The sequence below is a fragment of the Eschscholzia californica genome, unplaced genomic scaffold, assembly GCF_041429995.1.
Source record: "Eschscholzia californica isolate CP2 unplaced genomic scaffold, dmEscCali1.0.p SCAF_2, whole genome shotgun sequence".
In the NCBI taxonomy this organism is placed as follows: domain Eukaryota; kingdom Viridiplantae; phylum Streptophyta; class Magnoliopsida; order Ranunculales; family Papaveraceae; genus Eschscholzia; species Eschscholzia californica.
Genome location: NW_028238309.1, coordinates 27453083 through 27525171, shown reverse-complemented (window position 1 = coordinate 27525171; position 72089 = coordinate 27453083). Strand labels below are relative to the sequence as shown.

The 72089-nt window shown below is 36.8% G+C and overlaps 1 protein-coding gene across 1 annotated transcript; it reads right to left on the bottom strand.

The window, feature by feature from the left end:
• Window positions 1-26555: 26555 nt before the first annotated feature.
• On the bottom strand, window positions 26556-46070 carry LOC147557206 (nucleobase-ascorbate transporter 2-like). Its single transcript, XM_086658191.1, has 14 exons — window positions 45740-46070; window positions 45547-45644; window positions 45258-45434; window positions 31128-31228; window positions 30239-30314; window positions 29952-30011; window positions 29654-29838; window positions 29477-29573; window positions 28223-28309; window positions 28028-28086; window positions 27844-27935; window positions 27680-27757; window positions 27406-27566; window positions 26556-26975 (listed from the first exon to the last, which is right to left on the bottom strand). Exons 1-14 carry the CDS (start codon window positions 45828-45830, stop codon window positions 26763-26765), a joined length of 1575 nt encoding a protein of 524 aa, XP_086514317.1. The 5' UTR covers window positions 45831-46070; the 3' UTR covers window positions 26556-26762.
• Between the last annotated feature and the right edge of the window lie 26019 nt (window positions 46071-72089).

Here is a 72089-nt window from a genome sequence, read left to right as displayed (position 1 = left end):
GATGATTTCCACTATGAAAAGCAAACAAGTTTCACAAGAGTTTGTGAGAATAAAATGATTGGTTAATATAAAATGATTGGTTTGCTTGATTAGGTGTCTTTTGCAAAGATTAAAGTAAAAAACGAATAAAAACGAGAAAAAGACACATGAAGGGCATTTCGGTCATTTGGAGACAATGGTATTCTTGAAAATTTGGCCAAGATCATTGTATTGGTGACAATTATAGTCTAAGAATAGTCTGTAGGTGAAAATAGAAGTCAAATCGGAGTTCAGACAAGAAAGTTATAGAAGGAAGAAGATTTAAAGATGTATTTGAGCAATCACAAAAGGTGGCTAAATCCAGAGGTGCGAAGCAACTTAATATTGTAATCCGCAAAACACCGAAGTTTGCTCCCAAGGGTATGTTTTAATGTGATGCGCTCTATCCCGCTTCCTTAGTCCTGATTTGACGCATCCGTCCAGATCCGTGGTTTCAAAGACCCAACGTCCAAGAGAAGCTGGTACTCCGCGCCACGTTCGATAGCGAAGCATAGAAGTGGGACTCAGGCCACGCGTTCCAGTATAGCTTTCTGCAAGTTAGGTACGTAGCCCTGACACGTGAAGGCGCCTATTTCTACACATCTTTGCGCAAGGAAGATCCGACGACGGTGGTCGTTGTTCCACTGTGTTATGCTCTTGCATGAAACATAGTAGCGTGCGAGTTCCCTACATTTAATGCGCTAGCCACCAAGAAGTAAAAAATCCATCTAGGGTTTTTTCCTTATTCAATATCTTTTTTCCACCAAATTACAGAATTACCCTCTCGCTCCCTTATCTCTCAAAACCTAGCCTACCCTTAGGAATACATCATCTAATGTCAATTATTGGGTAGACAAAATCCATCTCATTCTTACCCATCTCTTCTAAAGCCTCTTATTTTCTTTCCCTTCTAGTTTTTTTCCTCTCCCTCTCACTTATTTCTTATCTTTTAACCCCTTTCATCTCTTCATCTAACAATTTCTTAATCTAATCTTCTAATCTTTCTAATTTCTCTACCATTTCTTTTCTACAACCTATTTCTCCATAACTTCTTCTCTTAAAATCATTTATCTCTAATTTCTCTTCTAAATCTATCCCCTCTCATCTTTTCTCAAGCTACTAAAAGAGGCTATCGCTTGGAATACGGGAGTATCCTGGAGCACACTTGAAGCAAGCATTGGATATTATTTGGAGACACATTTCGCTATGGATTTGGATCTCGTTTGGTGATTTCTTTTCCATTTGTCTCATGTATTTCCATTTTTTTTGTAATATCCATAGATATTTCCTTCGATTCCATTTGTAGCTAATTCTTTGATCTAGGGTTGTAGATGAAACCCATATTAGATCTTTTTGAGGCATGTTGTTGATTAATTAAATATTTTGAATATGCTTTAATGTTTGTTAGTTATCTCTCAATATGGATTTGATTTCCTTTTCATTATTCATACTTCATAGTTTGATATTTCATTCTTATGTTAAATTGTTTGAATAATAGTTAAAGATTATAATCTTTATAAGGAAGGTAATTAGAATTTCATGATTATAACATAATTTTATCAAGAATATCTTACGAAATTTAAATAATTCATTATATTGAATTCCGAGTATAACAAAAAAGATTTTGTTAGTTAATTGCTTGTTTGAAAAAGTGAATTTATGTGGTGGATTTAAAAATCCTAGACTTCTTCTCACCTTGATTTCTTGTTCTTTAGTTTACTTTTTGAGTTATTTCCCTTTTGGTCCCCTACTTGGTGACCAGTTTCCTTTTTGGCCCCCTATTTTTCGTAAATCAAAATTGAGCCCCTTTTGTTGACACTGTCATTTAACTTTAATGGTTACATTTTTTGTTTCCATAATTCTTCTTATAAAAGTGATTTTTTAATTCAAAATTGGCCCCTTTTAATTTGGACGAATCTGCAAAACATTTCAATCTTGTTAGACCAAACTAGGGGGCAAAAATGAAACTCACTTTAAAAACACTAAAGACACCTCATCTCTCTTTCTCTAAACCTCTGGCGAAAGGGACGACCCCTTTGTCGAAGCACTGGTTTCCAGACGAAACCGGTCTGGCTTCGTCTGGAAACCAGGCCAGACGAGACGAGATCTCGTCTGGTTACCCCTTCGCCGAAATTTTAGGTAGAGAGTAGAATTTTTTTTCATTTTTTTTGGAAGAGAGAGTAGAAATAGATAAGAAAGAAGAGAGATAAGAGAAGAAAGAAGAGAGATAAGAGAAGAAAGAAGAGAGGGGGAAGAAGAATGAAAAATAGATAAAAAAATTTTTAAAGGTTGCTAGTAAATTTTGCCGGCCGACGACCTTCACGAAGAAGATGATGAGGTGGCGAGGGAGATGATGTAGAGGAGAGAGGTGATGAAATGTATGAGAGAGAGATGATATGTCTTTAGTGTTTTTAAAGTGACTTCCATTTTGGCGCCCCAGTGTGGTCTAAAAAGGGGGCCAAGTTTGAATTAAAAGGTCAATTTTATAAGAAGGGTAATTATGGAAACAAAAAATTAACCATTAAGGTTAACTAACAGTGTTAATAAAAGGAGGTCAATTTTGAATTTACAAAAAATAGGGGGCCAAAAAAGAAGTTGGTCACAAAGTAGGGGCCAAAAAGGAAATGATTCTTTTTATTACTTTCTTTTGGGTCTTGTTTCAACCTTACAGAAACTACCAAAAAACCCAATTTTGATTTTCAAAAACTTCTAAAATTCATGAAATCAATTCTTTTGAAAGTCTTTTCAAAACCGAAATTTTTCAAAATCGAACTCTTTTGAAACTCTTTTCAACCATCAATTTTGAAATCAATTTGAATAACTTTTAAGTCTAATTCAAAACTAAACAAATTGATGTCTAAACCAATTTTAGACTTATCTATCTATCTAAACAAGTATAGATTTAGTCCGAAACTTAGCCAAAATTAGCTACGTGCAAGAGACTCTGACGCCACTGTTGGGTTATGGTGTCTCCTAGAGTTCTAAGTGCAATCTCAGACATTTAATGTCTAACACTAGTATAACCAAGATCTCATGCATAAGCTTAATATGAACTAAGTCAGTGTAGAGATTGTTACCTTAATCGATATTTCCCACTGACTTAAAATGTTGAATATAAGAAGACCAAGAGCTCCAATTGTAGCTCCTCTACTTGAGACACCGAGTAATTAACTTTATCTCCCACTTAAAATTTAGCTAGAACCGTATGGTGGTTAGACGAAGAACACCTTATTCTTTAGACTAGATAGATTAGTTTGAAACTATTTTCTCTTTCTTTCTCTACTTGATATTGTAGAGTCAGAAATCTCTTTGAGAATTTCCACATCTAATTTTGTTCTAATGAGGCCCTTATATAGAATCCTAAAGTTAGAGTCCAACTCTAATTAGGTTTCCTAAAAGACCAAAATGGAGACAGACGTAGGATTTCAGAAAATATAAACTACCTTCTATTTCTGTCCCTCTCTCTTACCCGACCACCCTTTGCCCTAAAGGGATAGGTTCTGGCCGACCCTATTAGTGTGGCAGGCCATGCCTTCGCCGACCAACTTATGGGCTTTAAGCCTCGCCCAAAACACCTCTTTTGTACTGGCCTTCGTACTATCTTTACTTTAGTTTCCCTTTGGCCTTTTGGACATATTTATGGGTCCAACCCATGTTAATATGTCTCATCCCTTTAATCATATCTTCCAAATTGACACTCTTTGGTGTAACCCGATGTGGGATCCGGATGAAGTTAGCCACGAATCGCCCCTTGATTCGACGATCTTAGTTTCTAGCTAACCACTAGAATCCTTAAATCATCCGGACTTGATGATCTTCTTCATCAATTATCCTATCCGACAAATCAATCGCATGCATCTTTGGTTGAAGGATATCTCTTTCAGGGGGTCCACGTAAGCAAGGTCGATGCCTTACACCCTGAACATGGGAAGGCACAAGCGCGCCACACGCTTACCGACTCAATATTGAATCTTCTCAAAGATCTCAGTCGGCTGCAATCCTAAGTGTTTAACTAACTTGGGCTTCAAGAGTCTCAAAAGATAGAACATCTCCTAGAAGATCTATCAACTCAGCAAGATATATACGAAGTATCCTTGAACATAGAAACTTTAAATATCCAAGATACGACATAAACTCAAAAGGACTCTAAATCTCCTACTACCGAAGAGTACTCTTAATCTCGAATTGTGGATCAAAACAACTTCATCCTCTATCACAGTCAGTCCATAGAAGCCTATGAAAGGGATCACATCACCTTCAACAAGGTATGTTCCCCAAGGATCAATCAATACGGATTCTTTAACTACAAAGGGCAATCTGACTATCTTGAGCGTCAGAGAGGTTTCTGAAGTCTTTGCAGGTTTTTCCACCAGGTTTCGAGGAGCAGGATCGGAAGCTAAGAAGAACATTATCATTCTTCCAGACGGAATATTATTCAATCGAACAGACGATTCAACATCAAAGTCTCTATTCCCTGACTCATAACTGAAATTGCCATTTTTTGACATCAACAGTGTTGATCTACGATGGTAGCAGATTCAATAGAAGGAAGCATATTCAAGTCAAGGTGGAGAATTGTTGAAAGTGTCTTGAATATGGGTTGATTTCTAACCCGGTATATGACCAACTAACCCGCTTACAAGGTTGATCTCCGAGGCAGAGCTGATATGCGAAGCAGGACTCCTAGATAGAGCTAGTACGTGAAGCAGGGCTCTATGTTATGCCGGTTATTAATGTTAGCAGTATTCATGTAGAGTCCGAATTTTGAAAGTGAGAGTCAGTAAAGTAGTGTGTCAATGAAATTAGGGTTTTAGTGTCTATATAAACTAAAACCCTAGAGATATCTTAGTGTCGAAAAAGAGTCGGATTCTCATGAATCTCTTTTCTAGTTGTTTGCTTATCATAGTGGATCTCATTGCGTTGTTATCACCGTGGAGTAGGTATCACCAACCGAACAACGTAAATCGCTTGTGTTCAGTGTGATTTTTATTTATTTTCTATTTTGGTTTACTTGATTTCGTCATAACAATATTCTTTTCTTTAGTGTTTCAACGACACCCCTGACAATGTCGCTTGCCCTTTTATCGTTTTTGATAGCGTGTCTGCCACCAGATTTTCTTCCCGGAGGTAATTTTGAATTTTGTGAACTGCTTAATCAGTTCTTTGAACATTTTGGCATACCTGGTGAGGTGAAGTCCTCGAACTTCGTATTTCCCCAACATCTAATTAACCACTAGTTGTGGATCACTATAGATCTGAACATTTGTCGCTTTTGCCTTCAAGGCTAGCCTCAACCCAACAAGTAGGGCCTCGTACCCCTGCTTCATTATTGTTTACCGAAAATTTTAATTGTATTGTTGATATGTTCATTCCCTCTTGGTTGATCAAAACATCCCCCCACCCCCCTTTTGGACTCGCTTGATGCTCCATCTACGAAGAGCGTCCAGACCATTCTGGATCCGAGCTCTCCTATGTTAACAGAACATTCTGACACTAAATCATTTAAGGTATGCCCCTTTATTGAACTTCACGGCACAAACATAATGTCAAACTCGCTAAGCTCTAAGGCCCATTTTAATAATTGCGTCGTTGCGTTTAGCCTAATCATCACGTATTTTAGGGGTTGATCGGTTTGTATTGTTATTGTGTGTCTGGAAATTGGGCAGTAACTTTCTGATTGTGAGCACTAGGGCGTAAACCAACTTCGCCATTGTTGGGTAATTCAACTCTACTCCCGAGAGTACCTTGCAAATGAAATACACGTGAGGCATGGCGCTATACGATCACCAACGACAGTGCTTCTTTCGGTGTGGATAGCTACAAAAGTAATTCATCTCCCAGACTAGGGTTGAACCGTGAAGACAGAGTCATCAAATGTGTTTTTGAATCTTAGAAGGGTTGTCCCGCCTCAGTCGTCCACTCAAAACGCAAAATCTTCCTCAAAGTTTTGAAGAATGGTAAGGATTTACCTCCCATCTTGCTTACGAAATGTAACAAATAGGCCAAATTTCTCCATTAGCCTTACACTTTTTTTGGCTTGCTCGGACTGGGCATCAATCAGGGTTGTTATCTTGGTGGCGTTGGCTTCTATTCCTCAATACCTTACCATGAATGCCAAAAATTTACTTGACATGACTCCAAATGCGCAATTCTCCGAATTAAGTTTCATGTTGTAAGTTTGGAGTCCATCGAAGGGTTATGTCGGCAGTTCTATCGCTCATGCCTTCTTCGAGGCGATTTGATTACCTTTTATTGGTTGTTTAGACCTTCCGTTGTTAGGCAGTGATAATGAGATGGCTGAGATCCACCATGTTGGGTTGAAACTATTATTTCGTAATGGAAAGATATTAGGGTTCCACTTTGGGATTATCCCATATGTTTGATATTTAGAAGTTATCTTATATAAAGATACATGGTGGATTATATTTTTGATTTTTTGGATTCTTTAGGAGAAGTTTCCTCCCTTACGGGACTTTTGAAGCCCAAGTATGATAAATACTTAAGATCCTCACCGACTGGGATTTTTGCTAGGATTTGGGAATAAGTTGGTAAAGCATTTATGCACGCTTCTAACCCACGCATGTTTCGAGATTAAGGTATAGACCCTTTTACGCGGACCCCCTAGTGTTCTCTTAAATCACAGGGCATACCTTACAGTCCGTTAGTTTGCAATTTATATTTTGCAACTGTATTTTGCAATTTACATTTGCAAACCCGGTTTGCAGTTCGCAGAAAAACGTTTTGAAAAAAACTGCATCTCATATAAATCCAGTCTGAATTTTTTTTGTCTTTGTATGTTTTTGACCTGAATAATAATTATGAAATGTTGTGTGTTTTTTACTTATTTTCAATATTATTTTGACCTTTTTGGTTATAACCTCTCGGGTATATTACTGGTCCAAGTATTACTCGTCCAACTAGGAACAGGTTTAAGTGCCCCTACCCAATTTTTCCATTTCTTTTTCGTTCTTCCCACACTATTCAGGCTTTCACTTTCCATTTTTTATATCTCTCACTATACTATTCAGGTTTTTTCCCATTTTTCATTTCTCCCACAACACTATTCGAGTTTTTCTTTTACAACTTCGTTATTGAAGGATCACACAACTAGTTTTTCTCAATACTTGAATTGTGTTCGTCTAAGTCACATAGATTAACATGCCCAACTGTTAGTAAACCGTCTTTTTTAAAGAGGTTACATTACATAGCATGATTTTACATTATACTAATGCATTATATTATTACATCATATATTGTTATTTAATAAAATATCATAGATACCGATCATCTGAGTTTCTTAAAATTGTTTTCTTTATATCAAGCAAATTATGTTTCAAACAATTCATAAACATGATTAGATACTAGTGATTGGTTCCAATCATTTTTTATTTTTGTTCCTTTTATGTTTTGTCTATTAAGATATTGCACTTTTCTGATTCACATAGATAAAAACAAACGCCTTTTTGAAATTTTATTTTTTACTACGATCTTTCAATTATGCAAAAATGAAATAATATCTAAGCATTAAAATGAAAAAGATATATATCAAGAAAGTAACGTAAATTAGTATAATGTAATAAGTTTTTTTTCAAAAATTTCAAAGAAATCTGCAGCAAGAAAACGAGTTTATATAGAAGAGAACTTTCTAACTCCAAAATTTAGATGAGGACTAGTTCATTTTCTGCAAAATATATCTTGGTTATACTATTGTCGCTCTTTTTGTAAATTTTACAATAGAACTTTGTAATGTAGAAAGGTTAGACTTTTTTTTCTTCCATTAGGGCCTCAATTTTGTCAGCCACTTTGGGCCTTCTAGAAGCTAGGGCCCGTTCTAGGTAAAATAGAACTTGTCAAATAATATAACGAAAAGTCTAAATGACCCGCTCATATAGACGGTATGTTAGATCGTTTTGTCCACGTGGACAAAACTCCAACAGACTTTCCACGTGTGTGGGTCCTCTTTTTGAAAAATAAAGGCCAGTGACTGTAAGTACTTTTTGATATAAATGACTTTTCTCTCTCCAGTTTAAATAACTATGGGTCTTGAAGAAACTCTTGACGGGATCCATGTGACATGTTTGGAGGTTTGATTTTAATCTCAACCTTTGATTTTCAAAAGCTGAGATTAAAATGTGTTTTCACAAAATTAACACTTTATTCTCTTTCTACCAGTAAATTAGCATTAAACGAAGCGAATAACCCTAGTTTGCTGGAAGTCTAGTTTTCATGTCCCATTATGGATGAAATATTGAGTTGTTGAAGGTTCTTTCATCAATCTTACTTGATTTCGAAGCATTATCTTCCTTGATTTTAGAGTTTTTTTTATTTCTCTACTTTTCCAACATATAGTTGTTGTCCAAAATCTTGAAGGTCGAAAAGCTTAAAGGCCCAAAAGCTTGAAGGTCAAAAGTTTGAGCTCTAGTTTCATATTTTTCAATAACTTTCCTTAGAAGGTAATTTTATATCACATATTTTATTTCCTATACATTTACATCAAGTTATGGAAAGAACATCTATAAACTATAATATAGATTTTGGTGAAGATATTGAGAATTTTGGTGAAGAAGATGATAGTGAACCCGGGAATGATAATGGACCTAAAGATGATTGTTATTCCAAAGAAGAATGTGTAGAAATTGAAAAGGATGTTAATCACTCAAAATATAGTAAATTAGAACTAAGTGAATTACTACAGATTGGAGCAACACACGATAATTCTGAGTTGGTGTTTGAACTTTTCAAGAAATATGCATTTTTGTCAGGGTTTCTTGCAAACAAAAGAACTAGCAAAAAGGATTGTAGTGGTTTGCTTCGATGTGTTACTTTTTCATGTGCTAAATAATGAAAACCTAGTAATCCTTCCACTTACTCAAACCCGAAACCCTCATCGAAGACAAGTTGTTTAGTCAAGATTAGAATAACGCTAAATGTGGATGAGAAATGGAAATAACGTCGTCCTTTCTGGACCATAACCATCCTCTCACTCCTAGCAAGCCATCTGTGAAAAGGGCCTTAGAATTGCATGACAGAGCAAGAATTCAAGTATATAAGAATTTTGGCACTATTGTTGAAGATGCACATGGTTATGACAACTTAACTGCAACAAAAAAGATTGTCAGAATTACCTAGCAAAAGTTAGTCGATTGCATTTTGGTGAAGGCGATGTAGTTGCAGTTCAACGTTATTTTTAGAAGATGCAATCACAAAATACAGATATTTCTATTGTATGGACCATGATGGAGTAGGTAGACTGAAAAATGTATTTTGGGTTGATGGAAAGAGTAGAAAATCTTATAAAGAATTTGGGGATGTGGTTGCATTTGACACGACTTACTTGACTAGCAAATACGAAATGTCATCTGCTCAATTTGTAGGAGTAAATCATCACAGTCGTACAATCTTACTCAGGTGCGGTTTCATTCCAAATGAAGACACATACACATTTGTTTGGTTGTTTCAAGCATGGTTTGCTTACATGGAAAATTTTCATCCTCAAAGAATAATTACAGACCAATGTAAGGCAATACAAAATGCTATTGAGAAAGTCCTTCCTAACATTAGGCATAGACGGTGTTTATGGCATATTTTGAAGAAGTTTCCTGTAAAGTTTGGTAGCAATAAACAAAAAGATCAAATCAGTTCGATATTGCACCATTTGGTATATGGTTCACAAGACCCTAGAGAGTTTGAAGAAGGTTGTACAAAAATGCTTGACATGTATGGTTTACATCAACATAAATGGTTGACTAAACTATACGTAGATGCACATCGTTGGCTTCCAATTTACCTTAACAATTATTTTTGGGCAGGCATGTCAAGTACACAACGAAGTGAAAGTGTGCATGCTTTTTCCGATGGTTATGTTCATTCAATAACAACTCTACAACAATTTGTTGAACAATATGGTCGTGCATTAAGAGATAAAGCCTAAAAGAAGCGAAGACGGACTTTAGGTCATATGCTCACAAGCTACCATATGTAACTAGATTTTCCACGGAGAAACAAACTCAACAACTGTACACCGCAGCGAAATTCAAAGTTTTTCAACATGAATCAGTTGAATTGTCATATTGCAAAGATATACATAGTTATAAAGTTGACATGTTTACCATACATGACATACAAGCTGACATTTTCATTGGAGATGGTATGAAGAAAAGAGTACTTTATAAAGTTTATTGCAATCAAACGGGCAGTAGTATACATTGCAGTTGTAGTATGTACGAGTGTAAGGGCTTACTATGTAGGCATTATATATTGGTGTTACTTGATTTTGGTATTGACTTCATTCCAGAGAAATACATTCTTCGTAGGTGGAGAAATGATGTTGTGAGAGCACACACAAAGTTGTCAATTAGATATAATGATTGGAAAATAAGTGAGAATCTTCGTACTTATGATCGACTATGTCGTGCATTTACTGAAAGAACTTTCAGACTTGTCGTGTGATGATGATCGTTGTTGTGAACGATATATTGATTGGGCTGAGAACGAGAAAAAACTATACCTTTGTTTAAACAAAGTTTAATTCCACCCCCTATCTCAAGAACTAATGTAGGTAGTAGTTCGAATGGTAATGTTAATGAAGAAATCTTTTTTAATCCACATTGTGTGAGGCGTAAGGGGCGACCTCGTACAAAAATGATACAATATAAACTTTTCACTCAATCGAAAAAAATGTGTCAATTAACAAAAGAATCATAGTTAGTTATTGTGTATTCATGTATTTTTTTTGTTTAAGTATTTTCTAAGAAATGCAAGTTGTTTATTGAAGACTTTTTTTTAGGAAGATGGTGATCTAGAAATTAAGGGTTCAATCCTAATGTGGGTTTCTTACAAAATAGTGGCCACTAAGAAGTTTTAGAATGAAATGATGAGAGCCAGAGCAGTGAGAAGGAGGATTATGACGAGAAGCTAAAGGAGGTTGAAGTTATTGTCAAATTCAGATTTTTGGAACACATTCATGGAGTCTTTGGATTTTTGTTTGAAAAACAAGAACTTATTATTAAATATTCCCTCCGTCTTATATTAAGAGTCTCAATTTCGTTTTAGAGATGTCTCCATATTAAGAGTCCCACTTCCTTTTTTATCATATGAAATCTATCTACTTTCTCACAATGCCCTTACCTTAAGTCAACTATACTTTGTTGGAATTTTTTTTTGCAATAAAAGCACTTTAATGTTTAGTGAGGTGGAATAATGGGACTCTTTTGAATCTTAGACTTTTTTCAACAATAAATAAGGGTACAAATGGAAGAACAAAATACATGAAAAAAAAATTGGAGTTCCAAAGCGGGACTCTTAATACGAGACAAAGGGAGTAGAAGTTTTGGAACATTTTAAAATACATGGATATTTTGTCAAATTAGGAGTTTTGGGAACATTCATGATGTCTCCGTATAAACTGTTATTTTTGAAAAAAAATCCTAATCGGATGGTAAAGAACTAGTTTTTTTTTTGTTGAAAAGAAAATGCATTAAACAACAAAATAGTTTTCAATACACGAAATAGAAATCAAAATTACAGAAATGAGAAATAGCATGAGATAACTTCGATCCAGACAACATTCTTCATTCTGTAGCTTGCAAGTCCGACATCTCATAAAAGTTCGCCTAGTTTAAAGAGAGGTGAAACTTGTACCTAGCATCCTGTAACATTGAAGAGGGATTAAACAGGCACCCAAATTTCCAAGAAGAAACAAGGATGTCTGCAAGAAGGAACCAAAAAATGATTACGAGTTATCCCGCCAGTATTCTCTAAACAAAAAGACCATACATGCTCGAGTCTTGATGAAAAGAAAAGAATCAGACACCTGATAATTCGGATCACCGCCATGCCATTAGTATAAATACAAAGCTAATCAAACAGAGTTTCGCAATTGAATTACGAATAAGTGTGGAAGTGAAAATGTTAAGGAATTTGGATAAAATCTATTCGATAACCAAAGACAAAAGTAATCAACAAAAAGTGAGTTGGGAGATAAGAAACAAAAAATGGATGACAAAGGTGGAGATTAATAGTCAAAATATAGTGTCGTCCAGGGTCAAAGGGAAAGTTGAGGTGAATGCCTTTGTATTACTGACCGAGAGACAAAAGTAACCAGCAGCTGGTCGATTTAATGTTCCTAAATTATTTCGGTTAAAGCGGGGTGAGACTCAAATGGATAGCCGATCAGATTGATTGGAAGTAGACCGACAGTGGGGATAACACTATATAACGAAGAAAAGAACGACGATCGAAATAGGCATAAAGGTTAAACATGACTAGTCGACAGAGAAAATCGAGAGCGGGATGTAAAATAGAGGTACTTGACCTCCTACCATAATGTTTGTCCTTCTTTACTCTATTTAAGGTTTGCCTCGGGTATGATGAAGTGCAATCAGATAATAGGGATGTGAATACTATAAGGCAACAAATTAGGAAAATATCCAGATGTTCACTGATCAAGATTAAGTAGGCATGCATAGTATAGTCATCATAGTATGAAAATCTTGAAAAAATCATAAATATTCCATGAATTTCAAAATCGGATATATAGATCTAAGAGGTGGACTTCCCTGCTAGATGAGATTGATGAAGAGTGGAAGGTTTTACTGCTATCTTCGTTGTTGGTTTTCCTGTTATCTTCGTTGTTGGTTTTCCTTGTATCGTCGTTGTTTGTTTAAAAGCTGTTGTTGTCCTTTACTAGTTCAGTGACTTAGATTGTTATCGATTGAAGTTATCCCCCATCTGTTTCCTTCTTCCGCTGTGTTGTGATGAGGAAATCTATATTTAGGATTGGGAGATTTGGGGTATAGAAATGAACTGCTTATTCTAAGGTTGTGATTATCTGAAATTGGCTGGCAGGTAAATGATTTGGTGCAATAACGACTATTAGGAAAGATTTTAGTAATTGAAATCAAAGATTGCTTGGGAGTGGTTAGGGTTTACGAAGAAAGAAGGAGAACTGAATCTAGGGTTTCGTCGATTCGGTATTAGAAGACTGTGAGTTGTGTACTTCGATGGAGAAATCTAGAGATCTGATTATTCATCATGAAATTAATAGTTAGGTCTATTTAGTAGATGAATCGGTTGGAAGATGAGATAAACTGGATCTCTATCGGGTGGAAAAGGGGAGAGAATCGCACTAGACCTTCTCTCTCCACAAAAAACCCTCTTCAAATAAGATGGTAAAGGGATTCTCGTCCCAGGAAAAAAACACAAACTTGACCGGAACATCCAAACTTAAACTCATAATTGTTAAAATAACTTACATTAACTTCTTGAAATACCCACAAACACGTTGAAGGAGTTCACGACATAATTAAAACTACAATAATTGAAACAAGATTGAAACTTCAAATGTTGAAGATTGGATACAAGTAAAACAAGAAAGACAAAATATAATAGAAACAAAATTACAACAAACTAAAAAATTTAATGTATTAAAATCAAGTAAGCTTTATGAATGAAACTAAAATAGCTAACGATTTCAACGAATGGAAAGTGAAATGGGATTTAGGACTCTATAGTTCCTCCAACAACAAAAACGCCCTTTAGTTCCACCAGAGATAGTTTCCTAGAAAAATGAAAGTGAAGAGTTATCAAATCTTAGCCTTTGAAAATTAAAGGCTGAGACTAATATCATGCTTAATAGAACATCAAATGGGTTCGGTCCAGTCTCGTCAATTCCGTCATTAATTAAGAGAAGTCAGTTGTCTTTAAAAGTGTTTTTCTCTCCTCAGAATTTTTCTTTCGAAAACAGCGCAAGCCACGTGTAAAGTATGTTGGAGTCTTGTCCACGTGGACATGACGGCCCAACAGGCGGTCTAGATTGGTGAGTCGTTTAGGCGCTTTGATGATATAATTGAATTAAACTGCTTTTAAGGAACCAAACTCTAACAAGTTGCAATTAATGGTATTTTTTCTGCTTTGGTGGTTTTTCCACCCAAGGGGAGCCCCAAATGGAACAGGGTGTATTGTTCATTTCCAAGTCTTAAAGAGACAACCCGGAAGGCTTCATCGCTTGAGAAGCTTGACCTCCCATTCATTGTGTAGGCTCTAGAAGCTCTATAAAGGATGTAAGACTGACACATAAATAATGGTAAACAAGTAATTATAACAGGAAACAACCATTACAACACCCATATGGTAGAAAAATAAGATCTTCAAGCTGCAGTTTTCCATTTTTCGAATTAGTTTTTAAGTTGTGGAAATTCGGTTGTTCTCTCCATATATTTGTTGGATGACATTACAACATATGTTGTCTCACATATGTATAGACATGTGTATGACTATCTCAGTAAATTGTCAAGTCGTAAAGTGATCTAATATGGATTGACTTGACCAATAGGTATCAATGTGTCATGAAATAAACGTGTAGAGACCATTAAGTGATTTTTAATTTGATGAGGGGCCAAATTAAAAATTCCAAGTCTATAAATAGGGTTATAGTCCCCATTTGGGCTTCTTCTTAATCTCTATAATTTGGTCAAGTGTGAAATCCCTTCATCACAAGAGAATCTAAAGAGAAGAAGAACCAAGTGGAAGATCAACCCATCACACCAAGTACAAGCTATGGATCAAGGTACGCTTCCGTGATTGAGTTTAATCTCTTTGAATCTTGTGGAGATATGTGTAGTTTAGATTATACATGACATATTGTTTGATATTGTATTTGGCTATATGCATGTATAAGAATATGATTTAATCAAACAATTGGTATTAGAGCCACTCCAACTTTAAGGTTCATTGAGATATTTCATGAGTTCATAGTATATGTTTTGCCTTATGAAAATATGAAGGTTTTAGTTGGTCAATTTGGAATTATATTGATCATACCATGTGCTTGTTAATTATTCATCATGTTGATTGATAAAATTAAATTAACACATCAAGTTTTAACATGATGATATCTTGGTTAATTTTTTATATATGATTTTATGTGTAAAATTATATTAATCTTTTGTGTTAATCAACTAAATTAGTGAGTTTTATCGACACAATGAATTTAGTACAAACGCATGTTATAAATTTAAATATTGAGTTAAATCTTTGATTTATCTAAATTTTGTGGAAACATATTGGATTAAACAAATTATTCGTCAAAATTTGGTGTTGGATTTTCTTTATTTATTAAATTCCTGTTTTTTCTTTTATTATTTTAGAAAAAAAAGGCTAAGTTTAATTCCCCACATGAAAGGCAAATTGCTAGTAAAAAGGGTTTTTTGAGGAGTGAGAAGCTCTGGGGTGATGTCATCAGATCCCCAATTTGCCTCTTCTCCTTTTCAGCGAAACCCTAGCCTCCAATTCGATTCCACAACCAATACCCCTTACAAACCCTTCCTGATATGTAATAATCACTATCTACTCATAGGAATTATCTTCCCCACCAGAAATCGCCTCAACCCACTCTCATATCAACACCTTGTTGAACTCCATACTTCTGAAAATTTGAACCCTAAGCAAGACAGCCTAAGCTAATTGTTTGAAGTGATCATATCAGAAATACCACCCAGGTAGTTCAAATAAATGAATCCCTAATCTCTCAATAGAAGAAGACTGTCACTAGTAAATGGATCCCTAATTTCTCAAGGAAGCTCATATCCAGCAAATCGAAATAGATATAACTACTCAATTCGATTTCCCCATGGAAGAGCCTTAAGCATGCTATTCCCCAGACCAAGATGTGATGCATCGGGGAAGTTTCACTAACCTCCTCTCTTTAAATTTTTGCTTCCTTTTTGCATCACGAGTTACTAAAATGCTTTGCTCTTGATAATTCTTGGTTTGATTAATTGTTGCTTAATTTTTTGATCTCTAGTATCGTGATATTACTTGTTGAATTATATTTTGTAGGTTTCAGTTCCTGTTTTGCTCTTTTTCCCTTTAAGTTATTTAGGTTTACCTTTTGGTCTTGTTTTTGTTCTTGATCTAGGATTGTGTGCTTCTTTACGTTTTCTACAGTTATTTACTTGTTATCCCTTTGCTTTTCTTGTGGTTTGTTTTTTCTCTTCTCCATGCAGATTAACAACCCTCTCTCTACCAAATGATGTTTTTGTCCTGGCATGGAATGTCATAGGATGCGGTAACTATACAAATCGTAAGCATCTGTGGAATCTCAGCAATGAGCATAAACCAGACATAATTTTGTTATCTGAAACGAAATGCATGAATGTGAATCTTACGAAAATTCTTAACCTAAGCGACATTTACGATCACATTGCAGTAGACCCCATAAATAAAGCGGGTGGCCTTGCCATGTACTGGACCAAAGCCATGGACCTTGAAATATTGTACTCGGATCATAACTTCATCAATGCTAAAGGCACTCAGATACACAACCAATTTCAGTTTTTCATCACCAGCTTCTATGGGTGCCCGTATAGCACCAATAAAATGCAACCCTGGACTAACTTGGCCCATAATGTCCCTAATAATAATACCCCTTTGGTGGTGATTGGCGATCTTAATTGCATCCTTCACCCATCAGAAAAATTAGGTGGCAAGGAAGCCCAGCCATCCCACTTGACGAAAGTCAAACAGACTATTAATAATTTGGGCCTTCAGGACATAGGATTTACTAGAACAACTTACACTTGGTCCAATAGACAATTCAAAGGCACCCTCATTTAAGAGAGACTCGACAGAGCTCTTACGAATCATCACTGGCTCTTGGACTTCCCGGCCTCGCAGTTATATCACCTCCCCAATCTTGGTTTTGATCATAACCCCATTCTTCTCACTACCAAACCTAAACCCAACCTAGGCAGAAAACCCTTTAAATTCATCCGAACTTGGATGAGTCATCAAAGGTGTGCCAAATTCATCAAAGATAATTGGAGCCAGATACCAAACCAAATTCAATCCAAGCTCAACTCCTTAGCCACCCATCTCTCCTGCTGGAACAAAAATGTGTTTGGTCATCTGGATAACAAAATCAAGAATCTCACCAATCTTCTCCAAATAGTTAATGATTATAACAACTACCATGAACTCAACCTCCAACTTGAAAATCTGCTTCTTCAGCAAGAGGGTCTTTGGAAAGAAAAGTCCAGAATTCCAACATCAATCTTGGTGATCGTAACACTAAGTACTTTCATGCCAAAGATATTTCTCGGAACAGAAAAAACAATATCAGCTCCATCAAAAGAGAAGATGGCACCTGGACCAGTGATGAATCTGAAATTGCTGTTATCTTCTCTACTCACATTTCTCATATCTCCACCTCGGTGGTCTCCACTATCTCCGATCATCTTCTTGATTGCTTCGAAGTCCAGATCAATGATACTTAAAATCTCTCCATCACGGATAACCCCTCAGAGGAAGAAATCAGGAAAGCAGTCTTCTCCCTCAAACCTGATGCAACCCCAGGACATGATGGATACCCCCTTTCTTCTACCAGTCCAATTGGGACACCATCAAATTGGACATATCCACCATGGTACTTGATTTCTTCAATTTGGCATGTCTCCCTCCCCATTCCAATCACACCCATATCTGTCTCCTCCCTAAAACCAAAACACCTCAACCTCCAGCAGACTTCTGTCCTATCAGCTTACTCAATACTACTAATAAAATCATTACCAAAATCATGGCTAATAGGTTGAAGAATCTTCTTCCTGATCTAGTTTCCCCCTTTCAGGTGGCGTATGTTACAGGGAGGCAAATCACAGATAATATTCTCATTAGCCAAGAAATCGTTCATTCCTTCAAGAAAACTCGTGGATCTAAAAGCTACTTCGACCTTAAATTGGATATGTCCAAAGCTTTTGACCGCATTGAATGGAGTCATCTAGAGAAAATAATGTCTCATATGGGTTTTTCCGACAGGTGGATTCAGATTATCGAGCTTGCCGTAGTTCCTCTTCAATGGCCATTCTGATAAATGGTCGTCCTGGCTCCACTTTCGAGATGAGTAGGGGCATTCGACAGGGTGATCCCCTCTCTCCATTCCTTTTTTCCTTAGTCATGGAGGGGCTCAGTTGGATGCTTGAAAGTAGTACTCACCCTAATCATTTCGAGGGCTTCCTGATCCCGAATTCCAACACCAGCATCAAGCATCTCCTTTTTGCCGATGATTGTATCATCTTTGGTCGTAACACTCTCGACAATATTTACAACCTCAAGCAAATTCTTATGGAATTCAGTGCAGCTTCAGGCCACATGATCAATTATGCTAAATCCACCATTTTCTTCTCCATGAATTCCCACCGAAAGTTCAAGAGAATGCTCATTAGAAACCTTAAATTTCACCAATCTTCCTCCCTCGACAAATACTTGGGCACTAATCTCCTCATCAATAAAAACAAGAAACAAGTCTTCTCCTCTCTTCTAAACCAATTCCCAAGCAAGCTTTTAAAATGGCAAACCAACCTTCTATCCCAAGCTGGCCGTTCTATTGTCATATCTTCTATTGTGGCACCCGTTCCCCGATGCCAAATACAATGTTTTGCTATTCCAAAGGCATAAGCAATTGCATCGAGGCCTTGCAAAGGTCTTTCTGGTGGGGAAAAATCAAAACCATCCACACCACCAACTGGTCCTCCATTTGCAAACCTCGCAAACTTGGTGGGTTAGGCTTCCGCTCCCCTCACATTAATAATCAATCTATTCTAGGCAAATGATGTGGCGTGAAAATGCCACATTTAGGTCACTTAACTTTGATGAGTTAGTCCCTTTTGAGTATTATAAATAATATTTTATGTACTTTTCTTGTTAGGTATCATATTTGGAGATAAACATGTAAATCGGAATAAAATGAGCGAATTGTCACTATCATTTCATGTGCACAAAACGAAAGAAAAAGATTTCAAGCAAATCAAATGACAAGAGGAGTCAATGACGAGTCCGACGGTGAAAACGGAAGTCGAATCGGAGTTCGGACGGAGAAATTATAGAAGATGAAAGCAAAAGTCGTCTCTTGAAATTAGATTTGTAGAGATCAAGTATGGAGGCACCCTCCTTGTTTCTGAAGCAAAGCCCAAGTCCAAATCAAGCCCACAAAAGAAAATAAGAAGAACAAGATAAAGAGAAATTTATGAGCACCCTCTCTTTGGTCCAAGTCAAAATGGTCTAAGACTTAGTCAAGTTTGATTAAGTCTAGGGTTGTGTATACACAAGTGAGAAAAAGGGGTCAAAGTGGGAAATCAACGATTCATCATCTTGTACAAGGGAGGAGAGAGAAAAACCTAGGGGTAGAAGTTCTTGAAGATACTAGAGTTTGAGCTAGAGAGAGAGCAAGAGGAAGGAGTGGCCAGCCTTAGCTTGGCCGGCCAAGCTAGGCCGGCCAAGCTAAGCCGGCCAAGCAAGGTCGGCACAACAAGAGCTCGGGTCTCCACGGTTTAGAGCTGCTCTCGAGATGGCCATGGAAGCACGGGAGCAGCTGCTGTTCTTCATGGTAACAGCTACACGGGAGCAGCAACATGGGAAGCTTTCACAGGCGCACCAGCAGCAGCTCCGGGACGCAAGGACAGCAACTCCGATCGGATGGCAGGGAAGCTTGCTCAGCTGCTCGGATGTGCATGGCTGCAGCTCGGGACGTACGGGAGTGCAAGGGACGGCCGCGACTTGCTCGGATCTAGCCGGACTTTCTTGGACAGCCACTTCCTTCAACTTGGCCGGATTTTTTCTATGGTTTCCGGTCACCTTCTTGGCCGGAAACCTTAGGGCTTTTACTCCCCATGTCCTTGGCTAACTTCCCATGTGATTTGATTTGGTTTTGAGCTACAATTTCTAGAGAGAGAAAGCTAGGGTTAGCTTTAATGGAGGTTGTGTTCTAAATGGAGAAGATGATGGTGGTCGCTATAGGGAACCTAGAATTTGCTAAGGGGAGATCGGCTGCACCTTAAAGACTCATTTTTTCCGACGATCTTAGCCTCGAACCACATCGAAAAAGGGGGATTCTCTCATCTGTTTCTCTCCATTTCTTATTCAATCACCATGTTAGCTAACTTTAGTGTGTCGATTATATGAGATGAAATGTGATGAATTCGTGATTATGTTTAATATGATTTGATGTTTTGATTACAAATTGATGTTCATTTATTTCGATTATCGTTTCTATCGTATTTTCATGTGTCTTGTCATGCACTTCACATAGTTAGGCGACTAGACGACACTTTCGATGCCTCGGGATTAACTGATTTAGGCGTTTGTTTGACTAAGTATGATCTCCGGATATACGTAGTACTTAGAAAAATCTACTTTAGGAGTCGAATATCGATTATACCTCAACACATTAAATTGGATCATACGTAGTCGTAGGTTTATCATTATGGATTCCCGAACTTCGACACCTGTCTCGCTTATTTGTCTCCCGACTCTTGTTGCCTCCCGACTCTTGTCCCTCCGAACTCTTCTCTCGAATCTCTCTCACCCGTTTTACCTTACGTATTTAGTTTTACTTGTGTTTATTTCTTATCGCTTAATCAATCAAAAACCCCCGTTATCTTTGTTTCTTTCCTTTTTAGTCTAAGTTAGTATTTGACATCTAAACCGAGGGATAAGACCCTTCGACATCCAAACTACCTTCCTATCCTTGGATCGACTCCGGCCGGTTTTACCGGTTACTACTTGATACCTCCGCTTGGGTTTGCAACCTTTTCGGGTGCATCAGCAAACTAGCCTGGAGAACGATAAAAAATCCCCAGGAGCTTTGGGCTCGTATTCTGAAAGCTAAATATTTCCCAAAATTTCCTAAACCTAACCCTCCTAGCTCCAATCACTCTTGGCCATGGAAGTCCATTTGTAAACATTATGAGCAAGTGGCGAGTCTTATTGTCTGGGACATAAATAAAGGCACACAAGTTAATATTTGGCTCAATAATGGATTCCAAACCACCCGTTCCCCATACCCAACATCAGAAATATTGGGCTAACTTGGGTTAACCAACTAATTGCCAATAATGAATGGAATATGAATATTATCAACAATTATTTTACCATTGATATTAGAAATGCCATTACTAGTATTAACTTGCGGATGGATGCTGATGACACAGCCAGATGGCCTTTAAGCAAATCGGGTAACTATACTATTAAATCAATGTATAATTATCTCAGAAGCAACAGGTATGAACCAAACAAAGAATTACCGGAATGAAATTACATTTGGAATATGAACACGATGCCGAGGATAAAAATTTTGCTATGGAAATGTTGTACTAATAGTCTTCCAGTGAGAGATACAATAGGTAAATTTAATGGAAATGTTTTTACTTGTATAAACTGTAATGCAAATGAAATGATCGAGCATTCGCTACTGCATTGTCACTATGCCAAAGCAATATGGTATTATTTTTAGGTCAAGATGGAACATCTCACTTCGGTAAAACAATGGATTCTTCTTTGGAAGGATCTAGATGAGGAACTAACTAACTTATATGCTAAAATTATGCGGTTTATTTGAAAAGTCAGGTGCGAGACATGCTTCTCAGCAAAAAAACAATCTCCTTTCCAGACTATCTAATTAATTAAAGCCTCCTCAACAGTCCCACTAAAGAATACTACCAAATGCAAATAACCAAAGCAACGCCAATGGAGCCCTCCATCGACAACATTCCCCAAAATCAACACGGACACATCCTTCACGGACTTAACTAAACCAACAGGGATTGGCTGCATTATACTTAATGCTGAAGCAAACTTTATATCAGCACTCACAGATACAGTCAGAGGTCAAAATACGGAAGAATGTGAATGTCTAGCAATCAGATCGACACTCCTATGGGCAATAGATCTCCATATTCACCACGTCCATATTGAGATTGACAACCTCAATGTTATTTCTTACTTGGAAGCCCAGAGCTACTCCACCTAAAGGCAATCTTGAAAACATCTAGCTGAAATCCTCCACATGAAGAACAACTTTACTAACACCAAGTTCTCCTACATTCCGAGAATAAACAACGTAAAAGTTGACGCGGTAGCTAAATGGGGAAGGAAGCATCAACGAAAGAATATTCGGAACTCCCTCCCGCCTTTTATTTCGGATGTTGTTTATTTTTTCCATTCTTTTCCTTTCCTTGTATGTTCAACAAAAAAAAAATTTAATTCCCCACATCATGTGGGGGATTAAACGGCACCCCACTTTAAAATGGGGTGCCCACATTCCACTTTAATGTGGAACGTGGGAAGACAATTGAGTTGGTCTGACTCAGACCAGTTGAATGGTCTGAGTCAGACAGGTCTGACTCGGTTGAGTCAAACATACCTGACTCGGCTGGTCTGAGTCGTCTGCGTCAGACAATTATGAAATGTCCGATTCGGCTGAATCAAACATGTTTGACTGATCTAAGTCAGATGTTGTTTGAGCGGGTTTGACTGGTCTGACTTGTCTGAGTTAGTCCAATTATAGACCAAATTAAGGGTTATTTTTGGACATTTATTTTATAAAATTTAACTAATAAATGACGGATATATCACTCAAATAATATCTGACATTTGATAAAACTTATTGAAGTAAAATGTCGCCAAAGTGACCTCTTTTATGTAGATTAGTTCAATGACAATGTTGGAGTAGGTAGTGTGTACGTAAATTCATGCGGGTATTAAGTCGACCCAAAGGTAGTTTAATATTTGGTCAAACTACATATACACATGCGGTGATAAATGTGAGATGATTGTAAGGTGTCCATGTGAATGATGAGTTGATCCAAAGATAGACTTATTGTTTGACAAGATTTATTGTCTATATTTGATTAGTGCAACAGAGATACCACTTACAAATTAGTATTACTGTGTAAGACTTGGTATTAATGTTGTGCTCGGTATTCTGCTATGTATCTCGTTATTGTTTAAATTCTAAATCTCACTTTAGTATAGTTATGATGTGAAAATGTAAATTTATTATATCTATTCTCGGTGTAGTTGCTGCAAATATACCAATGAATGCTAACAACATTCCCATTCTCAATGGGAATAACTTTAAGGACTAGAAAGACAACGCTCTAATCGTTCTGGGCTGCATGGATCTTGATCTTGTACTTAGGGTGGAGCAACCCGCCCCTTTTATGGATGATAGTGGTGGTGAAATACTACAGCAGATATGACGGTTCGGGAAAACAACGTCCAGGGCCATTTGCTAACTTCCTAGAGGAATGCGGAATCGTTCCACAGTACACCATGCCAGGTTCTCCTAGCATGAATGGTAGATGAACGGCGAAATCACACTCTTCAGGATATGGTAAATAGTACAATCTAAAGCAGTTGCTAAAACACCTTATAAACTTTGGACAAGGCGAAAGCCAAGTCTAAAGCATCTACATATTTGGGGATGCCCATCTGAGGCAAGGTTTTATAGGTCAAACGAAAAGAAGTTGGACTCCAAAACAATATGCAGCTACTTTATTGGATACCCGGAGCAATCTAGGGGCTACCAATTTTATGATCCTACAAGAAAGTCTATTTTTGAGACGGGAACTGCAGTACTTTTTTAGGATCTTGAGTTTTGGGGGAGAAATAAGGTTAGAAACATTGTCTTTGAGGAAGAATCAATTGTGATCCCTACTACTACTTCTGACAATATACCAATTTTCATGCGTACGATTGTCGAAGAAGGAGATTTGGAACCCTTAGAAGACAATGTTGAACAACTCCCCACTCTAGTTCAGGAAGTTGTTCTTGAATAACAAACTCAACAACCTCAAGAGGAAGTGCCATTAGGGAGATCCAGCAGAGAGAGGAAAAGTGCTATTTCGGATGATTATGTAGTATATCTCCAAAAACATGAGGACACTGATGGATTGATGGAAGATGATCAAATCAACTTTCGTCAAGTCATGCAGGATTCTAACTCTGAAAAATGGATCAACGCCATGAATGAAGAATACAAATAAATGCAAGACAATCAAGTTTGGGATCTTGTCCCATTGCCTGAAGCTAAGAAACCCATTGGTTGCAAATGGATTTTTAAAATCAAAAGGGATTCGAAAGGTAATGTGGAGAGATATAAGGCTCGTCTTGTAGCTAAAGGCTTCACTCAGAAGGGAGGCGTGGACTATAAAGAGACTTTATCTCCGGTTTCTTCGAAAGTATCTTTTAGGATAATTATGGCACTTGTTGACATTTAGATCTTCAGCTACATCAGATGGATGTCAAAACGACTTTTCTCAATGGAGACATTGATGAAACAATATATATGGTGCAACCCGAAAACTTTGTATCTGGTGATCCAAAGAGTATGGTTTGCAAATTAAAGAAATCCATCTATGGGCTCAAGCAGGCTTTCCGTCAGTGGTACTACAAATTTCATCAAGTTGTAGCCTCGTTTGGTTTTGAGACAAATATTGTTGACGATTGTGTATATCACAAGTTCAGTTGGAGTAGCTTTGTATTCCTGGTTTTGTATGTCGACGACATACTACTTGCTACCAATGATAAGGAAATGTTGCTTGAAACTAAGAAATTTCTATCAAAGAAGTTTGATATGAAAGATCTTGGCGAAGCTTCATTTGTATTAGGGATCGAGATACACTACTATCGCGTACATGGTATTATTGTATTATCACAGAAGAGCTATGTTAAAAAATTTCTTAAAAAATATGGTATGCAATAATGTAAACTAGGGGACACCCTAGTCGCTAAAGGAGACAAGTTTAGTCTAAATCAGTGCCCTCAATTCCACCTCGAAATTAAAGAAATGCAACAGATTCCCTATGCTTTAGCAGATGAGAGTCTGATATATGCTCAAGTTTGTACACGTCCAGATTTAGCATTCATTGTCGGTATGTTAGGCAGATATTTAAGCAATCCTGGAATGGATCACTGGAAAGCAGCCAAAAGGGGTTTCAGATACTTGCAGAGAACTAAGGATTACATGCTCATATTCAAGAGGTTAGATCACTTGGAGATCATAGGGTACTCGGATTCTGACTTTGCTGGATGCCAAGACAGTAAGAAATCTAAATCAGGTTACATTTATCTACAGGCTGGTAGAGCTATATATTGGAAGAGTGCTAAACAAACACTCATAACTTCCCCCGCCATGGCAGCGGAATTTGTGGCCTGTTATGAGGCATCAACCATGGACTATGGCTGTGAAATTTTGTCATTGGGCTGCGCATTCTGATTGGTATTGAAAGACAACTAAAGTTATACTGTTACAATAACTCAGCAGTTCAATACTCCAACAACAACATGATCTCTTCTCGGTCAAAACATGTTGACATAAAGTTTCTTGTTGTAAAAGAAAGAGTACAAAGTGGACAGTTATCTATAGAGCATATTGGGACAAACTCCATGATTGCAGATCCGCTGACTAAAGGATCAACACCTAAGGTCTTTCATGAGCATGTTGCTCACATGGGTGTTGCACCACTTAAGGATACTTCAGTTTAGTGGGAGTTTGTAATGTTTGGGTTGATGTAATTTAGACGTTGCCTATTTTGTATTTCAGACAACATTTGCTGAACTAAAGTCTTTTTGCAGAAATAAAGTATTAAATACATTCCACTTTGTTTGTAAGTTAAGCATGGATCTCAATAAAGTTTCGGTAGGACTAGTTGGAAATATGCATGGAAAGATCACATTGCATGTAATTTCTATACTACGCGTCCATGATTGATCTATGTCATTTCGTTATGTTGGTATGTGTGACTACTGATGGATTTAGTGACGATTGACTGTTACGAAAGTCCCTTTAATCCCATACTAGCACAACTGATGGACCAGATTGTTTGGGATACCTAATATTTGATAGCACATTTTGAGCTCATAAGGATGTACACATTTCTAAATAACATATGTGGCCCAAAATGGAGATTGTTGAATGAAATTCCAACATATGTGGGCTCACATATGTGAGCCCACATATGTGAGCCCACATATGTATAAACATGTGTATGGCTATCTCAATAAATTGTCAAGTCGTAAAGTGATCTAATATGAATTGACTTGACCAGCAGGTATCACTGTGTCATGGAATAAACGTGTAGATACCATTAAGTGATGTTTAATTCGATGAGGGGCCAAATTAAAAATTTCAAGTCCATAATTAGGGGTTATAGTCCCCATTTGGGCTTCTTCTTAATCTCTACAATTTTGGTCAAGTGTGAAATCCCTTCATCACAAGAGAGATTCTAAAGAGAAGAAGAACCAAGTGGAAGATCAACCCATCACACCACATACAAGCTATGGATCAAGGTACGCTTTCGTGATTAAATTTAATCTCTTTGAATCTTGTGGAGATATGTGTAGTTTAGATTATACATGAAAAGTCTGAGTCCTTAGACGTGTTCAGAGCTTTTAAAGCTGAACTTGAAAATTAACTCAATGACATATTTTTTGATATTGTATTTGGTTATATGCTTGTATAAAAGTATGATTTAATCTAACAATATTCAGTTTGGAATTTGTGGTCTAGCTTTAGTAAGTTTTGAGTGGAAGAAAACTGAGTATCTACCCCATCAATCCAAACTCCAAAGCATGATTGTGCCTTGAGGAGGCTGGAGTCAAAATTTTACCATCTCAATTACCTTTCTTCTTTATTCTACCATTACAAATCATAACTTCTTCGGTTTTCATTGATGGTCAAATGTTCATTATGAGTATAATGGGTGTTTTAATATGAAGTAGTCATTCCAATCAATTAGCAAAAATAAGAAATCCATGGAATAAAATGCCACAATCCCTAACATATCACAAGAAAGAAATACTCTAGATTTTTTTGATACGGCATCCGAATATATATAGATTTATCATCTCATTTGCACGATGATTCGTGGATAATCTTTCTCTCTGTATAAAGTTTCCTAACTACATGTTGATCACGACGGAGGAAAGAAACGATTAAGATTGAAAGGGAGCATGTAGAATTCTTCATTTCTACTATCTCCTCCAAACGTCCGAAATTTAACCCACCATGGCATACCTCGATCTATCGCACTATCTTTATAATCGAGTGTGTTGTCAAGGAAAATAGCAACAATGAGAGCAACAGTCGGCGAGGACGAGAAGACCGTGTTGAGAAAATCATTGAACTGCAAAGCATAAGAATAAAATTAGGGCAAAGTCAGATACAAGTAGATTACTAATTCATTAAGGAGTGACAAGCTGTGAAATGTGTAGTTACTTAAGTTGTTATTTATCCATTTCAGTCCGATTAAGTACTCTATATCTCACTTGTCTGAATTTGAATCTGATCTAACTTCGTAAGGCTACTATGGCAATTTTATATCATTCTAGGCTATGGGTTCTTTATTTGGAACTTCTGTACCTTCGACTCAAATGGATTCAAAATCAACCTGAGTCAGGCACTCATACGAGTTAGATGGAAAATCTACATTAGGAATAGAAAAGTTACATTTGGAATAGAAAAGATACATTGGGATGACCCACTTCCATTAAGATCTCGAGTAAGATTTCAAATTTGAATTTAAAAAAAAAAACAAGCACCACATGAGTACTTACCCATCCGACTCTTGTATGAGCAGGAGCTCTATGGCCTAAGGCGGTATAGTCACGAAAATACTCAGGAACAGATAGCCCAAGGAAGAACGCAACACCCGTGATAAACAAGTTCCTCATTGAGTTCATATTTGTGAATTGCAGAAACGAAAGCCCAACAGCAGCTGCCACATTACCGAAAAAAATTAGTTCACTCGTAAGAAAAATCAGATCTGTATGTAATATATAGTGAGAGAAGAGAACAAAGAGGTTGAAAAAGACGAATTATGTGCTATACCTACGAGTCCAAACAAAACACAGTAAAGGGCAGCGAAAATGGGGATGGGGATTGATGCAAATAATGCTCCAAATTTTCCTGTTTGAATTAAAAAACAAAGATTTATTCGTGAAATTATTCGAGCTCTTTGTGAAACTAAAAGAAGGAACTATTGTATCACAAACCTAACATAGAGAAGAATATCATAAAACCAGCTGAGATTTGAATAACTCTGCGGCTACCAACTCTAGTAGATCCAAGAAGTCCAACGTTTTCTCTGAGCAAATTTCATGTCATTGCAACTAAGTGAAATACTAACAAAACTAAAAGCGGAACTTGAATGAAAAAATAGGTGGCATTAATACATACACAGATACGGTAGAACCAGTTCCTGTTCCAAATAGTCCATCGAATAAAATCCCAATCCCCTGTAAATAAAATTGTAAAAATCTTAAAGTAATTGATAGTTGAGTAAGGCTACTAGAATATCAACATTATAAAATTTGGAGCTTGACTTCGAAAAAATATATAGGATTAAAAAAACTTGTTTCTTAAACTAAGCACCTGCCATCCAATACCACGACTAAGAACGTGCGCCGGAGGAGGCGTAGCACTAGCGAGTCGCGATGCTGCTTTATATGCACCTGTTGACTGTCATAATAGAATCAAAATAGACTTGTCAACCGATAGATCAGTAACCATATAAAAAATGATCAGTTCAAAAGATGAGGAGTTTGTTATTTCTGAAGAAGTTGTTTAGTAAGGTGATTTGAAGGAAGATGAGAAACTTTGTGTGTCAGATATCCTTCTTTAGTATTTTGTGAATTTAAAATCATTTCTCGTAGATTTGTTAGTAATTTACGGCATACGGCCAAGATGGATTGGTAATTGGCACATGTATTCCTTGCTTACAACATTGAAAGGTTGAAAGACACCACAACCATATCATGTTCAAAATAAGGCTATGACTTGATTATTTGATTTCACCACTTTTGTACTACATAACTACATTGGTTCTTCATCGACGACCTTGTGTGCCTTATAAGATCAACCAAGAAGGATAAGCTAAGGTGTTAGTATAATTTCAACTTCATCAAGCTTACGTAGCAACTAGTGAAGGTCTTGATGTATAATTTCAACTTCATCAGGCTTATTGCGGCAACTCGTGAAGGCCTCTTTCCGTCAACCATGGCCTCGGTCGAGCCACTTTGAGAGTAGAGGAGCCGAGTTCCATTGGGACTGTTGGCCGGCCCATTGGGCTTCAAGGCAGTTTAGGTTTAGTTCTTTATTTACTTTCTATTTTATTTCATAACTTGATATACAATTTATACCAAAAAAAAAAGATTTAGCAGTCAGATTAGGAAATAGAGTCCAAGTACGACTAGGAAAAATCTTAGATTCTTAGCCGGCTGACCCCTTTATAGTTTATAACGACGTCTTTGTTGCCTTCTTACTAGTTATTTAGTTATTTTAAATAAATATGAAGACTTGATTTTTATTGGTCTAAATTTAAAAAATGAATTGGAGACTGAGAGATACCTCAAGAAGACTCTTTAGAAATAGAGTACCCTCTTGAGATATCTCTATTTAACCACCACCACATCATCATAGAGACCCAAATTGAGTTTTGCATTGGAGATGCTCTTAGTTATTAGCATTCGTAGTATCTATACTTAGTTTCCCTTGCCTTCCCCCATCATATATCCTCTCACTTAAGCATCTATTTGTTTACACCCCTAACATCAAACTTGTTCTTACAAATAAGAAAAGGAAATAAGAAATGTATAGAAATTTTCAACTATTAGGAAAGGATTGTACCTCAATTAATGAGACTAAAACGGCGGCCATCATGCCGAATGCATGACCTGCATCAAATGTTGGTGCGCCCCATTGAAGCGGGTATGGGATTTTTATCCTGCCAAAAAAGAAATAGAAAGTTTACCATTTTTTATTCAGAAAAACTCTTTTAAGAAGCAGAATAGGTGAAGAAGGAACCATGGTGCAGATGAGATGAGATTGGCTCTATCTGTTCGACAATGAATTTGAGTGGGTTCGGGTCGATGTTTATAAGCACCACTTGCTGTCAAAAGATGTGCGTAAGCCCATGCCACTGTGACCGTTATTAGGAGAGCAAACCGTTCTATTATAGGCAAATCTCTTGTGCGAAAATTTTTTAGATACTGTAAACAAGAAAAGAACAAACAATCGATAAAATGTTGTTCTTATGATGCATTTGTCAGATCAAGATGCAAAACTTATATTTGAATGTACCCAAAAATGGCTATAAGCTTACCTGAGAGAAGACTACAAAGAGAATGAACATGGGAATTCCGATTTCCACGCATCTTCCCGCCTGACACAAAATAACAGGATAACTCATATTTAAAGAACATAAATGGCTAAGAAGAAACGGCAAAAACCAACTAAATTGTTCGATATAACAAAAACTAAACACAACATGATGGAAAAGGATTTGTTTTATTTTTTTTCAACGTTGACAATAGCGTTTTCCCCGTATGAGCATTTAGATATCTTTGAAGTATATAAAGAACATGAACTAAAAAGTAATATATGCTATACCAAAGGGAAGCCTCTGTCAAATAGTCCAAATCCAACTAATGCAATTACTGGCACCATTCCTAACGGACTGAAGAATCTGAAAAATCAACATAAAAAAACATTCATTCACTATCACTATATCATTAAAACACTAATTAAGGTGGTATTTGTAATTTTTCAAAGTCAGATATAAAATGTGCCTTGAGGTCTGAGTTGACTGAAGTCAGGTTTCATAATGTCTGTTTTTGTTTGAATCGTGATGTCTAACTTGTCTAGATGGTAATTCATTTGGAACGAAAATAATTTTAAGTAAGCCATCTAGACGACTTTATGCATGAGTTAGAAATTCGAAAATAGAAAACAAATGTTCTAGTTAAGCCAATTCAGATTTCATATTTATTATCAGTAGAGAAACAAATACCACATAACTGCTAAAATTTCCTCTATACTTCGCAACAAGGATTTCACATAATTTGATTACTTAATCTTGGGTCATATAACCTCAAACAAGTTTTATTTTCATTAGTAATTGGTAATTTGGTTTTCCTCCTTAGATTGTTTTGGTCAAAATTACAAGGGTAATGTTTGGCATGTGGTAATAGAATCATGAAGTAAATAATTTGGACACAAAATAAATCTTTATTCATCATATTCCAAATCAAATCAAATAATAACAACGTAAGCTATAAAAATTACTAGCAATTAAATAAAAGGGTTGTTGTTCATCATAATCAGATTTTTTCGCACGCCCAACATGACATTAATGTTTTTGACAAAAACTAATAAATTTAAAGGAGAAAACTCAATTACCAACTAGTTCTGACGGGTAAAGTCACATATAAGTAATCAAGAACCTTGTTACTCTCCAAATTAGAATATGTTTAGATTCCGAAAAGACAAAATTTATTACCTAGAGAAAATCCCCCATAGCTGACTGAATCCAAGAACTATTTGAATGCTCGATGCGACGATAATAGCTCCTTGGATAGCTCTCATTGTTTGGATAAATCTCTGGAAGTACAACAAAAACAAGGGAATTTTTGTATGTCAGAAAAAAAGAGTTAATTAGAAGTACCATGCAGTTGAGTGTGATTCTCGGAGACACGTAAAAGTGCGTGTTGGGCAGAGTTATTAGCCGATAAAATGCTGCATGTAATTTCTCATTGAGCTGAAATGTCGTCCTTTAAAAATCGCTAAATAACCGGGAGTCAATGTCTAAATAATCCATTATAAAATAACGTATTCAATGAAAACCATTGGCAAAATGATGCCATTGCTGGAAGTTGTTGATGTTAAATATAAGAAGCATTTAGAGGAGTAGGAGGTTAACACAAATTTTCTTGACACAAAATTATCTAACTATCCATCACATATATTAAAAATAGAGTAAAGATAAAAGAGACTACATGTCAAAGTCTACTCTAAACGTACACAAAATTAACGATAATCAATTATGATATCCACTTTCTCTGTATCTCTCTTGATACATTTTTTTGCTATCTAAAAAAACGGTCACCATTTTGAATTTAGTCAATCTCTCTATTTCTCTTGATATACTTTTTTCGCTCTAGAGAAATGATTGATTTATATTTAGGTCTTGAAATAAACCTATTTGTTTAGTCTCTTCTACCGCTTTTCATTAAAAGATTACATATGGCCTCAAAAGGTTTGATGTACAGAGACAAGAAGTCTACTTTAGTACTTCCTGGCCACAATTTTCAAATGGCAGGACCCATCAACTTTAACTTTTTGGTTCAAATTCACTGAAGAAAACAAATAAATAGTGCAAAAGAAAAGAAAAGAAAAAGAAAATAGTTAAAGAGAAATGAGAAATTCTATTCATTCCTTCATTTTGGTCCCTCTCCCACTCCTCCGTTGATTTGACGACATATCACTGGAGTATATTTTCTCACCATTCTCTTTCTAATTGCTCCAGACCCAGTGATATGTTGCCAAATCAGCGCAGGGGTGGAGGAGGGACCAAAATGGAGGGACGAATAGAATTTATCTAAAGAAATAGTGTAAGATACGCGTTCTCAAGATATGTACACGGGTATAATTTAAGCAAATTGAGACATCTCTCAATTTTGCCTCCAACACAAAAGGTTAGAGGGAGAAAAGTGAAGATAAGATGCAAAATGTAGCGAAGTAGGCGACAGGACCGTGCCTGAGATTTTGAGGGCCCAGTGCCAAATTTTATTTTAGGCCTCTTGTATAGTTTTTTTGTTGACAACTCTTGTACAGTCAACTGCGTAAGAAAAATGTATTTCAAAAAGCTAAAAAACAAACAAACTCAAAATAATTTAACACCCTAACAAAAAAAAATCAACTCACCCTCTATTTGTGTAAAATATTAAAATAACCCTAAATCTAATTACATCTTCACAAAAAAGAATATACTAAATATTTATTTTGGTAGACGCAATTATGATGACTAAATATACCAAGAAGAAAAAGAAAAATTTCTTACCGTTATATGATGTCTTAATAGAGTTGTCTTCATCAATTTTGATGGTAAAAAACAGTAAATAAACGAAGAATTTATGTCAAAAACATAACAACAATCTATAAATCGTTAAAAAGAATTCAAAATCGTTCCTTACAAAGAATTGATCAATATACTTTAGGCTAACTATTAAATGTAATAATTAATTCTTTGTTATTGAAAGAAACATGATAATTATTTAGTGAAACAGCGAGATATAAAAAGGTAATAGAAAGAAATTTGAGGTTACTCTAAAGTGTAAAGAAGATGAATATACAGATTTGAAATTAAATGATTTTCTTTTTTTCTTTTTGAAAAGCTACCTAGGACTCGTTAACTTGAAAGAAGATAGAACTCTTTTATTGTTTGAAACTATAAAATTATATTAGGTGAGGTCTACACTTTTTACTATATAGAGAGAATAAATTACAGATTTAATTAGAAAAATATTTTACAACATGGAAAGAGAGCAAGTAATAACCTAATAGGCAGGAAGAAATCAAGAAAAAATAAAATACTTATGGAAGGTTTAGATCTTGAAAGAGATACTATGTGTTTTATGGCAAGTAGAATTCAAATAAGTAAAAGACTGGATAAAGTAGAGAGGGCCCCACATACTAAAGTGAAGGAAACAAAATTTAGTGGGAATTTAATTGGCTATTGGGGCCAATTAGTTACTATAACGGTTTCACTGTTTTTCTTTTCTAACAATATTAAATTCAAGGAAAAACTGTGGGCCCCGTGCAGTGGTGGGCCCAGTGCGGGCGCCCTGCCCGCACTGCCCACTGCACGGCCCTGGTAGGCGACCACGGTTGCTTTTCTCATAACCGATGAATCTTAGGCCCAGTTTTGTCTGCTTAAAATAAGTTAATAGTTAGTTTTTAGTTGATTTTAAGTGTTTATTGAAAATTTTATTTGTTTCTTTGTTGTTGAGAATTCTTTTATATGTTTGATTAAGAAACTGTAGTTTATTGAATTATTTTGTAAAAGAGGCATATATAAAGTACCGTTTGATAAGTTTGGGCATGAAGATGTTCTTTTCTTTGAGTTTAGGACATACACAAAATTTGACTAACTTTATCATTAAAAAAGTAACGGCGACAACAACAGTTAACATTAGTTAACTCTCCCTTTAGCAAAAAAAAGTGAGACGCCCCAAAAACTAATTTTACTGAACTTTTAATGCCCCAAATACTAATTGTTCAAATTAATAAATTAAAATTTAATTACATCCATAAATATATTTACATAAACCTGCATACTCAATATTTCTCTCTTTTTGTTTTTTCTTTTCCCCATTCACTGTTTCAGCAAAGAGAGCATTTCCTTTGTCAGAACCTCCTTCGTCTTAGACGAAAGGAAAGGGTCTCGTGTGAAACCCTAAAACTCTCGAGGTTACCCCATAACTCTCTCACTTTCTCACTTTAAATTGTTGCGATGGAGGAGAAAGGTTTTACTTGAAATCTTAAAAAGGGAACCCTTCTTTATTTTTGTTGAGACAATAGAAAAATGGAGAGAGACAGTGGTAGGGTTCATCTAAGATATTCCCACCCAAAACTGGATTATCCTGATACAAAATGGTATTCTCCTATTCATTGTCGTAATTTTAACATCTTTTGATCTTTTTGAACAACACCAAACAACTTCAATATTGATATAGATTATTTTTTAACGTTAAGATACTTTAATATTTTTGAACACGTCATTGGATGATAAAGTAATTACTCAAAGTTTGTTCTTACACGTCATTACTTTTTGGATGATATTACACGTCATTGCTTTTTGGATGATAAAGTAATTACTCAAAGTTTGTTCTTGTCCCAAACTCATCACCCGATACTTATATTTCCCCCTTTCGCAAAATAACTCTAGTTTATTTTAGAGAAGAAAAACAATTTTCTCCAAAACGCAGAAGTCACAATGTCGTGGCTCTTGTATAATAGCTTCTTAACTAGCTAAGTTATAAAAAAACAAATATTTTGTCTCTCTTGTCACCATCATAAATCATTCACCACCATTGCACCACTCTATTTATTACCACTATTACTTCAACTCAGCCGCAACTCCACCACCACCACCACCACTACTCAACAAACACTCCACCACACTATACCACGTCAACCAACAACATTAGACTCTTATCGGCATAGATTCAACTACAACACACTTTCTTTCTACCACTATCATCATTGACACAATTTCACAACCAGCTAGTTTCTGTCACTCCATCATCGCACCTCACCAACATAATCCGCCACCACCACCATTACTCAACCAACAACACCACCGCCCGCTTCATTCCACCGCCTCCATTACTACCACAACTCCGCCATATGAAAATTGCATTTTTTTTTTACCAAATGCAACATTGTAGCTTTTTAAGATATAAAATACTTTTTATATAGCATACAATTGAATCAAATATCAAAATCACTTCTATTTGAGGACTAATAAGAAAACTCTTTAAATAAGCCATATGTGTAAAAATCCATTTGTATAGAATAATTGCCTAAGAGTTATCAACTTACAAATTGCAATGCCTTTTAACAAAAAAAAAACTTACAAATTGCAATGTCCAATCGAGAAATTGAACGTTAGGATGGTAGTCATTCGACACTTCCGGTGCTGAGCTATGCTTACGAAATCTAAACTTATTGAAGGAGTTGAAGGAGATGTCCTTCGACCAAGGTGACAATGCGAACAATTTGTCGGATAGGACAATTGATGTGGAAGATCATCAAGTCCGATTGATTTAGGGATCGTAGAGTTGTAGCTAGAGACCAACTACGATCGTCGAATTACGAAGTAATTCGCGGCTAACTTCGATCGGATCCTACAACGGGTTACACATAAGAGTGACAAATTGATCTAGGATATGACTAGTCGGAGTGAGATATAATCATGGGAGTGTCCCATAAACATATCTCATAGGCCTAAAAAGGAATTAGGCAAAGATAGTACAAAAAGGCCAAAAAAACAGGGTTTTTGGGCCTAGACCGGTTCGGGTACTTCTAGGACTCGGATTGGGCTGAATTTTGGAGGGTTAGTTGCTGATATAATAAACATTATATCTGCCAATTTTCGTGGTGTTTGGACACCTCCTCATTAGGGAATTGAGAAAATACCAATAGTTGCTATTTTCGACTATTTCCCTAAATCTTATTCTAAAGGGTGTTTTAGGAAACCTAAAAGGAGGTGGATTCTTATTAGGGTTCTATATAAACACTCTTAGGGCAGAGAATAAGGTGTGGAATTTCTCTCTAAGCTTTCTTACTCTACCACATCAAGTAGAGAGGAGAAAGTGAGCTAATTCCCATTAACTATCAATCTAGTCAAAGAAGAAGGTGTTCTTCTTTTCCAACCACCATTGGTGTGCTAGCTATACAACAAGGTGGGAGATCAAATTGATTGCTCGTGTCCCAAGTAGAGGAGCTACACTTGAAGCTCTTGGTCTTCTTCAATCAATTCAACTAGTTCGAGGGAAAAGCGATTAAGGTAATCTACTATCTCCATTAGATTAATTACTAGTTTTGCATGTGATCCTGGGAATACTAGTGTAGACATTAGATGTCATATTTCCGCTATAAACACTAGTAGAAGGGTGTAAATCCCTACAGTGGTATCAGAGCCTCTTGCCATTAACTAGTTTTTGCTAAGAATCGAACTAATTAATATGCTTAATAGTTTGAAAATTGAGTTTATAAAAGTATTTTAAAAGTATTTTAAACTCATAATTTGATGGGATTCAATAAATTTTCAAATTGAGAATCAAATTGATGATTAAAAGTGTTTTAAAAGACTCAATTTCATTGAATTTCAAACTAATCCATGCTTGATTATGTTGATAGTTATATTTAAAAAGGTTTTAAACATAAAATTTGATTAATTATGAATTGGATTCAAAGATTTTTCAAAATTGATTTCAAAATTGTTCTTTGAAAAATTTCAAAAACCTAGATTTTGATCCAAAATTGGTTTGATTAAGAGTTGTTTTTAAGTTTTGGAAACTTTTGAAAAACAAAATTTTGGAATTTTAGAATTTTAGAAGTGTTCTAAAAGAGTAGTTTTGACTTTAGGAAGCTCTCAAAACAAATTTGGAAAAATTTAAAAGTTTCTAAAAGTTTTAAAAAAATTTTAGAAGTGTTCTAAAAGGAATTTCAAAAATTTAAGAAAAGTTTTAAAATTGGAAAATAGCAACTTAGAGTTGCATAAGAAAAAAAAAAATTTCTTTTTGGAAACTAGGGTTTTGAAAAACCCTAGTGTCCGGCCAGGAAGCCTCCTGGCCGGACCAGAAGCTCCTGGATGCGTCCTCTGGACGCGTCCAGAGCAGCTGCTGAGACGCGTCTTGAAGACGCGACCAGCAGCTGCGACAGAAGCTTCTGGACGCGTCTTTGAGACGCGTCCAGAGCAGCTACTAAGGACGCGTCTTGAAGACGCGTCCAGGTCGCGTCTAAGACGCGACCAGCAGCTGCGAAGGAGCTTCCTGGACGCGTCTAGGACGCGTCCAGAGCACTCGACCAGACACGTCTTGGAGACGCGTCTGGGAGGTTCTGGGTGTCTCGGACTAGTCCGAGACACCTAGTGCTGGTCCGGTCCAGTACCAGACACGTCTAGGACGCGTCTGGTACATGGACTAGCGTCCTGGCTCCGGCCAGGACGAGACCAGGCCTTGATAGGCCTCGGCCAGGACATGCCGGCCCTATGGGCCGTGCTATGTCCGGACCTTGTCCGAGCCCTTTTTTGGGCTTGGGCCGGGACTTGTCTAGGACTTGTCCCGGGCTTTTTTCGAGGCTTTACGGACCACGAAAAGGGACCATCATTCGAGTGGGAGTTTTTGCCAAAAAATTTTCCGATTCCAACCAAATAATTCCAATATCAATCCGGGCCATCCAAGAGCCCAAAACGGATTTCTCTTTAAATTGATTTATGAAATCATTAAGAATCGAACCAATATTTTTTCCGAAATTGACCCGGGCTTTCTCGAGCCCAGAACGGAGTTTTTCTAAAAGATGATTTTAATCATAAAACATAAATCCGGAAAGCACCATTAGTTGAATTCTTCGAATTTAGACTTAAGGTCCGCAATGTGACATGTGATGTCAACAAAAGTTTCTCCCAAGATAATCATGCATATATAATTCTTAGCCTTGATATATTATATGATTGCATGTGATGTGAATGCGGGAAACTAGTATGGCCATAGATTTATTTCCTTATTCTTGTTTTAAGCACGGATGGGTGCATGCTTTGTAATTAATTTTAATTTCAAGTTTATACGATCTGCGAATCGTTAGAGTCTTGTAATTAGAGTTTAGGGTCTATGATTCCATTGAAGAAACTCGAGGATGAAATCCATAGGCGAGTGGGAGAAATCAATGGAGGTTCAAAGATGGCGATCTAAGACGAACCAAAAGGCGAAACAAGAAGAAAACCAAGGGTGATTAGATCTTCTAGGTTAGGGGCCATACTAGGATCTATGTCTGCTTGATTTAATTTCTCGCGCGCATTTACTTACTTATTTACGCTTTATGTCGTGGATGTTAGTTAGGCTAAATAGTTCACTATAACAAACGCCAGACTAGCGTAAAAGTCCCCAAAAGTAATCTTGAGTAATCGCCTATCCAGATTAAGACACTCGTTGCGCCCTTGTTCGAGGAAGGTGGGTCGGCCTTCGCAGAGTACCTCCTCTACCTTGGGACAATGCGGGTAGGTCTATAGAAGAGGCCTACACGTCTAAATGGTTCTACTCAACGAGATCAGCAAGAGAGTCTTGGATACTCGAGGCAAAAGGATAGATTAGTCATTCATTAATGAAATCTATTAACCAAGAGTCATAAGGTATGATCAGTGAAGGAATTCACTCACCCGGAACGACGGAGTCAAAGGGTAGGGCCTTCGTCCGCTTTACTTCGAAGAACTGGGGTCTTGGAATCACTTATTCAATCGGGGACGATTTTTATTGAATAATGTGGGAAAACTAATGTTTTACAAAAACGATAACGAGTTTTAAAACTTTGCCATTTCTTTATGTAGTTTTAAGATGACACAAACGATTTCAACATTGAATCACACCTAAGGGAGGTGCTGATCCACTTCCTAGAATGGAAGAATGAATCCGAGAATAATTCTCAGATTCAAAAGGATTTTCACTATAATACCCAATCCCAATGTTGACTCATACAAGAGAAGGTCAAAAGCCATTTGCAAGCAATCGTATAACATTCTCTTTGGAAGAATAATGAATGCTAGCATAACCATTAAGACAAACTGAGGAAGAATTTCCCACAGAAGTCATAAATGGAGAGGTACGAGACCTCCAAGGCAATCTGAAAGTCATCCTAACGGAAGACAACAGAATACATCTATCACCCAATTCAATATTGATTGAACAAAGATAGATAAGACCTTAGATGAGTCACTCAGGTTGTTACAAACAAACTGAGCAGAACATACGGGAATATCCAGTCTAAGAAAGGTTCTTGAGATTTGGTACAAAGAATCTAAGAAATAGATTCAAAAGGGCAAAAGGATCAGTCAAGTGAGACAAACATTTGATCAAAGAAAAGCAGCTACCGAGTACATGATCAAGAGTATTTCTCATTACTGTGAATGTTTCTGAACAATGGCTAGACCATTTAAAAGGAAACTACCTTTAGCACCTGGAGGACAAAAGGAATGGAATTATGAATTCCGATTCCGTATCCTTGTTAACAAAGTTAAAAACAAGTATCGTAAAATTCCTTCATCAGGTATTTAAGACCAGATGAGCGGCTCAGTGGGAGCTCAAGGAAATCACATACTTGACTAAAAGAAGTAAAGATCCAAGAGGGAGCAGAAGCAGTAATGCTAGGGATGCTGAAAGGGATCGAAGTCTTCTTTTAGACACTGATCTAGCTTAGAACTTAATAGTGATTATTTTGTTCTTCTAGAAACGTCTGATGTTTTAAACCAGTGATAAAATTAACTGAAGGTTAACATTGATAATGGCTAAAATCAAGAGATTCAAACTCATTAAACTTCAGCATTGTCAATTGGGTCTTAAGGACTAATTGACAAAGTCACCCTCTTCAAAAGACATAAAGACTAGTAATCTATTAGGACTCATACGGTGTTATGCAGACCTATAAGTTTACTTGCAGAAACTAACGAGAGAAACTTCAAATACGTACTCTGACAACTTCATGAAGTATGGAAACGTACAAATCATAAAGTATAAGTCAGAATGTTTGAAAGGTTCAAACAAAGTACAAACCGAAGTAAAGAATCACTTTGACAAGATAGTGAAAACTTGAGTCAAACACTTGATAACCATCAAAGGAGTTGAGAAACAGTTTCCCAACTCTGCTCCATGGAACACATCCGACGGATGGTGGATTCAGTGGGAGCAATCGAACATTGCTATGCATAATTCGATCAAAGATGGGTTTAAGCCAGTCTTCCGAATATTTTGGGACATATTCTATAAACGATTGTTTTCACACTTACCAAAATTCCGTCTAAAGCTAAATTTGTAAAAGCATTACAAAACTAGCTAATATCTGACGCAATTTCTTTTTTAAAAAGGAAATTTGGGCTTCTTCCATAACCAATCAAGAGAACAAAGTGTTTGTTGCTCATGATAGTATTCTTCTAATAATTAGCACACCTAGTAGTCTGGGAGAAAACACTAATTATTACAAGAATAAGTGGGAGAAAAGTACAAGTCGATTTAATTCGATCATGAGAAAAATCATGGAGGGTCATGAAGAACAATCATGAAACTTGTACAAGTCGATTAAATTCGACCAAGAGCAACAAACTGCGACTCCTTGGAAAAGGAAAGGTTAAAGATATAATCTTATAAACCCACCGCACAAAAGCGAATGTCATTCGCCGGAGAACTCTCAAAACAAGTGAAAGTGTCTCTAAAGGAATATCTTAAAATAATTAAGAAAATTCCAAATTGTTGTTCAAAAGCCCTAAAAGGTCAAATCTCAAAGACACAGAAAATAAAGGTTATTTCTGAAGAGATAAAAGACCTGCGCAGAAACGGAAACTGACTCTAGATTTTGGCTAGAACCCAAAATCATCGTGGAATCCATATCTCGTCAAGACATGAAGCTTGATAATTTAAAGTCAACAAAAGACCTAAATTGGTTTTCCAAAATAGAAAACTGAGAAGGATGGAAACATTCGTGTTTCCCGAAACGAGACAAGAAGAATAAAGATTCTTCCAATCAAGTTATGTCCACAAGCATGCTTCAGAAATCTATCGACGGATTAAAAGCACGCAAGAGTTAGAATCTTCGATTCAAAAGGCAATCAGAGAAATTTGATTCCTGGAGAATGAAGAAAATCTTGAATCACGAGTTTCAAGAAGGTAAGTGGGAGTAAACAAACCTTCCGGGTCCATATGCATAGTACATACAAAAGATTGAGTACGACATAAGGTGTTGTATAACAGTAACGAACTGACTCAATAAAGGACCACACACAAAAGGATAAAATGCCATTTTGGGCATCTGAAGATCTATAAGCATAGATCAAAAGGATGATAGGATTAGAGAGACTCAGTACGCTGAGATGCTTGAGATCCGAAACAGAAAATCTAAGACTCGGAAAGTCTAAAAGAATTTCGACCCAAAAACTCATGACAGAGGGCGTTGCAAAACTCGGAGTCTAAAAGACACCGATGAGCTAGCACGCATGAGAGTGACATTTATGTTCGAAAACATAAAGTCAATCATGTTGGACATGATTAGCATTTAAACATCCGAATTCGGATTGGAAAACCGAAACACTACTTAGTACATCCTAGAAGGCTAAAGGATGAAGTAGTACAAAGTTGAACATGTCATCGTAGCAAACTTCCAGACATGGAAGGAAAGTAGGCTAAAAGTGTTTTAAGCCGGGAACTGTTGCAAATACTACACAAAGAATTAAAGGCCTTAACTCTAGTAAAGATTACTAGATATTATCAAGGTTGAAGATAGTAATCTTCAAATTAATTGATAATAAGCAAAGTTTAAAACCGACTACCACGGTAGTCAAACTAAACTGTCACCTAAGACATAGTATGAGATTCATACACAGTCTAAGGCATGAGGTATAAATTTTAAACCTCGACAAGTAAAACTGAGTGGGTAAAAGGAGTTTTACGGAAGAGGCTCAGATTTACAACTCTCGTTATCAGAAATAATAAGAATTATTTCACCAATCGTCTAAACTTGGTTTAGTGTTTAAACGACAGTCCATCGATAATAAAACTTTCCGAATAGGTTTGTCAGATACATGATCTGATGAATGAAACCCTATTAAGTGAACTTGGAATATTTATTATCAAAAATCCCTGGTCCAGGTCATTGCATGGACAACAATGACTCACGAAGACTAGCACGGGAGTCGATGGGTTACCGCAGTTTCATGGGCTATAGGAATAGTATATTCTATTCGACTACGTGGGTGTATAAAAGGTTTATACACTGGATAACCCTCAAATGAGAAGTACATCATTCGTGATGAACGTCAATACTTCTCATAAAGACAATTGGAGAGATTCCTCAAAACATGAGTGCTCCACTCATCTTATGTAAGGAATGCCCGACTTTGGTTCCGTTAAACGCCGCGCCGTAAAAGGAGGTTATAAAGACGGATACTGGGAAGGACAGGATAGACATGAAGTTAAGTGGGAGCGCAAGAATGGATTGTGTCACCCTAATCACATTAGGTACAAAGTGTCTCAAGGCCACATGATGAGTAGCAACTGAAAATGCGTGGCCGCGCTCAAACGGATTAAAAGTTAATCGTTTGTCTTTTACAGTTGTACTCGGATATCAAGAAAGTCTGAATGATGTGACGTATCAGATGGGATACTAAATTGACACGGGAATCGAGGCATTGCACTTGTTCTAAGTCCAAGTGGGAGTCTGAAGGAGTTGAAGGAGATGTCCTTCGACCAAGGTGACAATGCGAACAATTTGTCGGATAAGACAATTGATGTGGAAGATAATCAAGTCCGATTGATTTAGGGATCGTAGAGTTGTAGCTAGAGACCAACTACGATCGTCGAATTACGAAGTAATTCGCGGCTAACTTCGATCGGATCCTACAACGGGTTACACATAAGAGTGACAAATTGATCTAGGATATGACTAGTGGGAGTAAGATATAATCATGGGAGTGTCCCATAAACATATCTCATAGGCCTAAAAAGGAATTAGGCAAAGATAGTACAAAAAGGCCAAAAAAACAGGGTTTTTGGGCCTAGACCGGTTCGGGTACTTCTAGGACTCGGATTGGGCTGAATTTTGGAGGGTTAGTTGCTGATATAATAAACATTATATCTGCCAATTTTCGTGGTGTTTGGACACCTCCTCCTTAGGGAATTGAGAAAATACCAATAGTTGCTATTTTCGACTATTTCCCTAAATCTTATTCTAAAGGGTGTTTTAGGAAACCTAAAAGGAGGTGGATTCTTATTAGGGTTCTATATAAACACTCTTAGGGCAGAGAATAAGGTGTGGAATTTCTCTCTAAGCTTTCTTACTCTACCACATCAAGTAGAGAGGAGAAAGTGAGCTAATTCCCATTAACTATCAATCTAGTCAAAGAAGAAGGTGTTCTTCTTTTCCAACCACCATTGGTGTGCTAGCTATACAACAAGGTGGGAGATCAAATTGATTGCTCGTGTCCCAAGTAGAGGAGCTACACTTGAAGCTCTTGGTCTTCTTCAATCAATTCAACTAGTTCGAGGGAAAAGCGATTAAGGTAATCTACTATCTCCATTAGATTAATTACTAGTTTTGCATGTGATCCTGGGAATACTAGTGTAGACATTAGATGTCATATTTCCGCTATAAACACTAGTAGAAGGGTGTAAATCCCTACACTTATCTCTGGAGCACTTGTTGTGATCAATGTTAAAACTTATATTGTTTTTAAAAACTGACTTACAAAGAGAAGACTGCTCACAAACACCTTATGATGCAGGGAGATTTCTGAGGATATTTCAGAAATATTAATATTTCAAAATCTAGAAATTTTAGAAGTTTAATATTAGTATAGAATTATACATTTAGTAGCTTATATCTTTAGAACACTTTCTAAGTCTTAAATTCTATTATTTTATTTATTTAAAAGTTGTTTATTACATTAGATTTAAGACACCCTAATACGATATGAAAGAAGTATCAACAAAAAAAGGAATACAATACGAAAGGACTCAGGAGTGGACCCACGTAAGGGCCCGTGGGATCACGTGCCCCCGGGCCAAAGTTTTTTTTTTTGATTTCAAATAGAAATTTATATATATATATATATATATATATATATATATATATATATATATATATATATAAATAAGAAGAGCCTTACATGACAAGATAATGTGTTCAGCGGGTTGGCTTCGGATTAACATGTCACTATACAATATCAGTGTTTGACTCCCACCATCCCCATTTTTATTTAGTCTCTTTCATTTTTATAAGTTTGTTTGGTTAAATTAGTTTATGTCTCTTATTTTGTTATTAGTTAACGGTCTAGTCTTTTCATTTTTCTCTTTCAACCCCTACTTAGAAATCCGTTCTTTTTAAGTTTTTTTTCTTTGTTAATTCGATGTAGACTTCCATTAACTTTGTTAGAGTCAATTTTCTATATATTATATGTCTTTTTTTTTTCATTTATGTAAATATATATATATATATATATATATATATATATATATATATATATTATTATTATTTTGACTATTTTTTTAAATTACTGTTATTTTTTTTTTAACTTTTTTTTACAAACATGAGATGTCGTGATCATTACTCAAGATATAAAAAGTTTCTTTCTTTTGAAATAAAATTTACACATTTTTTATTTTATAAAATTCCAACATATATAAGATTAACTGTACATATATTTTTATATTTATTTTTATTTTTTTTATAAAATTCGAACATATATAATATTTATAATATTTTGACTTTTTTTTTTCTATATTTTGTCTACAATCTCGTTTTTTATTTTTTTTACAACCATAAGTTGTAGTGATCATTTTCTAAGATATAAAAGGTTCTCTTTTTTTGAAATAAAATTAGCTCTTTCTTTTTTTATGGAATTTGAATGTGTATAAAATTAATTAATTATATTGAGACTACAGTGAATGCACTCAAGTTAGCAGTAGTTGAGTTAGTCAGCAGTGTAGTTATAAGATATACAAAACATTCGCTTAAACATTATATCGAGATTTTTGAATAATTTGTTTTTTTTTTATTATAACTAAAAGTACCCCAACAACATTATATCGAGATTTTTGAATAATTCATTTTTATCAATAAAGTTAAAGCAGTTTCACATTCTTTGTGAGTTTTTTTTTTTCTTCCAAACTTCAGATAATTTTCCATTCCTCAACTTTAGTTTGCAATTTATAATGCCTATATGACAGTGGGATAATGCTAATTGGTCTCCCGCTCACTTTCCCTTAGTTGTAAAAGGGTTTTGTGCTATCGGAGAAATAACCCCAAAAAATAATTTGGATTCATCTTCTTTTCTTTTTTTTGTAAATGGAGGAAGAAGACATGAACTAACCAAATGTGGGTCATTGATTTGCATCAACGAAGAATCATGGATGATTGAGATAATTGGCACAATGAATGCATGAGATCCTCCAATAACAGTAGGCAATCGGGTTCCAAATAGAGTTTGTAGCATCGTATTAATTCCTCCAACAAAGAGCAAAGTTTGTATTACTCTTACTTTGTCATCCTGAGGAAGAAGATGAAGATCAACAAAGTGAAAAATTGATTAAGAACTTAAACCCTGTTCTTCGAAATGTTAATTAAGCAGAAATGAAAGTGAGAAGTTGTTAATTACTTACATCTGATCCTCCCATTAAGGAAACAAGAAAAGTTGGAATTAGTACTGCTGTTCCTAAAGCTAATATATAGTGTTGAAATCCAAGAGCAATGGCTTCCCCTGTTATAACAAACCAGAAATACAGATAGATTTAGAGAGAAAAAGTTAAACATGTTAATGAAATTGGTAGAAAGACATAGAGAAATTGTAAGTACCCCAAGAAGGATTGGAGTCAATACAGTACTCAAATCCTTGAAGTTGGTCCAGAGGTGGGTGACTCATCTCTTCTGGTTTAGGAGCTTCCATGGTTAAATATCTCACTCTCTGTACTTCTATTTCTTCTTCAAACCCTTACATGTTTTCCTTTTCTTATTTTTCTTTTAACTTTCTTCCCAGCAAACTAGGTGAGAGAAAAATTGATTATTTTCTTGTTTGTGGTTGTGATCTAGTTAATATAGGTTTCAAATGATTAATCAAAGTGGGTAGGGAGAGACTGCAAATAAAGTTGTGAGAGTATTAAATGATGAAAGTAATTCCATGAAGACTAAGGAATTGAGCAAAGGAAAAATAAAATAAAGAAATATGATAGAAGAGGCTACAAAACTAGACCTACTTCAAACCTAAACAGGGATCGACCGTCCATCAAGAGAGTGGAAAAATCCATCAAGAGAGAGAAAGAGTTGGCCGGGAAATGAGGATCCTTGATTTTGGGTAGGTCCGCGGTGGGCTTTGACTTGTAGCCTTTTCTAGCATTGCTCTAAAATAAAAGGACAACAATGAATTTTGAGGAAAGAACACGAGAGTAAAGCAATTAGGGGTGGGAATCGGTATGTATGAGCAGTCAACAGACAACTCTACCCATCCGATATGGGCAAAACAGACGCAATTTAGACAACAGGACAAATCGGACGAGCATTTTGGTTTTTCTTTGCTCGTCTTTCTAGCCGGACGTTGGTCGGTCAGGCATCGGGTATACATCGTAATTTGACAAAAAAAAAAATGAAAAATCACCAATTGCATTGACTTATTAAACAACTACAACAAAATTAACAACGCCAAGATAATAGATAATCAATTAGAAAATCCTCTGATGATGAAAAAAATACATTTTGAGTTAGGGACTTAGGGTTTCTAAAAAGTAGAGAGTCATAAAAACAAAGGAAAATGAGAGACGTACCATCTAGTTGTCCATTTTAAATAAGAGAAGGGATGAAATTGTGCAAAATTACCATTTTACTCCTTGTCTTATTTATACGGTCAACAAGATGGTTAACCTAGATGGTAAACCCGTTGTAGATACGGTCCTCGTTACTTGCGGATCAACCAATTGAGCCACAAATCGTAATAAGTTTCTAGATAAACATTACGATCACGAAAAAGATCTAACTTGATGATCTTCATAATTTATCCTTTCTGACCGAATGATCGCAACGTCATCTTCATCGCCCATTTCAGAGAAAACTAGGGAGCCCTCAGAGGATTGGATGACCTAATCAAGATAAAGTAGTGATGGAGGTCCTTGTTAGAAAATCTTACACAACACTAGGATGGTCCTCCAAAACCTTCTTCACTTTGCCTGTAGAAAGCAAAAAAATAAGAAAGGGAAAAAGAAAAAGACCAGAAAGATAAAAAGCGGGGGAGAATAGGAAGGAGACACAGAAGCGAAGCCTTGCACCAAGTTAGCTCTTCCACTAGGTTCAACGTTGCGAGAGACATGAATCATGGCCAAAAATGTCCCCTGGGAAGAAAATTAAAGTCCATGAGATACGTACGAGGAAAAATTTCAGAAATAAATGAGGGTGCCAAGATAATTAAAGTGAGACTTTTACTTGGCTAACATAAGGCACGATTTTTCCATCAAGAAAAAATATCAATGTGACGTGACCAGAGATGCGAAAACTTGACGAGCACTCTGCCCCATAAAAGAATAAGAAACTGACTTACACCGACGTATCTCATGGATAAGTATTGAGCTTTTCTAGTCTTTAACATCTCTGCTTCTGTGAAGGAGTGGGGGAAACTCGTGTTGAGCCAAATATTGATAGCCTTGATCTGACTGATAATTCAACTAATTGACCTTAACGGAAAGTGTCAGATCCCTAAATATGCACGAGCGTTTCTTCGATTTAACCAAAATAAAGGTGAACTTGAAAGAACTTCGCCACTTGAGCCCTCACACGGTAATTCGCAACGAGTATCCTGGGCATCTTAATCTATGTCAAAACTTAAAGGCCAACTGAAGGGTGGATCCCATTCAAGCTCTGCAACCTTAGCCATGACATGGGAACCCTGCAAGAGTATGTTCGACACCTTGCGCTCTGCACTGCTTGTAACAATTGTCAGCTACGCGGGAGGCTTGATATCGCCAAACTTCCTTTTGCCTTATCACGAAATACGATCGTATCCACAACGATCGAAAAGATTCTACTCAAGGCCCTGCCACATGGCCATCTTTAAGCTAGTTATTCACCACACCATGCAAGCCTACATAAACTAAACATGTTTGTCCTGAAAAAGGAATTCGTTCCTAACCGTTTGATTACATTGACTTTCAACCAGTAACAGTGAACTGACTTGTGCGTTGAAGTGTCTTTTGAGGTACCCCTTCTGTTCACCAGCAGCATGGAGAGACATTTACTCAAAGGTTCAAGGCGATTTTTAGGAAGATTTCTGGGTAGGCATTTTCTAACGTCTTCATATACGACAAAAGGGAAATATCCTTTCGGGAAACCCTTCGATCAGATTAATGAGTTTCTGGTGAAGCAAAATTCTCCTTTGCTCGACTGATGGATTTTATAACCAAGTTTTTCTGACCTAATTTTATTTTCTAGTCTCTAAAACTAATCTCTCAATACAAATGGTAGAGAGCAATAAACTTTAAAAGTTAGTTTCTAGACATGTCAATACAAGTACAAATACATATTATCATTTCTTTAAACTCTAATTACCGGCATTCCAAGGAGCATTTTAAAGGGGGCAAGGGCTATAGCCCACTAACTTCATAAAAAGTAACTTGTGAGCCATATACCATTTTTTTGACAAAAGGCTCCCACATTTATTCAATTCCTTACATGACAATGATGTATGACAATGATAGTTCATGAGATGAAAATATGAAGGTATCCACATGAATTGAATAACCACATTAACCGCCATCAACAAGGTCATCTTAAAGACCTTAAAGTAGTCGATCTACACTAACTTCACCTAATATATCCCCTTTTCTCTCTGCGCAGGAATGGCGTGTTCTCCCTGAACCTTTAGGTTCTCTACCACCATATCTGCAATAGTATTCTTGTTTTCATTTGTGAAAGGATTGACCTAAGGTCAATATGCAGCCACTTTCATCACAAGAAACCCTACACCAGGGAAGATGTAGTCAGAAATCAAAGGAAGAAAAAGATTTTGAAGAAGTAGTGAAACTAATGGATTCTCTAATGAGGAAGAATACAAGTCCAGTTGAAGTCCCTCTGTTGAAGGCAGATGCAAAACCATCTACTGATTGGAGGAAAACCATAGCAATCCAACTCATAACAAAGAAAACCTTCTCCTTAAATGTTCTGAAAGACATTGTGTTGCAAATGTGGAAACCCTCTGGTAAAATAACAATCAAAGAATTCTATGGTGAATCATATTTAATCCAATTCGAGAAACTGAATGGTTTGCGTCTTGTACTAGAAGAATCGCCTTGGCATATTCATGACGATCTACTCATTATAGAGATCTATGGAAAGAACAAAATACCAACAGACTACTTGTTTAACAAAGTAGATTTCAATATACAACTCCATGGTTTACCGATAGGTTATCTCACAAAAGAAGTTATGTATAAGATTTGCTCTCAAATAGGTAAGACAAAGAACATCAAAGAAGAAGATACATTGAAATGAGAAGATACGCAAGAGCTAAAGTTGAAATTGATATCACAAAGGAGCTGATTTCTATAATTTTTGTAAATCTTACAAATGGTACGAATTGCAAAATCGACATACGATACGAGAAATTGATTAAGCTATGTCATTTTTGTGGAAGAATTGGTCACATAATGTCAAATTGCGAAATTCAATCACAATTACTGGAAGCTATGCCCGAAGATTGGTCAGAAGAACTCCAAAAAAAAAGGCCAAAGATGCTCACACCAAACTTTAGTGACAACATCAAAGCCGAATTCATGGCAAGATTTAATGAAAGATACAAGCACCAAAAGGTTAACACCGGAGAAGACACATCTGGCCATCGGAAATATGCTCAAACACCGGCACAGGGAGAGGAATCGATGAGTAAACCAAACGGAAAATCTTTGCAAGCAGATTTTGGTAAGTTGCAAGTTTTGGATGGGACAAAATCGGAAACTGAATCATCACAATCGAGGCATATTCAAGATTCATGGATAATTAGCAAAATTACAAATCTTCATAATTTAGGAAACACTGGCGAAAAGGAAAATCCAGGAAATCAGCATCAATTACAAACCATTGGAGGATAATGAGGGATTAGAAAATAACAACATGCTCATTGAGAATATTCTCTTAGTGGAACCAGGTCCAGCACCATCAGAGGCAACGAGATACGAGAAAGGTAAGAAAATAGTTGCATCAGATGGTATTTCAAAGGTGGACTCAATGAAAGAACTGAGTGTGCCTACGGAAATGAGTAACTCAAGCATGGAAATCTTAGAAAATACCTTAATAGTCAAAGGAGAAAAGAAATGAAAACTGCTGATGTCAAAAAAATGGCCTTCTGTTATATCAACATAAAACAGGGAGTTGATGCATGACACCCTCCATTAAGTTGCATGTTCAGTTAAGTCAGGTTAGGTTCTATCGATTGAACCCGCTTCCAGCTCTGGTTCTCTGCTTCTCTTGCTCCTCGCTCCTTGCTCTTGCTCCTCGCTCCTTGCTCTTGCTCCTTGTTCCTGCTCCTTGCTCCTGCTCCTTTCTCCTTGTTCCTGCTTACCGTTCCTGTTCGTCTGTTTCCAAGGGGGGGAAAACCTGCAAAGGGTTCGAAAACTGCTCCGATGCTCAAGCCAGTCAGGGTGCTCTTTGTAGTAAAACAATGAACATTGATTGATCCGTTTGGGGGCGAATTATGAGAACTCAGAGTTAACTGTGATCTTCTAGGGTTTTGAGATCGTGTCCATTGAAGGACGATTTGGGGGCCTTTTATAGGCTTATGAGGCGACGGTGATTGCTGTGGAGGGAAGTTTTCCCTTTGTGTCTATCTCACATCCAGGATAGATGAAAGTTCCTAAGTTCAAGGATCTTTCGTAGATATCATGCCGATGTGATAGATCTTTAGGGAGAAGTTTCCTCTCTTGGACGCGTGAAGTCCACACTTGCTTAAACACTCAAAGATCTGTAGCCGACTAAGATCTCCGCGGAGATTCTGGGATTAAGTCGGTAGATTGCAAGTGCGCTTTGCCTTCTCAATTCTGGGCGTAAGGCATCGACCGAACCTACGTGGACCCCCATCATTTCTTTAGAGACCTCAGGGTTGATATGTTCATGCCAAGGGCGTTACAGGATTGGTTTCCTCTAGCCGACCTCCAAGTTAGGGGAGTACGTGACGGATCGTCAAGGGTTCAGCAGACCTGCTACCTTAAGCCGGGTTGACCCGATGGACTTCAGGTCTGATCTTGACGCTTCAGACGTTAGTCAACATCTGGATATTTTGTGCATCATCAGAAACGGTTAGCACGAGAGCAGCATATGACTACTAAGAAGAGTCAAAAAAATTCAAAAAGAAACCAAGAAGAAGTATTCAATGATAAATTGGGTCAAGATAAAAACCTCGAAAGGTTGTGGAAACTATGAGCTCAGGGGCAGTGGCGACCAGCCCGGGAAGGTCGCGCGACCAATGTTAGTCTTCAGTTGGAATTGTCGGGGGGTGGGGAATGCCCCGACAATTCAGTCACTCAACTCATTGCTCTGGGCAACTAAACCAGCCATAGTTTTCTTGTCCGAAACAAAACTATCATAAATCTCATCGAACAAATGGATTTCAAAGATCAAGTACCCAAACTACTACATTGTGCCATCTATTGGATTGAGTGGGGGCCTTTGGCTGTTATGGAATGACGATACAAAGATTGAAGTTATTACATCTTCAAAAAACCATATCCACATCAAAGGTGAGTCGACAGGAAACCTTCACAAATGAGACATGTTGTGTATCTATGGTCCACCAAATACCAAAGATAGAGAACAATTCTGGGGGTTCATGAGATCAATTAGTTATGAGCAGACCAACCCATGGTGTGCCATAGGGGACTTCAACGCTATACAAAACAACAAAGAGAATTGGGGAGGTTCAGGTTTCAACAATAGAGCCTCAACATTGTTCCGAAGCATGATTAGTGATTGTTATCTCGTAGACATTGGTTTTTCCGGTCCTGCCTACACTTGGGCAAACGGAAGAGACGAAGAGTTTCACATCAGAGAAAGGCTTGATAGAGTATTGACAAGCATAGAATGGAGGTTGAAATACTCGGATGCACAAGTAAAACATCTGCCCCGTTTTAACAGCGATCATGTACCAATAATTTTCAATCTATCAAAAAGAAAACCAAAAGGTAAACCCCCTTTCGCTTTGAGGCATTTTGGATCCAACACTCTAACTTTTTTCAGATGATTGAGGAAGAGTGGATTGAAACAAGAGGAAAATTTCACAACAGGTTACCTGACCAAGCAATCAAAATAAAGCAATGGGGTAAAGATATAGTGGGACACCTAATCTATTCAATAGAGGAAACAAAAAGAAAACTTCTAGTAATTCAACGTCTGGAGCCAACACAAGAGCTCATTGAAGAAGAACAAAAAAACCCAAGCAAAACTATCTGAATTATATGCCATGGAAGAGAAATGTTGGGGACAACGAGCAAAGAAGAGTTGGATCACAGACAACGACAGAAATAAAAAGTTTTTCGACCTATCAGTATTGAATAGGCGTAGGAAAAATAAAATCAGCTCCATTCGGTTAGCAGATTGAAATTGGTCGTGTGATCCTCATAAGATCGCAAACAGATTAGTTTCACACTTCTATGAGGCATTCAGATTCGAGATGACTACTTCTCTGTCCCAGAACTTTACTCTCAACTCAGTACCTTTAGAGGAGATACAAAATAGAAGCATTAGTGCTCTGCCGACCAAAGAAGAAATTCAGAGTGTACTGATAGAGATGGGATCGTACAAATCACCTGGTCCGATTTTTCAACATTATTCTACAAAAAATGTTGGAACAGGTACCTCACCGAGCAGGCTAAACCACACATTTCTTGCTTTGATTCCAAAGAAACATAACCCAGAAAATCCTACCGAGTATCGACAAATATCACTTTGTAATGTTTTACATAAAGTCATTACCAAGATTCTAACAAGTAGAATCAATCCTCTTTTGCCTAATTTAATTTCACAGGTCCAGAACGCTTTTGTCCCTGGGAGGCAGATCGTTGATAACATCATCATATCTCAGGAGATCTTTCACTTCTTGAAGCACACATCAACAATATCTGGATCCTTTGCATTAAAGGTTGATATGGCAAAAGCGTATGATAGAGCAAGCTGGGAATTCTTAAGTAGGGTACTACAACTAGTCGGAATCAAGGACAACACACATGACTTGATATTAAGTTGTGTGACAACAGCCACCTTCTCGGTCCTTGTCAATGGAAGACCAAAAGGCGAATTTTGAAGCGAAATAGGGCTTAGACAAGGGTGCCCCTTAAGCCCTTATCTCTTTATACTTTGCTTAGAAATTCTCAGCAAATTAATAGACAAAGCAGAGCATGAAGGGATATATAATGGGCTAAAAGTTAACAGGTACGCCCCTCCTATTAGTCATCTGATGTTTGCGGATGACCTATTTTTCTTTGGGCAGGCAACAGAAGATAATATCATGCAGCTGAAGAAAATACTAGACAGTTATTCGGAATATTTTGGGCAATTGATAAATTACCATAAATCAGCAATCCATTTTAGCCGAAATACTCCTGCAGACAAGAAGGATCAGATCATGTCAATTGTAGGAGTTACAGAAATGTTAGACTCGGATAAGTATTTGGGACATTTTTTCCTGAAGCCGAAACACTTGTGTTGCTCTTACGACTTTCTTATCCAGAAAGTATCGAACAAACTGTCAGGATGGAAGCGTAATACAGTGTCTCATGCAGGACGAACCTTTTTTTGAAGAATGAATTAGCAAGCATCCCAGTGTATTTTCTCTCTTCTAATATAGCGCCTAAAAAGGTACTGGATGAATTAGAAAAATACCAATGATCACTTTGGTGGGGGCATGATGTTGATCAAAGTAAGATGCACTATGGAGGATGGCAGAAATTAAAGAAGAATTTCAAACAAGGAGGACTCGGAATCAGGGATTTGAGTAGTGTTAACATGGCTTTGGTTGGAAAACTTGTATGGCGATTCTTAAACGAACCTCAAGCAATTTGGGTCAAACTGCTAAAGGCTAAGTACTTGAAACAGGAGAACTTCTGGGAACATAAAAGCCCATCATTAGCTATTAAAACATGGAAGAGTATGCTGAGTATGAGAAGCTACATTGAAAAAGGGAGATGTTATTTTGTCGGTGATGGAAAGGATATAAAAGTGTGGAGTGACCCATGGGTACCCACCATTTTAAACTTCAAACTAGGAAGGAACTTAATTGATGAAGAAGCCCAACCAGTATTTTGGGTATCCGATCTTATTGACCAGGACACTCATAGTTGGAATCGACTGTTAGTCAGAAGGGTGTTTGATGATCTTTCAACACAGGAAATACTCAAGATCCCTATATCTAGAATAACACAAAATGATAAAGTCATTTGGACTCCAACTGAGAAGGGAGAATTTTCTTCAAAATCGCTCTACAAAACAATCATGGTCGAGCAAGCGCCGCCTTCCAATCAGCAAAGCATTAATGCAGAATTCCCATGGTGTAAACTTTGGCAAATTCAAAGCTTAGCTCCAAGAGTACTTTATTTCATATGGAGAGTCGTAAACAATGCAATACCAGTGAAGGCTATATCAATGAAATTCAATACATCGGAACCCAAACTCTGTGCATTTTGTTTCGAAAACGAGGAAACAATTGACCACCTCTTCTTAAGGTGTAAATTCAGTACGAAAATATGGTTCAAATCTCCGTTGGGATTACGGACAGAGGAACATCAATCAGTTCAAGAAATGATAATAGAATGGTTAAACCAAAATGGGAGCATTGAAGGGATTAAATTGGGCATGTACTTGTTGTGGCAGATGTGGAAAACTAGAAAGAAAAGTGTATTTGAAGGAGTAAAAGGTGATGGGTCATGGATAATGACAACAACATTGAAAATGTACCTTGATTATAAGGAGCACCAGAAGAAAGAAAATGAGTCAATAAATCTCAGAGAACCAACCCGCATCTCAGAATCATGGAAACCACCAAAAGAGAATGTAATAAAGATCAATGTTGATGGCGTTTTCTCGGCAAATCAGGGAGCAGCAGCATGTATAGCAAAAAATCATCGAGGAGAAGTATTAGCCTGTCAAACAAAGACTTTTTTAGCAAGCACATCCATGGAGTCAGAATGTAGATCAATACAACTGGGCCTAGAGCTAGCAATTCAATAAGCTTAACATGTTGTGAAATTGAAGGTGATGCAAAAACGGCGTTACAAGCATGTTCGACACACTTGAACCACTCCCCATGGAAAGTCAGAGCCTTGATTGCGAAGATCCATGATATGAAGAAGAACTTAGAACCCACCATCTTCAAATTTGTACCTAGAGAGGGTAACAGTGCAACTCACTCTTTGGCTAAGTATGCTTTTGAGAACAAACTAATGGTGTGTTTGGATGGCGGAATCATGAATCCGCGGATTCACGAGTCCTTGGGATTCATGATTCCACGGATTCATGAATCCTAGTAATATTTTTTGGCTTGTTTGGCAACTAAGAACCCTATGATTTATTATTATTTGAGTATTTTTCAAAGTCTTTAGAAAAAATATGATTTTTGAAAAAAATAATGATTTTGAAAAAAAATAATGATTTTGTAGAAGGAAATATTTTTTTGCTGATTTTAAGTTTGAAATTTAGGTTCATTAATCCAAAATCCTAGCAAATCCTAGGGGGTAAGGTGGGATTTTGGTCCAATACAATTTTTGGAATTAGGAATCCTTAGGATTCAAGAGTCCTAGGATTCTTGGTAGCCAAATAGACCAAGGATTCATGATTCCTACCAAATTCCACTTTTGATAGGAATCCTACTTAGGAATCTTGCAACCAAACACACCATAAGTAAATTATGGATGGGACCTACTCCACCAGTTTGTATTAAGGATGTTATCCAAAAAGATAATCATCTCATCTCATGTTTGTATTAAGGATGTTATGCTTTTGAGAACAAACTAAGGCGATTTCACCAAAAAAAAAAAACACTAATTTCACCTAGAATAATGTTTAAACTTGTAACTATATAATCTAAAAGTTTCATATGTTATATTTCTTTTTCTCTATGAGTTTGTTTTGCAATTTCACTTTTTTTTCTTTCTTTTCGTTTTTCTTTAAATTGGGGTTTGGAATTCAAACACTCTTTACTGTGAAAAATATTGTAATCTTTACCCTAGTTACCCACATTGGAGACTAATTTTTGGTGAATCAATTTTGCAAAAATATTTGGTATTGCATCTCAAGAAAAGTAAGAAATTGAGTTTTCATGTTTCTTTGCATTTGATAATTTTGTATATCAAATATGATATTTCGCTTTTCGGGAGATAAGTGATTCTCAATTAACTGCCTCCAGAGCCGTAATTTCTAATATCTTGATTAAGCGACAGAACATGTAATTATATCATGAATGATCATATCGAATTTATTATAAGTCATAAGTTATCGATTATGTTAAGCTAAAATTGATGTACAAAATCCGAAGTTCTGAAATTTCTCATGATAGTGTCTTGAGTTGTAGCCTCCACTCAATGTAAATCCTAGATCTGCCCCAATCATATTCGATCTGAACTTTTTACCTCCCAAACTTACTCCCAAGGTGAATTTCCAAATAACAAGTCACACTTGCTTGTCGTGTATCAAAAAAAGAGAATGATTCTTTTTAACTTTTACTATTGATTCATACAATCAGACCTTTTAATCACAGACCAGGCATCAGAGAGAATTCAGAGGGCATCAATCTAATAGTTCTTCTGTAGTTTTCAAAAGTGAAGACACCTTTTTTGTTTTTAAAAAGAAGAGAAAGAGATTAGTACAAGAGTATTTTTCTTGACTCATATGGACAATCATCCTGAGTTTGCTCCACAAATAATGAACAAAAGTAAGTAGTCCACTTGATAAATAATTAAATATGCCACATAGAATTCTTTGGATTCCCTAATGCATAATAAATAGGTCGTCCACCACTCCACTCGAGTTCTAAATCTTGACCAACAACTGCTTTAAACACAATAATGTGTTGCATAAGAAATTCGTCTAATTTATTGTAAAGAGAAAAAGTTTTCTCATCAGTAAGATTGTAAGAATGACTTCTTGCAACAAAAAAGAATGAAAAAGTGAGAATTAATGAATTACAAGATCGACATTTTGTAAACCACTATTGGAGAGTGTTGTATCATTATTTTAAAAAAAGTATTAGGAACTTTATATCATTATTTAAAAAAAATATTAGGAGAAAGCAGCATTCGTTCGCTATAAAAATTTTCATCGTAGTATTGTTTGTTACCTGTTAAGAATTACAAAGTTTTCACTTTAGAATCCTTCAAAAAAGACGTTCTTGGTGGCTATTTGGCAACTGGATTCAATGTTATCCGTCAGCGTAATGATATGGCTAGGGAAAGTATGAGCCTTTTCTTTTTGTATTATTCTGAAGTAGGGAGACATCATGTTTTAAATGGGATAAAATAATTGAATTGTTAGTTTGGAGCTCATACGAAATTTCATGTCATGTATACTTGGAGCTATTTGAAATACCAGTACCGGTTCTGATTTTTGGAGGGTCCTAGACGAACATATCGACGGGGCCTCTACACTGTGAGTTGAAAAAATGATTCATCAACCAACACTTTACTTGGATTCTTAGTCTCTGCTTGTTTTTTCTTAGTTCATATATCCCTAACTCCCGATTGTGATTTAACCAAATTTTGATCTAATTTCTTTTTCTATCTTTTTTCCGAAACCAAATAAATATTTTTTGGAGTCATAACAGTCTAACGAGATAATAAAAAAAGCGTATACTAATCAACATAAATATTTTTTAATTTACTAGAAGTAGCAACAAGAATCTAAACATAAACAAAAAATTGAAAACAAAGAAAAATTAAAAGAACAAGAAGCTTACTTCTATGTAATTATGTAATAAACCCCTGTAGAGAATGAAATAGATTGAAGAGAAATATGTATTTAATTTGATTTTTGTTCATTCTTTTCGGTCTTTTCAGACTTCAAGAGTAATTAATTAAGTTTAACTGTTATGATTTTGTCTTTGTCTTTTAAATTTCCTATTGATTAGAATACGTTTAACACTTTAACTAAATATGCAGAGTTAGGGTGGGCCCCATATTGGTAATAGACAGTTGCATCTCCCAGGCAGGATGGATTACATGAGTACTAAATCTCATATGGATTATTATATTGGTAATGGCCATATCCCATATTGGCAATAGGCAGTTGAATCAGGCATGGCTTAAGCGCCCATGGGTACAAAATCCTATTATTTAAAGTAAACTTTAACTTATTGTTGGTTTTAGAGGAGGATGAGGAACACGTTTGACCAACCGTACACGATGACTGTCGTGACGGGATTTTTGGAGTATTCCTCAGTGGCATAATTGCTGTGAGGGTGGAGTACCATGCTGGGACGGCTAGTCCTTGTCGTCTCTATTTCGATCGATTTCAATTGTTTATAGTGTTTAGTGTAGGTTTTCTTGTTTATATTTTAACGATAAATCTCTAATTACTTATTACTCTACAAAAATTTATGGTACTTATTTAAATAAATGTAGGGCCTCATGGGATCTTCTTTGTCCTTTCTTTTGATGACTTGGTGCACCAGAAAAAAATGCGGACTCTATGAACCAATTTCAGTCCGTTGATGCTCATTCTAGTAGCCATTCTCTAATGCTTCCTCCAGAACAAGCTATTGTTCATTGGCAAGTAAGTTAATAAGATTTAACATCTCTTTATATATCTTTTTATCTAAAATTAAGCACTAAATGTTTATGATTGTTGTTTACAGCTTCTTTGAAGCAGAATTGATCATATTTGGCTTTTCACTAGTCGAATGGGGGTTGTTGAGAGAACACAAGCAACGCATTCTTCCAACACAGCAACATCTACAACAAATCGAAGAAGCACAAGCAAAGGCAGAGTTAGTATAGCTTATTCGAAATTTTTAAGCCTTTTAAAGTACAATTGGTGAATGTAGGATAATTTTTAAAAAAAATCTAATATACAGTTGAATAGTTCGAAAATGCAAAAAGGATAAACAAAATAAAATATACAATCAATTTATAATTTAAGTATTTTTTATCACAAAATTACCATATGAAAAAACTAATATTAACTATCTAAGAAGACAATAAAACATATATATATATATATATCATTGGTAGAATTACATAGGTGAGTTAGAGAGAGAGAAAAAACTACACACATAACATATAACACATTAACACATGATACATAGCACAATACAATTAAAGTAAACTTTAACCTATTGTTGGTTTTAAAGGATATATGATGAGGAACACGTTTGATCAACCTTACACGAAGACAATCGTAACGCGATTTTTTGGAGTATTCCTCAGTGGGATAATGGTTGTGAGGGTGGAACATCATGCAGACGGCTGGTCTTTGTTGTATCTATTTTGATCGATTCTAGTTATTTATACAGTAGGTTTTCTTGCTTAAATTTTAATGATAATGAAATCATTAATTACTCTACAGAAATTGATGGTACTCATTTAAATAAATGTAGGGCCTCACGGGATCTTCTTTTCTTTTGATGACTTGGTGCAGTAGAGAAAAAAGGCGGACTCTGTGTATCAAGTTTCAGTCCGTTTGTATTCATTCTAGTAGTCATTCTCCGATGGCTCATCCAGAACGAGCTAGTATTGTTTGGCAAGTTAATAAGATTTTACATCTCTTTATATATCCTTTTGTCTAAAATTAAGCACTAAATGTTTATAACTATTGTTTAGAGCTCCTCGGGAGCAGTATAAATCATATTAGGGTTTTCACTAGTCTAACGGGGGTTGTTGAGAGAACAGAGGTAGCGCTTTCTTAAAGAAAAACATCTACTACAACAAATCGAAGAACCAAAAGCACAAACGGAGTTAATATAGATCTATCTTATTCGAAGTCTTTAAGCCCTTTATAGTATATTAAGTGAATGTAGGTAAAGTAGTATACAGTTGAATAGTTCGAAAACACAAAAAAAATAAATAAATTGAAATATTCAATCGATTTATAATTAAATATTTTAGCACAAAATTACCGTATGAAAAAAGTAATTTTAACTATCTAATAAGACAATAAAACATATATATATATATATATATATATATATATATATATTATAGCTATTTATTGGTAGATTTATATAGGTGAGTTAGAGAGAGAAACTAACAACACAAAAAACATATAACACATTAACACATGACATATAACACCTTACAATTAAAGTAAACATTAAATTATTGTTGGTTTTAAGGAGGACGAGGAACACGTTACACCAACCGTACACGACGACTGCGGGAACGGGATTTTTTGGAGTATCCTCAGTGGGATAATTAATGTGAGAGTGGAGCACCATAAGGACGACTAGTCCCTGTCGTCTCTATTTGGATCGATTCCAACTGTTTATAGTGTAAGTTTTCTTACTTAAATTTTAATAATAAATCTCTAAGTTATAACTCTACAGAAACTGATGGTACTTATTTAAATAAATGTAGGGCTTCATGGGATCTTTTTTGGCCTTTCTTTTGATGACTTAGTGCACCAACGACAAATGCGGATCTGTGTATCCAGTTTCAGTCCGTTGATGTTCATTCTAGCAGCCATTCTCCGATGGTTCCTCCAAAACGAGCTAGTATTCTGATGGGTCATGAAAATGTTCCATCTGAGTGGTTTAATTTAACCGAGTTAGTTCGTTTCGAGTCTTTATTATAATGAAATGGTTGGTTTTCTTGATTAGGTGTCTTTTCCAGAGTTAGGTGTGAAAACGGTTGAAAACGAGGAAAAAATATATGAAGGGTATTTTGGTCATTTGGAGTCGAGGACATTTTGGTAATTTGGCTCATATCAGTGCATGGGTGAGAAGTAGAGTCCGAGACGAGCTTGTAGGAGAAAACGGAAGTCAATTCAGTGTCCGGAAGAGTTAAATATGCAAAGTCAAAGTTGGAGTCAAAAAATGTTGACTGGTGGGACACTTTCGGACACTTTTCTGGCTAGTGGGATGAAATGCAACCACGTGGCGCAATCTAAAGACTTTCTTATCAAAATTCCGTGTGCCCGCTGAGCATCGAACTTGGTACTAAATTGGATGATTCCGTGTTTTAGATGCAACTTAGTTCCATAGTCCCATATCCACGTTTTAATTTTATCCATCCGTTGCCGTGCAAATCAGATCCAACGGTTACTGATTAACCATTTAGGGTTTTCTACTTTTAAGCCCCCCGAAATTACCTAATAACCCCTCCTTTTTGTCCTTTTCAATTTTCAACCAATAAGAATCTATTTCTTGAGTAGAAAGCAACCCTAACTTCCTATTTTAACCCTCTTTCTCCCATTTTCTCCCAATTAACTCCTGAAACCCTAACCATCAACCCATCTATAAATAAATCTCTACCTCTCTCATTTCTCTCGAGACTTGAAAACCCTCTCAATCCCTCTACTCTACTCCTTAACCTATTTCTCCCTCATTTTTCTACTCTAACCCTAAAATCATCTTCTTCTTCTTTCTCTAGCCTCCATTACCTCTTCTACCCAATTTCTTTCTCTTCTAATTCTAGATCTACTTTCTAATTCTATCCCATTTTCTTCCTTCATTTCTTTTCTACAACTAATTCCTTTCTAATTTCTTTATCTAAACTTTTAATTTCTCCATAACTTACTTCTCTAAATCTCTTCTTCTTCTATCATCAACTAAAGTGCTATTATTTGGATTTGGAGCATAATTTGAACCATACTTGGGAATCAATTGGAGCAAGGATTTGGGTGATTTCTTTTCTTTGTCTTATTTATTTTATGTATTTCATTTTATCAATGTATATGTCTGTAAATTCAATGAGTAACTAATCTTGTGTCTAGGGTCTAGAGGAAACCCATACTTGGGCTTATTTTGAGATATGTTATTAATTAGTAAATCCTTTTATTGAGCTTCAATGTCTATTAGTTGTCATTTCATATTGATCTTATGATCTTTTCATCATTCATGCATTATAATTAGATATTTCATGCTTTTATTAAGTTATTAGATGAGATATGCTTTTTAGATAATGAATTATAGTTTAGGAATTTAGTTTTATATGATAGTCAATCAAATATAAATGATTTTGAATTTATTAAAGAAAATCTTCCGAAATCTAAATAGTTTATTATGTTAGATTTTAAGTTATACATGAAAAAAGGGATTTGTTAATGTCATGCATGTTTTAGATAGTCCATTTATGTGGTGTAATCAAGAACCCTAGATTTCTTTCCCACCTTGATATTATTCTTCTTTAGTCTTTTTATTGTTTTCTTTTTAAAATAGTTTTTAACCAAATCAAATTTATTATAGGTGGTGTTCATTTAAGATTTAGATAAAATTACTTGTCCCTTCGAACGATTTCCCGATTTACAAATTTTACTATAACTTGATCCCTACACTTGGGGAATAGACCTTTCTAGGCCTATCATATTCCTTGGCAAGTAAGTTATTAAGATTTAACATCTCTTTATATATCTTTTTATTTAAAATTAAGCACTAAATAGTAATTGTTGTTTAAAGCTTCTTGGGAGTTGTATTGATCATATTGCGCTTTTCACTAATCCAATGGGGGTTGAGTTGAAATTAATCAAAGAACTTGTTTTATTCCTTGATGATTTACAAAAGAAATACATGACTTTATTTATAGAGTTAGAATACTACTAGTTTCTAATTTACTAGTTGCTAATATCTAATAGCGTCTAATATCTATTAGCTAGTTTCTAATATTATCTATTTTCTACTATCTCAATTTATGAAAGTTATTATATGAAATATTTCAATGTAGGAAAGAATGTCAACAAGTTGTTGAGAAAACAGAGGTAGCGCTTTCTTGCACAACAACAACATCTACAACAAATCGGATAACTAACAAGCACAGGCGGAGTTAATATAGATCTGTCTTATTCGAAATCTTTAAGCCTTTCATAGTATATTAAATGAATGTAGAAAATTTGTTATTAAAAAATGTAGTATATTCAATCGATTTATAATATAACTGTTTTAACACAAAATTACTATATGAAAAAAGTAATTTTAACTATCAAATGGGATAATAAAACATATATATATTATAGGTATCCATTGGTAGAATTGTATAAGTGAGATAGAAAGAGAAAAACCTACACATATAACATATACCACATTAACACATAAAACATTACAATTAAAGTAAACTTTAACTTATTGTTGGTTTTAAAGGAGGATGAGGAACATGTTTGACCAACCTTACACGACGGCAACCGTTACGGTATCTTTTGGAGTATTCCTTAGTGGGATAATAAGTCGGATTACCGATATGGGACTCTTAATTTAGGCAGAGGGAGTATAACTATTTTAACACAAAATTACTATATGAAAAAAGTAATTTTTACTCTCAAATAAGACAATAAAACATATGTATATATATATATATATATATTATAGGCATTCATTGGTAAAACTATATAGGTGAGTTGGAGAGAGAAACAAAGTACACATATAACACATTAACACAAGACACATTACAATTAAAGTAAACATTAACTTCTTGTTCATTTTAGGGAGGATGAGGAACACGTTTGACCAACCGTATACGACGACGACGGTGACGAGATATTTTGGAGTATTCCTCAGTGGGAAAATAATTGTGAGTGCGGAGCACTATGCGTACGATTGGTCCATGTCGTTTTTATTTCGATCAATTCTGGCTGTTTATAGTGTAAGTTATGTTGCTTATATTTTAATGATAAATCTTTAATTACTTAGTGGGAAAACAGAAATTGATGGTACTCATTTAAATAAATGTAGGGCCGCATGGGATCTTCTTTGGCCTTACTTTTGATGATTTGATGCACCTAAGAAAAAGGCGGACTCTATGTATCCAGTTTTCAGTCCTTTGATGTTAATTCTAGTAGGCATCCTCCGATGGTTCCTTCAAAACGAGTTAGTATTCCTTGGCAAGTAGATCGATTGTCAGATGTCCAAAGAGACCACAAAGAGGCACTAGGATGGTCTATAGCCGATCTCAAGGGTATAAGTCCGTTAGTTTGCATGCACCACATCTACTTGGAAGAAGATGCTCATCGAGAGAGATGTAACGTCGACTTAACCCTCATATGAAGGAAGCGGTCAGATCTGGAGTCTTGAAATTATTAGATGCGGGTATTATCTACCCTATTTCAGATAGCACTTGTGTCAGTCTTGTTCAAACTGTTCCCAAGAAGTCGGGCATTACCGTAGTTAGAAATGACTGCAATGAATTAATACCCACTAGGATGACCACTGCGTGACATGTTTGTAAAGACTACAGGAAGTTGAACACGGTCACGAGGAAAGATCATTTTCCTCTTCTATTCATTGATTAGATGCTCGAGAGACTGCCAGAACATAGTTACTATTGCTTTTAGATGGCTATTCTGGGTATAATCAGATTCCCATTGCTTTTGAAGATCAATAGAAAACAACCTTTACTTGCCCATTTGGAACTTATGCTTACCGGCGTATGCCGTTTGGGTTGTGTAATGCACCCGCTACTTTTCAACGTTGTATGATGAGCATATTTTCTGATATGGTAGAAAGGTTTCTCGAAGTTTTCATGGATGATTTTTCGGTCTTCGGGTCATCATTTGATGAATGTCTACATCACCTCACACTCGTGTTGGTGAGATGTAAAGAGAAGAACTTAGTGCTTAATTGGGAGAAGTGTCGTTTCATGGTTCGTTCAGGAATTGTCTTAGGGCATGTCATTTCAGCTAAGGGTATAGAAGTAGATAAAGCCAAAGTAGAGTTGACAAAAAGCCTTCCTGTACCAAAAACATTTAAAGACATCCGATCATTCTTAGGGCATGCAGTCTTTTATCGTCGATTTATCAAAGACTTACAGTAAGATATCTAGACCTCTTTGTAATCCTTTGGCAAAAGAGAACAAGTTTGTCTTTGATAATGCTTGTGTAGAGGCCTTTGATAAACTCAAGTTTTTTCTTACTACTGCTCCTATTGTTCAACCGCCTAACTGGAAAGCTCCTTTTGAGATCATGTAAGATGCATCTGACTATGCAATAGGAGTCGTTTTAGGTCAACGTGAAAAAAATTACTTTGTGTAATCTATTATACTAGTAAGACGTTGAATGATGCACAACTCAACTACTCTACCACTGAAAAAGAGTTGTTAGATGTTGTGTATGCCTTAGAAAAGAATCAGTCATATCTAGTAGGTTCAAAGGTCATAGTATTTTCTGATCATGCCGCATTAAAGTATCTCCTCTCCAAAAAAGAGGCCAAACCTAGATTGATTAGATGGATACTTTTGCTACAAGAGTTTGATATAGAGATACGGGATAAGAAAGGTTCTGAAATGTTGTAGCAGACCACTTGTCTAGGCTTGTTGTGGAGTCCGTAAATGATGAGTTACCTATTAGAGAGAGTTTTCGTGATGAACTACTTCCTGTAGTATCTCAATTACCTTGGTTTGCTAACATAGTAAACTATCTTGCTACGGGACAAATGCTCAAACATTGGACTAAGCAAGATCGCGACTGTGAGGGTCGGAAATCGCGGGTCAAGAAGTCAGCTGGACCGAGTCGTTGACCGGATGTCGAACCTCCACCTGTTAATAGTTTTGCGGGCACCGACGACGTCTTTGGGCTTAACCTGTGACAAAAGAGACAACAACACACGTGACCGTGAGGTCTTAGGGGACAGCCGGGCGGTGTCGGCCTAAGGGGGCTCTGACGGTCAAGTCAGTAAGCTTGCAAGAGAAGTAAAGTGTATGTGGATATTAGCCTTGGAATGTTACCGTTGGTTGGATAATGGTCGGAGCTTAGGCCCGGTCTCCGCTGACTTCTTGACCCGCGATTTCCTCCCCACAACACCCGACTCCTAAGTTCACTTGCCATCAACTAATCACCTATTTTCTCTCTTATATCAATCACCCAAATCTTTGACAGTCAACCAACGATTGCTGTTACCATCATCCCTTTTCCTGTTTAAGGAAGATGGGTGGTCATTCTCTCACCTGATGATCACCTGCCGAAAGAAGACGAGAGATCTGTTGGGAAAAACGGGCACTTAGGCACAGCCGAAACAAAAAGTTTTTCCCTTTGTGTTAGTTAAGAGGATAATACAGAAGAATATGTGGGAGCAATAAACAAAGAACTGAAAGTAAATAAGACAACGATTTTTAACGTGGAAAACCTCCTCAATATGAGAAGTAAAAAACCACTGGACTCATAGTCCAACCAAATCAACTATAATAAGCAAAGTAGTTACAGACTACGTCCAACCGAGACTCCAATTCCAATAGGAATCTATCTCAAACAAAGAAGAAACACTCAGAACCCCTCACAAGCAAGAACAAACCAGCCCAGAACAGTTCAGTCTAAAACGACCCTAAATTCTCTAGGATTCGGGCGACCAATCATTGATCCCTTCGTACAAATACTAGATGAATGATGTGGCGTGAAAATGCGACATTTAGGTCACTTTACTTTGATGAGTTAGTTCTTTTCGGGTTTTATTTCTAATTATTTATGTGTTTTTATTGCTAGGTAGTTTATTTGGGGTTTGGCTGTGATTCGGAATAAGAATAGCGAATTATCACATTTTCATCTCATGCGACCAAAGGAAAGAAAAGAGCACCAGGGGTATTTTGGTCAAAATCAGAGATCAAATGACAAGTGGAGTCAATGGCGAGTTCAACGGTGAAAACGGAAGTCAATTCCGAGTTCGAACGTGGAAGTTATGGAAGATAGAAGCTAGAGTTGTAGACATGTGATGAAGGCACCTCCTTGGTCTCAATCAAAGCCCAAGTCTAAAGAAGAAGAAAAGATATAGAATTTATGAGCACTCCCCTAGTTTTAATGAAGACTAAGTCAAGTCTTGGAGACTTAGTCAAGTCAAGTCTTGGAGACTTAGTCAAGTCAAGTCTTGGAGACTTAGTCAAGTCAAGTCTTGGAGACTTAGTCAAGTCAAGTCTTGGAGACTTAGTCAAGTCAAGTCTTGGAGACTTAGTCAAGTCAAGTCTTGGAGACTTAGTCAAGTCAAGGGTTTGAAGAGAGTGGTTGGAAAGTCTTTGGGGGTCATCTTCTATCTTCTCTAACAAGTCTGATTTTGGAGAGAGAAAGAGCAGGGTTCTCTAGGGTTTTTAGTTCTTCAAGTTTAGGAGCTTGGATAGAGAGAGGGAAAGAGAAGGAGTAGTGCCGGCCATAGCTTGGTCGGCCAAACTTGGACCGGCCAGAGCTAGGCCGGCACAGGAGCAGCTCGGGCCGAGAACGAACATCACCTGCTGGTTCGACCTTCAAGCACGGGCAGAGAAAGTAGCAGCTCGGGACTTAAGCTTTCATGGCAGCAAGTGCTCGGGTCTTCTAGCATCGGTGCAGAACAACCTTCAGCCGGCACGGGATGCACTTGAAGTAGCTCGGTTTGTGAAGTCCTAGACCGAGCTCCATTCGGCCGGATTTGGTTAGGTTATTCCGGTCATTAATTTGGCCGAAAACCTAGGGTTTTGTTTAGGGTTCTTCTTGCTTGTGTCTCTTGATGATTTCCCTTATGCTTGCTTGTGATTTGAGCTAAAATCTGTAGAGAGAAAGCTTGAACTAAGCTTTAATGGTGGATGGAGTTTGAGAGGAAGAAGATGATTAAGGCTATGGGGCACTCTGATTTTGCTTGGGGAAACCCAATTTGCAATTTTAATGGGAATCTATATTCTGCTAAGGGGAGATCGGATGCACCTATGGACTTATCTTTTCCGACGATCTTAGCCTCACGCGTCATCGAAAAAGGGGGAATTCTCGCTTTAACTTGTGTCTTTCTTTACCTTCTTTCCATTCATTACTCGTTTCGCCATGTCTAGCTAAATCTCGTGAGTCTAATATGGGATCAAATGCAATGAATTTGTGATTGTTTATGTGATGATTTAATGTTTGATAATAAATTGATGTTCTCTTATTTCGATTACTTGTTTCAATCGTTTTTCATGTGTCTTATCAAGTACTTTGCATAGTTAATCGATTAGGCAAAGTGATCGATATCGATCGTAGTCTAGATCCAAATTTCATGTGTCTTGTCATGCACTTCATATAGTTAGGCGGCTGGACGACATTTTCGATGATTCGGTTTTAATCGTTTAGGAAGTTTGTTTGACTAAGTATTATCTCCGGACATACGTAGTGCTTATGAACATCCACCTTAGGAATCGAGACTAGGTTTGTATCAATCCATTCGATTAGACCGTACATAGTTGTATGTTCACCACATCGGATTCCCGGACCTCGACACTTTTCTCACTTGTTGTTCCCGACTCTTGTTCCTCCGAACTCTTATCTCAAATCTCTCTCGCCCTCTTACATTGATATTTTAGTTTGTTTTACTTACTTTATTTTCTTACTGTTTATTCGATTATAAACCTCACATTATCTTCGTTTATTTCCGCTTTTGTCTAAGTAAGCCTTTGATATCTTAACTGACGAATAAGACCATTCGATATCCAAGCTACATTCCTATCCTTGGATCGATCCCGGCTTTGCCGGATTACTACTTGATACCTCCGCTTGGGTTTGCAACCTTTTTGGGTGCATCAATGAACAGGTTAAGAACACATCTACAAAATTTCAGCTTAATCGGAGAAGAACTCACCGTCGGATTTTTCGAAAAACAAAGACTGCGCACGCTGAAACAGATCAGCCCTGCTCTTCTCGACAACCTTCTTCTCTCCCTTCTTCTCTTGTGCGTTTCTAATTGTGAAACTTACTTCTAATTAAGATTAAGGGTGCTATTTATAGACTTCCTCTTAACCCTAATTCCACCGACCTAAGTAACCGACCTAAAGAAACCGACCTAAGTCGACCGCCCATAGAAACCCGACTTGGGCCCGAGTTTTGTTTCCTAATCCAAACCCAACTAGGTTTCCCCACTAGGAGGAAAACCCAACAAACTCCCCCTCCGACTAGGTAGGAGAAACAGCCAGCCCTGTTGCCCCCTTGACAGCCCTGGAAACAGCCAGCTCCGCTTTTCCTCGACAGCCCTAAACAACTAGCCTTGCTTCTTTTTGACAGCCCTAGAAACATCCAGCCTTGTTATCCTTGACAGTCCTGTAATCAGCCAGCCTTGTTGTTTCTTCCTGAACAACCAGCCCTGCTATCCCTCGGCAGACCTCCAACTTCCCCTTCGGCAGAGCCTTCGTCATCATACAGCTCCGTTATCGTCTGTATGAACTTTAACCAGCTCTAACTCCTTGGAAGAAACCACATCACGTATCCAATGATACCTCACATCGATGTGTTTCGAACGTGAATGAAACGTCAAATTCTTGTTGAGATGTATTGCACTTTGACTGTCACAAAGCAATACGTACTTATCTTGATTGAATCCGATCTCCTCAAGATAATTCTTCATACACAACAACTCCTCACAAGCTTCAGTTGCGGCTATAAACTCAACTTCAGTGGTAGAAAGTGCAACGCACTTTTGCAGCCTTGGCTTCCATGCTACAACTCCCCCTGCAAATGTTACCAAGTAACCCGAAGTAGACTTCCTGGAATCAACATCCCCAGCCATCTCAGCGTCAGTGTAACTGACCAGTAATGGCTCATCACCTCCGAAAGTAAGCTTCAAACCAGAAGTTCCTCGAAGATATCTCAAAATCCACTTCACTACAGCCCAATGTTCCTTCCCCGAGTTAGAAGGAAACCTACTAACAGTACCGACCGCACGAGCTATGTCAGGTCTGGTACACACCATAGCATACATCAAACTACCAACTGCAGAAGCATACGGAACCCTCTCCATAGCTTCCAGCTCTAAATTTGTACTCGGACTATGTTGACTGCTCAATCAAAAGTGTCTAGCAAGAGGAATGCTGACAGCTTTAGATTTGTCTATGCAAAACCTTTGAAGTATCTTCTCAATGTACTTCTCCTGAGATAAGTGAATCAACCTATTCTCTCTATCTCCAACAATTCTTATACCAAGAATCTGCTTCGCTGGACCCAAATCTTTCATGGCGAAAAACTTACTGAGCTGCTTCTTCAACTCCAGAATTCTCCTCGAATTCCTCCACACAATCAACATATCGTCTACGTACAACAGTAAGATGATAAATTCACCTTCATCAAACCTCTGAACAAACACACAATGATCTGAAGTAGTCTTGTTATAACCATGCTCCCCCGTAATTGATTCAAACTTCTCATACCACTGTCTCGGAGCAATAAACAAAGAACTGAAAGTAAATAAGCCAACGATTTTTAACGTGGAAAACCTCCTCAATATGAGAAGTAAAAACCACAGGGCTCGTAGTCCAACCAAATCAACTATAATAAGTAAAGTAGTTACAGACTACGTCCAACCGAGACTCCAATTCCAATAGGAATCTATCTTAAGCAAAGAAGAAACACTCAGAAACCCTCACAAGCAAGAACAAACCAGCCCAGAACAGTTCAGTGTAAAACGACCCTAAATTCTCTAGGATTCCGGCGATCAATCAACGATCCCTCTGTACAAATACTAGATGAACAGGTTAAAAACACCTCTACAAAAGTTCAGCTTAATCGGAGAAGAACTCACCGTCGGATTTTTTGAACAACGAAGACTGCACACGATGAAACAGATCAGGCATGCTCTTCTCGGCAACCTTCTTCTCTCCCTTCTTCTCTTGTGCGTTTCTAAATGTGCAACTTACATTTAATTAAGATTAAGGGTGTTATTTATAGACTCCCCCTTAACCCTAATTCCACTGACCTAAGTAACCGACCTAAAGAAGCCGACCTAAGTCCACCGCCCATAGAAACTCGACTTGGGCCCGGGTTTAGTTTCCTAATCCAAACCCAACTAGGTTTCCCCACTAGGAGGAAAACCCAACAAGATCCTTATCTCCTCACCTGCTTAAGGAAGACGAGCGATCCTTCTCCATCCTAAACGACCTTCTGCTCAAGGAAGACGGGTGACCTTTCTCCGTCCTAATGACCTGACAAACAAAGAAGGACGATCAGACTACCGTTCATTTCTCTCTCCACACGACTAAGGGGTGCTAGAGATTCATTTCACTCGACGACCAGAGAACTAGGCAGGCGTACATTCGACTGTACCTCATTTTCTCCCAACGACCGTCTTGCTCAATCAGCATATCTAACTCCATAGCTCCAACTCAGGTTTACAGTTCTTATTTACTCTTTGCCAAGTTTACTGACTTGACCGTCGGAGCCCCCTTAGGCCGACACCATCCCGGTGTCCCCTAAGATCTCACGGTCACGTGTGTTCTTGTCTCTTTTGTCACAGGTTAATGTAGGGATTTATACCCTTATACTAGTGTTTATAGCGGAAATAAGACATCTAATGTCTACACTAGTATCCCCAGGATCACATGCAAAACTAGTAATTAATCTAATGGAGATAGTAGATTACCTTAATCGCTTTTCCCTCGAACTAGTTGAATTGATTGAAGAAGACCAAGAGCTTCAAGTGTAGCTCCTCTACTTGGGACACGAGCAATCAATTTGATCTCCCACCTTGTTGTATAGCTAGCACACCAATGGTGGTTGGATAGAAGAACACCTTCTTCTTTGACTAGATTGATAGTAATGGGAATTAGCTCACTTTCTCCTCTCTACTTGATGTGGTAGAGTAAGAAAGCTTAGAGAGAAATTCCACACCTTATTCTCTGCCCTAAGAGTGTTTATATAGAACCCTAATAAGAATCCACCTCCTTTTAGGTTTCCTAAAACACCCTTTAGAATAAGATTTAGGGAAATAGTCGAAAATAGCAACTATTGGTATTTTCTCAATTCCCTAAGAAGATGACGTGCAAACCCAGCCAAAATTGGCAGATTTAATGTTAATAACATAAGGAAACGTCCCTCCAAAAATCAGTCCAATCCGAGGCCTAAAAGTGCCCGAATCGGCCTAGGCCCAAAAACCCTGTTTTTGGCCTTTTTGTACTATCTTTGCCTAATTCCTTTTTAGGCCTATGAGATATGTTTATGGGACACTCCCATGATCATATCTCACTCCCACTAGTCATATCCTAGATCAATTTCTCACTCTTATGTGTAACCCGTTGTAGGATCCGATCGAAGTTAGCCGCGAATTACTTCGTAATTCGACGATCGTAGTTGGTCTCTAGCTACAACT

Bases quoted from the DNA above. Each gene is read 5' to 3' on its own strand.
- LOC147557206 (XM_086658191.1), bottom strand. From the start codon at position 45,830: ATGGAAGCTCCTAAACCAGAAGAGATGAGTCACCCACCTCTGGACCAA. The intron at 45,435-45,546 runs GTAAGTAATTAA...CTTCTTCCTCAG, and splicing joins CCTTAATGGGAGGATCAGAT to GATGACAAAGTAAGAGTAAT. The intron at 26,976-27,405 runs GTAAGTACTCAT...TATGCTTTGCAG, and splicing joins CTCATACAAGAGTCGGATGG to TTCAATGATTTTCTCAACAC.